This window comes from Silene latifolia, chromosome Y (assembly GCF_048544455.1).
Source record: "Silene latifolia isolate original U9 population chromosome Y, ASM4854445v1, whole genome shotgun sequence".
NCBI lineage: Eukaryota > Viridiplantae > Streptophyta > Magnoliopsida > Caryophyllales > Caryophyllaceae > Silene > Silene latifolia.
The window spans coordinates 305693590-305765678 of NC_133538.1; the positions used below are offsets into that span (position 1 = coordinate 305693590).

General features: G+C 40.2%; 1 protein-coding gene across 1 annotated transcript; it reads right to left on the bottom strand.

Moving 5' to 3' along the window:
- Nucleotides 1-26492: 26492 nt before the first annotated feature.
- On the bottom strand, nucleotides 26493-55233 carry LOC141631512 (AP-1 complex subunit gamma-2-like). Its single transcript, XM_074444174.1, has 18 exons — nucleotides 54888-55233; nucleotides 45098-45400; nucleotides 44826-44967; nucleotides 44413-44586; nucleotides 42813-42992; nucleotides 37176-37330; nucleotides 36226-36316; nucleotides 35211-35374; nucleotides 33191-33245; nucleotides 32657-32779; nucleotides 32474-32569; nucleotides 30611-30738; nucleotides 29985-30089; nucleotides 29576-29820; nucleotides 28577-28825; nucleotides 28303-28478; nucleotides 27277-27381; nucleotides 26493-26855 (listed from the first exon to the last, which is right to left on the bottom strand). Exons 1-18 carry the CDS (start codon nucleotides 54917-54919, stop codon nucleotides 26760-26762), a joined length of 2619 nt encoding a protein of 872 aa, XP_074300275.1. The 5' UTR covers nucleotides 54920-55233; the 3' UTR covers nucleotides 26493-26759.
- Between the last annotated feature and the right edge of the window lie 16856 nt (nucleotides 55234-72089).

Sequence of the window (72089 nt, forward strand, 5' to 3'; positions counted from 1 at the left end):
AATGATAAGAGAGCATGCTCGGCGGTGTTGTCTACCAGAATGTCAACATGTGGCAAAGGGCAGTCGTCTTTTGGACTCGCCTTGTTCAGATCCCTGAAGTCGACGCAAACCCGAATTCTTCCGTCTTTCTTTGGTACCGGCACAATGTTGGCCACCCAATCCGAGTATTCGGACACTTTGATGAACCCAACCTTGAACTGTTTGTCCACTTCTTCTTTGATTTTTAGGGCCCACTCAGGACGCATCCGGCGTAGCTTCTGCTTCACAGGTTTAGCTCCGGGTTTAATGGGTATCCGGTGCTCTGCAATTTCTCTGTTAATCCCAGGCATATCTCTGTAAGACCAGGCGAACACGTCCTTGTATTCGTGGAGGAGGTTAATGAACTATTGTCTTTCCGAGGGATCCAGGGTTGTCCCTATCCTAATTTCTTGAGGTGTATTGTCGGTTCCTACGTTAATAGCTTTGGTTTCCTCAATGATGGGGGTTCTGGTTTCCCGTTTGTCAAGTTCTTTGGCTAAGTGAGGTGGGTAGTCACTCAAGTCAAATTCCTCATAATCATCGTAAGTGCATTGCGATTAAATTGAGACGAGTCATAAGCAAACTTAGCGTTCATTAAGTTGACACGAGCGAAAAGCTCGGAAAGGACATGAACATCTCGTGGTCGGTCGAGGCGACACAATAGAGGAAGTGGCCCCTGGAACAGGCTCCAGGTTGTCACCTTTCATTGGAGTGGGGGTAACCCTAGTAGACTCAGCCTCTGAATCAGCCACGACTTTGTGATAAAACAGTGGAAAGGGGACCTTGACTGGGACATCCGAAGTGTTAGGAGCTATGACAGACTCTGACTCCGACTCAGACTCAGACTCTTCCTCACTTCCCTCCTTGAACATAGGGCCTTCTCCAGTTGTTATCTTGAGAATGCGGCCTTGGCGATCGGTCCACTTGATGGTTTTCCTCCAGCCCTGGGTGGCTTTCTCCGGTCGATGATCGGAGATCAAGGCGGTTGGATCAAATTGGTTGTCTTTCAGGGCGATGTTGATGATGTCCTCATAGTCGAGGTGTTTGATGTTATCTTCCCCGAAGAGGAGTGTGACAGCTTGTCCGTCAAGGCATGGTGACGGCTTGGACTCAGTTGATGCGGCTTCGATGTTGTCGGGGACAAAGTAGTAGTCTTGAAAGACTTCCACTCCCGGGTATCTAGCCTTTGCCACAGAGTTCTAGATTGGTTCCGGAAAGCCATGGTAGAGCTCGGACTCTCCCTCGGGGACAAAGTATCCGTTGAGGGTCAGGTGTTAGGGACGGAGGATAACCCCGTGCTTCTTGCGTTTTCGGATTAGGAGGTTCATCTCCTGAATATATTCGTTGGTAGGTTCGTATCCCAACCCAAAGGGAATGTTGGGGACCTTAGCCTGTTTCAAGGGAGGCAATGGGTCCTTTAGTGGATTGAGCGGCAAACCCGGGAAATAACCCTGACGCATCATGATACGGTTGATCGTGAGGTTGGTGAACGGTTCACACTCAGAGGTCGCCGTTTCATCAGTTATGGCGTTTACGGCTTGGAAACCCCACATTTCATTGTCGTCCTCCTCAATGGCTTGGGAGGCTACCCCTCTTCTCATAACTGCTTTGATTGGGGAAGCGGGGATCGTGATCGTTTTCCCGTTGAAGGGGACCCTGATCTTTTGGTGGAGCGTTGATGTGACCGCCTTGATGGCGTGAATCCAGGGACGTCCCAGGAGCATGTTGAAGGACGCGTCGATGTCGACCACTTGAAAACTGGTTTGCCTTTCCGGTGGCGGTTGCGGACGGCCAAAGTGACTAGCCCGGCGACCTTGCGGCGAGTGCCGTCGAGGCGCGTACTCCTTGATTCGTTGGGATTAGATCAGATTCCTTGATACCCAGCCTGTGGGCAGTTTTGAGAGGAATGACATTCACGGCGGAACCGTCATCCACGAGGACCATGGGTATATTTTTCTGGAGGCATTGTACGGTGATGTACAGAGCCAGGTTATGATTGGCTCCAAACAGAGGGATAACCTCGTCGGAGAAGACGACCGGGTTACTCAGATCAGGAGCATCCCTTGTCATGTGCGCCACTATTTCTTCTGGGGAAGAGGTGGAGGGCACTGTTAATTTTCCCAAGGCCTGCAGTAAGGCCTGTCGGTGCTCAAAAGACGTTGCGATCAGTTGCCAAATTGAGATTTCGACTTTTGCTTTCTGTAGCTGTTTCAAGAGTGAGTTCTCGGGAGCCTTTGGTTGAGTGTCCGCCTCTGGGACGATTTAGCCATTCGTTGTTGGAACGACCATTGGATTGTTCGGATTTTGATAGGAACGTCCGGATCGGGTGAGATGTCCGATTTCCTTCGTCCGCTTTTCCTTCCCCGGGATGACATATACATCCTCAACATCATCCCGCCATATGTCGTTAATTTCAGGATCTCGAGGATACCTTGGAGGGGTATTCCTCGGTGGGTAGTTCTTGTGGGGAATGTTTTTGTGAGGGCGATTTTTATGGGGGTAGTTATTTTGAGGGTAGTTATTTTGAGGGTAGTTATTTTGAGGGTGATTTTCGTGAGGTCTATGCCAGAATGGTCGCGGGAGCAATTCATCCTGGGGTGGGTAGTTTTGAATGCTTGGGGAATTCTCCCTCGGGCGTGGTGCCGGGGGGTTGAAGACGAGCCGATGGTAGGCGTCGTCGAGTCGGGTGATTCTCTCAGAAAGGCTGGCAATGGCCTCCTCAACTTGTTGAAACATAGTGAGCATGGTGGCAGCATTGAACACGAACACTCCGTCTGAAGGGTCCTTTTCCAGAACATTCACCTTGTCGTCAATCGGCAAGATGAGGTGAGAGCAGTCTAGGGTTGGCTCATCGTCAGAGATGGCGTGAATTCCCAGAGGATTCGTCTTGTTGTTCGGCTTAGTTGGTGGGGGTATACGCAATTCTCCCTTCTCAATCATGTCTTGAATGAGGTGCTTATGTTTGAAGCAATTTTCGGTATCATGCCCCTTCCCTCGATGATACTGGCAGTAGGCATTAGGGTTCCAAAATCGGGATTTCTTGGCGTCGGCCGGGTCCGGGGTGGGCCCAATCGGTTGTAACTTCCCTTGGTCCATGAGTCTTTTCAAGGCACTTGCATAAGTCGACCCTATGTTGGTGAACACTCTCTGGGGGCGTTCAGTTTTCTTGGCAGATGGTTCGACGAGGTTGACCTCATCAATCTTGTTTGTCTGACCGTAAGGGCGAGATCCGGTTGAGGTGGATCCTTGATAACCCCTGCCAGTGGTTTTTGCTAAGACACCCTTTCGGAGGTCGTCCTCAATACGTGTCCCCAGAATCTGCAGATCTTGAAAAGTTTTGATATTTTGATACCTCAGTAGGTTGGCATAAACCGGGCGGAGGCTGTTGACAAATTTTTCCACCAGAGTTGATTCACTCGGCTTACTGACGAACTGAGTACTCATCCTCCTCCAACGGGTTAGGAACTCAGTGAATCCTTCCTTGTCGTTTTGGGTTAACACCTCGAGAGTACGGGTGTTGGCCTGGATTTCGACGTTGTCGGCATACTGTTTGGCAAACTCAACTGCGATCTCATCCCAAGTGGTAAAGTTTTTCGGGTCCAAGGAGTAGTACCATTGGCGAAGAATCGGCTCTAAAGAGGATGGGAAGATTCTGGTAAAAAGCCCATGTTTGACCCCCTTGATGGCCATGTAGTCTTTGAAAGCACGGATGTGGTTGAGTGGGTCCTCCACTCCCTTGAACTTAGGCACATCAGTCAGGGTGAAGTTGTCGTAACTTGGTCCCCAATGAGGCTCGAACCTTCGGTTATTTTCAAGGTGGATGTTGTTACCCCGGGCTAGGAGCTGTTCTTCCAAGAGTTTCAGCCTCTTCTCAGTTTCAGTCAGAGGTGGGGTATTATGTTCCCCAATTTCCTTGTTCTCGAGGGCGTCGATACGGGTCTCGATGCGATCCAGAGTGACCTTAAGAGCGGTGAGCAGGCTGGCTAGCTGGTCAGTTGTGACATCTCTGTTGTTATCATTGTTGTTGTGGTTGAGAGACGAAGTTGAAGACGGGGCCATGGCTCTGAGGCAGAAAAACGGCTCACATTACAACTCAATCCGACATGGTTCCAAGACTGAACGCAGACAACACAGAGGACGAGACAAAGATCGACTCAATAAGACGGTGTGACCGTGTGTGGTCCCTCGGTGTTGACTCGATTTATGACGTGACGGTGTTTGACCGAACCTTTGACACGACTCCAATCATGACGGCGCGACGCCATTGGACGGGTCTCGTGGTGAGACGACTTATAAGTAAAGACCCATAAGTACGTTTGCTTTGACTCGATAGACACGAGGCGGAATTGGAATGGTGGACTAAAGTTTTCGAAAATAGAAATTTTCAAAAAGATTCATTTGTCGCTTTAATGAGCGGCTTCCGAAGATAGAAATCTTCGCAAGTCGATCAGTTGAAAAGGGTTTGTCTTAAGTTTATTTGCAAAAGACGGTTTGAGTTTGAGTCGGCTCGGAAGACAGTGCATTGTTTCCCAAGATGGCTTTGAAATTCAAAATTGTATGTTTTGAAAATTGAGTTTAAAATGTTTGAAGAGGTCTCGGGGACGGTGCATGGTCCTCGGGATCCCGAAAGTGTCTCGAGAAAAGGGTGTGTGCTTTTCTCGGGTTTTGAAAGAAAGCCATTGTCGGCGCGAAACGGGTTAAAATGCGTGTCTAGACGCGGCGATTATAACGGCGTAAAAAGGTGATTTGAAATGGTTATACAAAACCGGGATTGAAAATTGTCATTATGACGGCCTAGAAAGGCGTGTTGAAATGGTTATACAAAACCGAGTTTGAAAATCGTCATTAAGACGGCCTAAAAAGGCGTGTTGAAATGGTTATACAAAACCGGGTTTGAAAATCGTCATTATGACGGCCTAGAAAGGCGTGCATCGGTCGGCGAAAGACCGAGTTTTGAAATGGCCATTATAACGGCGCGAAAAGGGGTTTTTGAAAGTTTTGAAAATGACACGGAAGGACTTATGACCAAATAGCACATAAGCACTCACAGTTCATTATATTATGCATCATGTTGACACGGGTTTTGGCTTAGAAAGGTGGATTACACACCAAGCAATCAAACCTCGATTTGCGAGAGGGATACCAATCCAAACAAAATGTGTAAGGAGGGTGCCCTAGCCTCGTGCTCGAAAGTGATGAAAGCTCTTTGACGAAACGGAAATGTGTAACGTCAATGGTATGCTTGATTCAATCGTGATTCGAAACGCGGGGATGAGAAAACTCACGCCGACGGGACGAGCCAATTGGTCGAAAAGGGTTAGGTTGTGGGCCCGGACAAGGAACCCGACCTTGACCGTAATATCAATTAATGCATTCCAACCAAAACCTCGTTCGAGTCTCACCATCTAGGGATCACAAAGACGTAAGTGTACTAGTTTTCCCCAGTGAAGTCGCCAATCTGTGGACATGGCCCACTTACACACCCAGCCAATCTGTGGACGTATAGCGGTCTTTTGAAAGCCACGCTCGGCGGCGTAAAAATGCCTTCGACCGGATCGTTTTAGATCGGTCGGTTTCATCTCGGTAAGGGTCTCGAAACGATTAGAGATGTTCGGAATCGCCACCAAGCATTTGTGGGATGCCTGGAACCCGTTCGAATTCCACTTTATACCTCAGTCAAATCGAAGCACAAAGCAGCGTTTGACATAGGTACTAAAGATAAGGAAATCGTCCCTCTTTAACATCCTATCTCTAGAATGACTCTCGTACGCCCTGTATAAGGTCAGCCACTATCCAAAGTTTCTGAGTAAAAGGTGAAGGTACGTATTGGGAAGCCCTTTAATCAGACACCCAATCCCGCCCGCGTTTAGCGGCCTCTACTGATCGATCTTGGTTGGTTGAATGCAAAAGTTGATAAAACGGTTTAAATGCATGAATACGCATCCAATAATTTAAACCTAACATGTGAGCTTTCTAAGTCGGTTGATTTAATCCAAGTATCAAGTATAAGATGTCGAGTTGGATTAACGATTGATTTGCATGCAAGACGAAAATTAAACATCCATTTACCGTATTAGGTTTAGGGTGCATAACGTGATCCATTTGTCTTAGTAAGGCATTTTGCAAGTGTGGTTTTGAATAATCAGAATAATCATCTGATCCGTCCTGTATCCGGGTTAACCGGAGTTGGGATCGTTCTAGACTAATGCTGGAAGGGAACAGGCCCTGTATTAGACAGCTATATGAGGCGCGAGCCAGCTGGCGATGCAAGGGGCCTCCCCCTGGTTTTGGAAATGAGAAATGAAGAGCCTGTTTAGGCGCGGGTTAGTCGACGGTTTATATGCCGTGTTCTGACTTTTTAGAAAGACGTTATAAAACGTATTAAAAATGGGTATTTGAACCCGGTTTGATTTGAAGAGGTCGTTTTAGACCGCATTTGTTGATTTGAAGAACTCGACTCGAATAATCATCATTGTTTTGATAATATTAGGTGTCGGGTTCGATTTGACGAACTTGACATGAATAGTTTTGAAAATGATTATGGACTAATTGTTTTAAGTCCATTTGAATGTCATTAGTCGATACTCATCATCGTACCCAGGTTGAAATCCGGCATGGTATGTAGAACCAAGGATGACTTTGTGTTGGTGACTAATATGCATGTTTTGTAAATGTGAAGAAATGAAATAAAAGGCTTTAAAATACCTTTTAAATGTCATTAACCAAATATTATCACCGAAACACGGATTTAACCGTCATGGTATGAAGAACCAAGGGTGACTAATGTTTTATGGTTAAAACATGTGAAATAAAACAAAAGGTTTCGAAAATACTTGAAATGGTGAAAACCGATTACAAATATGAAAGTGAATTAAAAGGAAATGACGAGAACAAACACGGTTGATCTCTGGTCTGAGTACCCCATTTAGGCGCGAGCCAGTTGGCGACCTAAGGGGCTTCGCCGGACCAAAAATCGTTTTTGGCTCGTTTATTCCATGTTTTGGTTCATGTTATGCATGTTTTAGCATGTTAGAGTCATGAAACAAATGAAAACATAATAAAAGAGGATTTTTACACCCTCATACTTACATGTTTGGTTATGGCGAGTGATCGACGTAAGTGTAACAACTTGTTTGATCGGAAAAAACTCGGTTTAAAACCGTTTTGGTAAGTAAAAAGAGTGTTTTAAAAGTTTAGTGATGGTGTAGTGGTCGAAGTGGTAGGTCAAGTGGTTTAATGCACGATGACGGTACCAAACAATGTGTAAGGCTTATGTTTACGATCGGTAGGTCGTAAACACGCGTCGGATTGTGACTTTAGAAGTCGAGTCGAGAATTTTATGGGAGAAAAGAGGGGGCGGACACTCGCGTAAGTCCCAAATGGGTGGCATTTGAGGGGTATTTATAGGAGAATGAGTGGTTGTGTGAGTTTTGAGCGACGTGGCCACCTGGGCTGCTCAAAGAGGCGCGAGCCACGTCGCGGCAGTTCGAGTTGTGTTGTCACTATCACAACAAACACAATCATGATTTGTTCTATCCTAGGTTTTGTAGTCACATGTTTGGTACTTGACCAACATGAATCCGGGAAAACTTAGTATAGAAGGCTTGAAGATATTTTGTTTTTGTGGTTGACTCGGTTTGACTCGTTGTTGGAGTCGGGATTTGAATTTTTGAGTCGGTTTTTGGTCCGGTGTCGGTTTTGACTCTAGTTAGTGTCATTGCGACCCCGTCGTCGTGCATTAAACACTCCAGGTATTTTTGAAATGTTTTGAAATGTTTTGTTTTCGAAATCGTTTTAAGTTTTCCGACGTAAAGTTGTACACAAACTGTCGATTAAACGCTGCGATCCCAAAACATGTTGTAGTCCGATAATCATCGGGTGTTTGTTGGAATCTCAGCAGATACTGGGTATCTACAATAAGGCATCCAAAGCATCCAACAACCAACATGTGAAATGATAATTACAAATATCAAGGCATAACATAAAACATCCAATAACAACCAATCTCACCTCAAAGACAAACCCTCGACCCGAGTCCCGCGACGGGTCATCGGTCAAATTGAGGCTGACCGGTTTAAACCTAGTTTGACCAAACTTGTAACACCCGCAAAATTCTCATTTTGACATTTATAATTTATTTAACCGTTCAATTGCATTATTTTATATTTTTAAATTATTTAATTTAATTAATTCATTTTAAGCACGAATTTTATAAAAAGAATATTCTAAAATTTAATTTATATAAAAATACGTATTTTAGTCGGACAGTAATAATAGTGACAGTGATAATATTAGTTTCCGTCTCAAGTTAATATAGACTCGAGACATTATTTCGACTAGCTTAGACCGTCACATTTCCTTCTAACAAAGATCGTCGCATTTCTCTTATAAAGCTATTTCAATTCGGAGCAACCCGATTCCGACAACACACCCTCTTACACCCTAACTTTGTTATTATTATTATTATGATTATTATTATTATTATTATTATTATTATTATTATTATTATTATTATTATTATTATAATCTACCCCCTAACCCCACCTTCCTCATCACTTTCCCTCCCCCGTCCCTTTTCTTTGTTTTCGAACAACAGCAACAATAAACAACAAAAACACACAGAGCTAACACACCTCCATTTTTCGTCACCTCTAACCTCAGATCCCGCCTCCATTCTCAACCAAATTCGATAAATTTTACACCAATAGCCTCCTCATCTCGCCCTCCTTCTCTATATGTAAGAAAGAGCCAAGCTTTCGTCCTATTTCAGAACGGCCGTCTTACAAGGGATTCGGATTTTGGTCTAATTTCTTCCATTTTTTGGGTTTAAGGTCATCCTTGGGCGATTCCTCAGTCGTTTAGGAGAGCAAAAAGGTAACGGTGATAGGTTACTCGACAAATGTCGAAATTCCATCTTATATGTCGATTTATGTGCTCTTGTTGATAAAGTTTGATCTTTTCTGTTATTCTCATTTGTTTGATAATTTCCGTCTCAAAATAATGTTTGAACTAGGTTGTTTTTATGTGCTCTTCATTTAGACTAGTTTGGAACCATGAATGTGTTTTCTCGAGTGCTGAAATTGAGTAGTCTTAGGATGGTATTGTGCAGTAAATTAGGACTGTTTTTGAGTCCGCTTTGCAGGTACTTTGGGACATTTTTGGGACTGTTAAATTGTGTTGAGCAGGCTGTTTTTAGGACTGTTTTAATTGGGACAGTTTTGCTGTGTTTTTCGGGGCCGTTTTTAGTCGGAAAGTGGATTGTTCTTGAGTCACTTTGTACAGGTAGTTCATAGTTGTTCATGGACTGTTTTTGGGTTGTCCTTGAGACGCTTTCATAGGGCATTCAGGACTGTTTTTAATCGTGAAAATGGTACCTTGTTGGGACCGGTTTTGGTGTTTAAAAATGCAGGTTTGAGACGATTACATGTTGAGTTTAGGGGACTGGTTGTATGCATTTTTAGTTTGTTTTTGAGTCGGTTGTTGCGGGTATTCTAGATTTGTTTTGGACGGTTTAATCACTTTGTGCATTCAGGTCAAGTGGGATGCGTATAGCGGCTGAGTGAGAAATTTATAGGGCTAAAATGTTGGTTGAATACGTAAATTATTTGAACTTCCGTCTCAGTTTATATCCGAATTTTTCCGCTTTCACATGCGCTCTCTCTTCGTGTTAGTCTTGTTTTTGGGACGAGAATAGGGAGTGTGTTGGTACTGTTTTGGGGCGCAAAACTGTGCTATTTTGGGGCTGCTCTAAGACGGAAAATGTAGTGTTTATAGGTGTTGTACACGGCTGTTTTAGCAACCTATTTTGATGGTGTTTGCGGCCTATTTTGGGTGGTTGTTTGCAGCTTGCTTTGGCCTACTTTGTGGTCTGGTTTTGGCAGGTTGCGTGATTAGTTTTGGGTCTGTTACGGCCTGTTTTGGTGTGCGGTTTTGGCCTGCCTTGGGGACTGTGTTGGTGGCCTGCTCACGGCTTGCACTTGGCTGTTTTGGTACGGGTTTTGGGGCAGGAACTCGGGCCTTTTGTTACGGTTTTGGGTAGGAGTAGGGCTGCCCGTGGCCTGTTTTGGAGGTGGGTCACGGGTGGTTGTTGGGTCGTGAATGGGGTTGCCAAAAAGGTCCTTTGAGTCGTGTCATAGCTCGTTGGCGCAATTTGGTTATTTGAAATATCTGAATTCCGTCTCGTGTTTTATATAATGTGATTCGTTAAATATCGTTCATTTTTTTTATATTCTTCTCACATGGTTTATAATTGTGAAATACATTCATTATTATCTCATGTGTATATGAAATGACATGTTTCCATTTTTATAAGAGCTCGATTTAATTGTGTATGCCTTGTGAGTAGTAAATGGTTTATCTTACATTTGAGTCATTTATAATTGAATGCTTGTTTGCTTATTATAAACGATTCATTTTCATTTGTTTACATTTTTACTCAAGTGACAAATATTGAAGAAATGGGCTATTTATTCATATTCATGAATATAATTTGTCATGAAATGTCTTATTTGGATTATATCGGCTCATTTCATTAGTAGTCTCTTTCCAAGTTGATTCGTATCGCTTGGTTGAGTCGTGTTCGTTTGATAATGCCTTTATGCTATACCGTATTGCTTGACTTATCTTTACGCCTCTTTCGGACTGTCCTGCCGACTGTGGGTTTAGCTCATATCTTCCGCCTCTTTCGGACTGTCCTGCCGATTGTGGGTTCCCGATTTCCGATCTGTCTTCGAGTCTTGGATGCGGACCGTTCTGCCGCATGTCGAATCGGGAAGCATCTTCCCGAGAGTCCGGCGATTTAGACTAGGACCGAGTCTTGGGAGTACCATTGTCGTCTGCCCGGGGGAATTATATATTGATATATGAGTAGTAAAGGTCTTGCTTGGTTATAGATATTGGTATTTGTCTTTCAAGGCAAGAGTTATGCCTTGTGTTGTTTGTCTTGGTCCTATCGGATACTAGGGGTGAGCTATAAGCCCTCTAGTTGCGATATCATCGTCGGGATTGATGTTCCCATCCGTTCTTATGGTGAGATGCAAGCCATAAGTATGAATGTGACATTAGTAGCCACGTCCCGTGCAATGGTTGCTAAGTGGTTTTCCAAGTAATGGCTACAATTTCTATCCTTGTAATTTGCATTGGTTGATCTCTTACTTAATAGTTTTACATGATTCGGATTCTAATCTCATATCTATGTTGTATTTCCTTGAAATGCGTGCCCTTGTTTAAATGACCGTATTCTTGTCTTTCATATTGTTTAATTGTCTTACATGATTAGTTTAACCGTTACCATGCTAATGTTGATCTATCTTGTTCCATCTCATTTAATTACCATGTTTAAACATAAACTTGATATTCATATCTTTAGTAAGAGTCTTACATGACTTACCTGTCTTAGTTCTTTGTTATGTTCGTTTCGACATTTTGTGGCTGGGAGAACCTTGAGTTACTCCCCACTGACTGTGGCGTTCATGTTTACATGAATGACAGGTATTAGTGGTGCATTCATGGGGTGAAGACATGTGTGAGCTAGCGAGCACTTCGGCCTAGTAGTTGGTTTATTAGGATCGTTTAGACCTACCTTTTATTGTATTGTCATTCGAGGGATATATTTTCCCTCACCTCGACTATCACGTTTGTATAATTTAAAATCTTTATTTCCGCATTCTTTATTTATGTTTTAGATTTTGGTGAACCCGCGCTTTAAATTTTAAAAGTTTCAAAAATTCCCTAAAATTCCGCATTTTATTAATTATATTTCCCTCTTTATCGCGGGGTGTCACAAAACTCGTTCGGTCAATCTGGTCCAGCTCAGAGTCTTGGCCTACTTTGGCCCAAATCACAAAATTCATCACAATATCGTTCTCATGCCATTTCCAATTTCTATCATGTGAAAAACTATCAACATAAGGAAATATATTCCAACTTACAAAATAACTAATTCCACAAAATTCTCGCATAATAAAATAGCATAAATAACCGTCTCACACAAGGGTAAACTTTTCTATAAATTTTAATCAATAAAACGATGTCATTTACTCATACGGACTCCGAATTGAGTGATTCAAGTGGCTTAACTACCTAATTTTTTGATGCCGTTCAATCTGTCATATTTTTGGAAACATTGGAAACCGTCTCGGTCCAGTCGACTTGCGTTCGGCCAAAACACGGACTTGTCACAACACATAATTCCTCATCCAAATTTGTTCCAAACAATAATATACAAATGGGTAACATAAATTAAACATAAGCATACTCATCTTACTCCATTCATTCATTTATCAACAAGATCGTCTCAAACAACAACAAATGACAACAAACAACAACAAACAAAAAATACAACTACTAATGTGACATTAATTCGTCGAGTGACTCGGAATAGTTACCTTAAGCTAGAAAAAGAGAACAATAACACTTGAGAAAGAGCCCTAGAAACCGAAATCACTCATCATCTTCTACAATATATGAGTCATCTAACTCATCTTCAAATTCTTCACCTACAGGAACAACAAAAACACAATTATTAAGCTTAAATTTGAAAACCCTAAAAGATGAGCCTTAAAACAAAATTGGGGGAAATGAAAATAAAGCTTACTAGTAGATGAGGATTGAAGAGAGGTTTCCAAATATATAATTTTTATGAGATTTGGTGGAGAAATGAAGGATTTATGGTAGATTTAGGGATTGTAAGGAGAATTTTTGAGATGAATTTGGTGTTTGATGAAAGGAAGAGAGAGAATGAGAATTGAGGAAATGAAAGATGAAGAGGAGACCCATGGAGGAGGATGGAGGGTGCATGGTTTGGGGTAGGGTGTTTGGGTGAGTTTCAATTGTTTACGTTTTGGTTCGTTTCGACAGAAATTAGAAATATTCGTCAAACGCGATTTCCGAGAATATTAAAGTTCTTAAACACGATTTTACTAAAAGATTAAGTACTCATATGCCCAATATCCAAACTCGTTTACCCAACGACCGTAAGAAATGGGAAAATCCCAATTTTACGACTTTTATCCGAAATCTATTTTATCAAAGGAAAAGGTTTAAATATAGTTTAAATCACTTTTAAACATTTCTAAACTATCAAAAATAATTACATTTCTTCAAAATAAAATAAGATTATATTTTATCAAATAAATTTTATTTCAAATAAATTAATATTAAATTAAAATAGATTAAAATATCACTTTTAAAATATAATAAAGGTCTTCAAAATTACGGGGTGTTACAACGTGACCACTTGACATAAGCGTGAGTCACCCATATCGTGGCAACGGGGTTTGGTACCTCCCAAAGCGGCCGAGTGGCCCACCATCTTTCAAAGAACTCCACGAGCTCGGAGTTCCGGAAAATATTCTCTTGAACAAGAGTATCTTGAGCGGGCACCTTTTGTTGACGCCCCATTTGCCTCATGAGCCTTTCGGGATAAATGAAGGAAACAACCTTCAAGACCACCACCATCAAAGAACAAGGACTAGCACCCGAAGCGGGCAACCCCGTGAAGGACCTCAAGTGCCACCACGGCACCACCCAACGGATATGAGGACCACCCTCCTGCGCCAATCTTGCGGCCCAATAGGCCTCGGTGGAAGCAAAACTATCCGGGTACAACTTCTTCGTCATGGTGAGATGACGGAAGGAATAAGAAGAAGGATTAACCGAAGGCTCTACATACCTTAGCCTCTCCAATAGCCACACTTGGAGGATCCTTGGCGATCCGAAAGAGGGAGCCTCTCCACAAGAGCCTTCCTTGTCCAAAGCTTGGATAATCTCTCCAAGCACCAACCATGATGGATCTCTACCATGCTCCATTTGCTCAATCACATGGATAAGGGTCATGCTACCATGACATCTTGGCCCCTCCTTCTTCAAGACATCAACAAAGAGGTACACATGGACAAGGCAAAATGAAAGAGCCCTTCTCCTAGCCACCTCCGTGACATTAGCGCCTAGTCGGTTTGAAAAGATGTTGATAAGAGCCAACACATCCACACCATGTGGAGCAAGAAGAAAGTTGATTTGGCTTGTTGATAGGCCCAACAAGGAACGGAATTTATCCTTGTAGCACAACCGAGTCGGAGGAAGCACCGGAGCACAACCCGGCCACCCACCAATGACTCCAACTTCTTCGGCAAGAGGACAAATTTCACCTTTCGGGAAAACGAAAACATGGTGTTACGAATCCCAAAACCGAGAACATGCTTCAAGAAACGAAGGTTGCACCTTGACTTGACGAAGCACCAACATTTGACCAACTCCCATGCAATCGAGTTGATACTTCTCGGGAGGCGACAAATCTCGGCACCATTGTCGCAATGCGTTCTCAAAAGCATCCATGAAATATTTTGTGGAAGAAGAAGAGGTTTTGTAGAGATGTTTTTGTGTTTCGGATGATGAAACAATGAAGCGCAAACGTCCCTATTTATACAAAATGATCAGCGCATTTTTCAAAAAAAGGGGAGAGCTGGCTTCCATCGCCAAGCTGCTCGCGTCTCTTTGAGACTCCTCCAGGATTCCCGCTGTTGACTTGTCTCTTTCAACGTGTGTTTTCTCCTGACACCTCAAACCTCCCGCCAGGAACCTCGCGCCTCTTCGGGATGATTCGAGAAATTTTGTGTTTCCTCACACTCACATTTCCTTGTTTTCGCGTTTTACGAAATCCGACACGGTTTCCATGACGCAGCTTTAAACATGCGGATTTTTCTTTCTTTTTTTAAAAGGAGGGAAGGGCTAGTTGCCCCGATCCGCGATGGATCGTTTCCATGTCAGTCGAATTCCGAAAAATTTTCGCTTTTTCGCAATTTTCCGGCAAAAATCAAAATAGAAAATTGATGACACGACATCAATTTTCCTCAAAAATTCAAGCACTCACAAACTCGAGTCTTGACATCAAAAACCAAATATACTCGCAAAAATACTTTTCTAAAATTCTTTCCTGACGGTCTGAGTTTGAATTTTTCGAGTCATCTTCAATAATTTCGATGCAATTTAATTCATGACACGAGTTAATTGCTCAAATTTTCAAATCATTTCCTTTTGAATTCCAAACGCGACGATTTGTCACGGAATTTTCAAAAGTCATTTCAAAATTTCAAATTTTAACTTCAAGTCATCTTGGTTAATTTTTGTTTTTCAATCTAATGCTTCTACGTATTTACGTTTATGTATACATGCTATCTGTTGCATGTTTTCTACACTAACGATGCAGGAACTGGTGCAAAGCAAAAGGAGAATCAAACAGCCGACAGCGCTCCTCCGAAACACAACACAAAAAAGCCAAAAATCACAAAATAAACCACAATCCAAAAACATGTATATACAAACCGCCTTACGCAAAATACATCAACAAACGTCTATCATACAGACACTGGCCTAAAACAAACGTCTATCATACAGACACTGGCCTAAAACAAACGTCTATCATACAGACACTAGCCTAAAACAAACGTCTATCATACAGACACTGGCCTAAAACAAACGTCTATCATATAGACACTGGCCTAAAACAAACGTCTATCATACAGACACTGGCCTAAGACAACGAACTGGGGGCTATCCGCCACCTACCGAACTAAGCATTCTCTATCCTCTCAAACGGAAAAGAAAGAGAGCAACATGGGGAACAAGGGAGCAACAGCGAAAGTAGAGGAGGTTACCATGATGATAACCCCCCGCTCCTGCTCCACGACAAAAAAGAAGACAGTGTCTTGCAGACTTCGGATGATGAGGAGGCCCAGAACCATGATGCGATGCACCGTCCCGATACTGTACCCCACTCATCAGCCACCCTGTCTATGAGCCACAACGAAAAGGACAAGCCGGCCATATCAGCCGCCTCTCCTCCTCTACGGAAGCATCCTCCACCACCGCCTCGAATACGGCAGCCTCCTCGGCCACTACAGCCCCTCCAGGATCGACTTCCTCCTCCAAAGCCTCAACGACGGACCCCATAGGTCCCAGACGATACCCTGCGATAAAAAAAAACAACAAACAAAATACGTCAGCCGAAATTTCGGCATTACGACGGCATGAAATGGATAAATCCAAAAACAAAAAAAATACAACCTGCAATATAAAAACAAGGAGCAATCCCGCCCCAAACCATTCACAAAAAAAACACAAAAACGACTCGCCCCTCTTTTCAAGCAAAAGACGAGTCAAAACCACAAAAACGGCATTTCAAGACCCATACAAGGTCTGCCTACTACCCAAAATACATTCCCGACACAATGGGGTAACTTTCTGCGGCTCAAAAAGGCAATTCATACGCTAATTTGAGCCCAAACCGGTCAAAAATTCAAAAACAACCGCAAAAAGGCAAACGTGATTTTATCACGCCTCAAGGTGGCCCAAAATACCAATAAGGTCCATTTCAAGGCAAACTGACTCAATTCAAGCCCAAACAGGCGCTTATTTTGTCAGACGTAAGACCGTCGCAAAAGGCAAAAACTCAATTTTGCCCACAAACATCCAACGAAGGTCCTTAGATGGCAAATACGGGTTTTCCCAACTACAATGCAACCTAGTGGGACCCACTACCCAAACAAATAAACTTGGCATTGTGAAATAAGACGGTTTCTCGCCTCACTCACGTTTTTCGAGCATAAGGAGCAGGAACGGGGACCAAAATGCAAACTAAAAGCACCCCTATACTCCTAAACAGGTTTCTAACCTAATGCAAGCATCAATTTCACTCGAAATGGGCTCAATCAAAAACGCCCAATTCGATTTTTTAGGGCAAGATTCGCCCTAATTCAATCAAGCTAAGGATCAACTGTTTTAAATGGATTCAAGAGGAAATACTTACCTTGAGATGACATTTGTTGACGATGGCACAAGTGAAAGCAAGCTAGAAGGTCCTTCAATGGCGATTTTGCGGGATTTTTGAGGTTGAAGATGAATAAGAAATCATCCGCAGCTTAACCTCGCGTCTTTTAACAGAAAAAAGGGAAGCCGGCTTCCATCGCCAGATGGCTCACGCCTAAACTAGGCCTCCCCTTTGCTTTTCAACGGATTTTGGGCTTCAGCCCAATTTCCCATAACAAACTTCAAAGTTTTCGTTGACGATATTGAATGTCGTCATTTCCTCAAAAGCAAACAAAACCAAATAGTGAAAATTTAAATTAGCTATTTTCAAAAATTTCAAGCAAACGGCGATCAAAACCGCCAACTTCAAAAATAATGGTGAAATCAAATTCGCTATTTTCCTTCAATTTCAAAATAATGGCGAAAATTCAAAATCGTTATTTCCTCAAAATCCGATCGACGGCGATTAAAACCATCAATTTCAAAAATAATAGCGAAAATTCAAAAACCGCTATTTCTCCAAATTTCAAGCAACGGCGGCACATAAACCGTCACTTAAATCAATAGTGAAGATTGTAAATTCACTATTTCCATCAATTTCAACAGCGGCACATAAACCGTCACTTCAATCAATAGTGAAGATTCCAAATTCACTATTTCCATCACATGTCAATGGCGGCACATAAACCGTCACTTCAATTAATGGTGAAGATTCCAAATTCACTATTTCCATCACATGTCAACGGCGGCACATAAACCGTCACTTCAATCAATAGTGAAGATTCCAAATTCACTATGTCCATCAAATGTCAGCGGCGGCACATAAACCGTCACTTCAAGCGCAATAGCAAACTCAAATTTGCTATTTTCCTTCAAAATTAAGACAAACGGCGATCAAAACCGCCACTGCAAATTCAAGCCAACGAATGGTGAAGATTCCAAATTCACTATTCCTTCAAACACCAGCAGGGGGCTTCCTCGTGGAACCCACTCATTCCAAAAATGGTGATAGTGAGAATCCGTACTCACCACTTCCCCGGCGACATCACGAGTTCGCTACTTTCAAAACAAGCCCATTCGACGCGGCTATTCCCATGGTCCATTAACCGACCGTATCATTTGGCTGGCGAGCCTTTGTCCGCACCCATTCAATGACACATCCCGAAGATGCCTCGGGTACATTTCCTTACCATCGGCTGGCGAGCCTTTGTCCGCAACCTTTCAAGGACACATCCCGAAGATGCCTCGGGTATATTTCCTTACCATCGGCTGGCGAGCCTTTTTCCGCAACCTTGCAAGGACATATCCGAAGATGCCTCAGGTATGACTCCTAATTATGGCTGGCGAGCCTTTGTACGTAGTCTAACGGACTTTAAACGACCCGCATGGACAGTCGACAGACTCTAAACCGTTCCCGACGACAGGTCCTTGACTCGTACCCTCGAGTCACCTTGGCGTCGCCCTTCCCGACGGCAGGTCCTTGGCCCGAATCCTTTCGAGCCGCCTCGGCGTCGCCTGGGTCTCCAGGTTGTAATCTTCGATTGACCTGGGGGCTCTACTTTGACTTTCGCCCTGTCCAAGCCTCAGTCAAAGTGGGGGCTTTGTAGATACCCGGTATCTGCTGAGACTCCAACAAACACCCGATGATTATCGGACTACAACATGTTTTGGAATCGCGGCGTTTGATCGACAGTTTGTGTACAAATTTACGTCGGAAAACTTAAAACGATTTCGAAAATAAAACATTTCAAAAATACCTGGAGTGTTTAATGCACGACGACGGGGTCGCAATGACACTAACTAGAGTCAAAACCGACACCAGACCAAAAACCGACTCAAAAATTCAAATCCCGACTCCAACAACGAGTCAAACCGAGTCAACCACAAAAAACAAACATTTCAAACCTTCTATGCTAAGATTTCCCGGATTTATGAATGGTCAAGTACCAAGCATATGACTACAAATCCTAGGATAGAACAAATCATGATTGCGTTTGTTGTGAAAGCGACAACACAGCTCGAAGACCCGCGACGTGGCTCGCGCCTCTTTGAGCAGCCCAGGTGGCCACGTCGCTCAAAACTCACACAACCACTCATTCTCCTATAAATTTCCCTCAAATGCCATCCATTTGGGACTTACGCGAGTGTCCGCCCCCTCTTTTCTCCCTTAAAATTCTCGACTCGACTTCTAAAGTCACAATCCGACGCGTGTTTACGACCTACCGATCGTAAACACAAGCCTTACACATTGTTTGGTACCGTCATCGTGCATTAAACCACTTGACCTACCACTTTGACCACTACACCATCACTAAACTTTTAAAACACTCTTTTTACTTACCAAAACGGTTTTAAACCGAGTTTTTTCCGATCAAACAAGTTGTTACACTTACGTCAGTCACTCGCCATAACCAAACATGTAAGTATGAGGATGTAAAAATCCTCTTTTATTATGTTTTCATTTGTTTCATGACTCTAACATGCTAAAACATGCATAACATGAACCAAAACATGGAATAAACGAGCCAAAAGCGATTTTTGGTCCGAGGCGGAAGCCCATTAGGTCGCCAGCGCTCGCGCCTAAATGGGGTATTCGGACTTAAATCAACCGTGTTTGTTCTCGTCATTTCCCTTAATCCATTTTTCATATTTGTAATCGGTTTTTACCATTTCAAGTATTTTTGAAACCTTTTTGTTTCATTTCACATGTTTTAACCATAAAGCATTTTTCACCCTTGATTCTTCATACCATGACGGTTAAATCCGTGTTTCGGTGATAATATTTGGTTAATGACATTTAGAAGGTATTTTAAAGCCTTTTATTTCATTTCTTCACATTTTTCAAACAAACATATTAGTCACCAACACAAAGTCATCCTTGGTTCTACATACCATGCTTGGGATTTTAACCAGATGCGATGATGAGTATCGACTAATTACATTCAAATGGACTTAAAACAATTAGTCCATCATCATTTTCAAAATTATTCATGTTAAGTTTGTCAAATCGAACCCGACGCCGAATATTATCAAATAATGATGATTATTCGAGTCTAGTTCTTCAAATCAACAAATGCGGTCTAAACGACCCTTTCAAATCAAACCGGGTTCAAATACCCATTTTCAACACGTTTTATAACGTTTTCTAAAAGGTCAGAACACGGCACATAAACCGTGGGCTAACCCGCGCCTAAACAGGCTCCCCATTTCTCATTTTCAAAACCAGAGAGAGGCCCCTTACACCGCCACGGCTCGAGCCTCTTATAGCCGTCCAGTACAGGGGCACATTCCCTTCCAAAGATTAGTCTAGGATGATCCCGACTCCGGTTAGCCCGGATATAGGACGGATCAGATGACTATTCGATTATTCAAAACCATATTTGCAAAATGCCTTACTAAGATAAATGGATCATGTTATGCACCCTAAACCTAATACGGTAAATGGATGTTTAATTTCCGTCTTGTATGCAAATCAACCATTAATCCAATTCGACATCTTATACTTGATACTTGGATTAAATCAACCGACTTAGAAATCTCTCACATGTTAGGTTTAAATCATTTGATGCGCATTCATTCATTTAAACCGTTTTATCAACTTTTGCATTCAACCAACCAAGATCGATCAGTAGAGGCCGCTAAACGCGGGCGGGATTGGGTGTCTGATTAAAGGGCTTCCCAATACGTACCTTCACCTCTTACTCAGAAACTTTGGATAGTGGACGACCTTATCCAGGGCGTACGAGAGTCATTTTAGAGATAGGATGCTAAATAGGGACGATTTCCTTATCTTTAGTACCTATGTCAAACGCTGCTTTGTGCTTCGATTTGGCCGAGGTATAAAGTGGAATTCGAACGGGTTCCAGGCATCCCACAAATGTTTGGTGGCGACTCCGAACATCTCTAATCGTTTCGAGACCCTTACCGAGATTTAAACCGACCGATCTAAAACGATCCGGTCGAAAGCACCTTTACGCCGCCGAGCGTGGCTTTCAAAAAAGACCGTTGCCATTGTCCACAGATCGGCTGGGCATACGCAGGTGGGCCATGTCCACATAATCAGATTTTGGTGGAGTTTAATTCAATGAAGTAAAGAGTATTTATACTCGGTTAAACTAGGGTTTTCAACCGCAACTTGCAGAGTGTAATTATTGAAGAAGTTGCAGTAATTGCAACACGCGTCACAAACCGACGATTAGCCGTTACAGGATCCAATCAGTCATAATCCAGCCGTTGGAGGCAGTTTTCCAAAGTTAGAAGTTATCTCCTTATTTCTGGCCTGACCCAGCTAAAATAAGAAGATAAGGGGCAATTGTTAGGCCTGGAAATTCGCAGATACTTCAGGATGATATTCTACCCCGGCCTGACCATCAGGGTATCAGGACGTCAATCTAGCAGGATACAAGAAGACATGCGCCAGCCATGGAGAGGACAACGGTCAAAATATCAGGACGATATTTGACCTGATGACCATATTATTGATAACATTCGGATGATAATTATAGCATTAATGGAGAAGATTTGGTAATAAAAGACAGCAATTAAGGAGCAATAATACGCATTAAACTGAGCAATTAAGGCGGAATATTCAGCATTGATGAAAAAGATCCGGCAGCCGTTCAGCATGGACTATATAAAGAAGTACTTGAAGATTATTTGGGACACAACTACATTCAGCATAATACACGTTCTAGCACACAAGATTCTAGCAATACTTGCATACAATATTCAAGCTATATTATAGTCATTTGTGTTAAATACTCGATATTATAGTGAAATCCTCTCCTGACTTGGTGCCCGTGGTTTTTTCCCATTTAAGGGTTTTCCACGTAAAAATTCTTTATCTCATTTTTATTTATTTATCTTGCTTTACTTTTCTAATATCATACATTGACCTGCGTACTGATAGATTAATTCGAGCTAGTTAACCCTGCCTAGACCTACTCTGACCTGATTTCGCTTTGCGCAAAATCCATACAAAACACATTACACTTCGAATAACCTAGCATCCAAGGGCCAAGTTTTCTTTTAGGATGAGTACAAACAACATTAAATATTTTACAAGCTGGAATTGAGGTGAATAAGTAAAATTTAAAAGCAATGGGGTAAAAACAGACTGAAATAAAGCTGGATGCAGACTGATATTTGTCCATTGTGCACAAAGTTCTTTGTTATCTTGTTGGCTAGCTGGTTACTTTCTAAAGTCAAGGCTTCTTGTAGTTTTCTGCAGTTCATTTCGTGGAAGAATGGTGCAGTGGTCCTCCTGCAACAGCCTCACCAAAAATAGAAAGAATGCTTTATGCTTTATCAATCTTTTCAGCGGCATGTGACTGGATATCCTTGCTTGTTTTCTGTGCTGAGTTTCCCTTTGCATTTCCTTGGCTGATCTTGGATGTTTGAGACTTTTTTATGGACTTGATTTAGGCTCACCCTAGCTGGCCATATTGGCAGCTGAAAGTTGGACCTAGTGAACCTCTTAACAGGCTGTGTTGGGGGTGGATCTTTGGATGTTGTCTGGCCTTGGTCCGTGGCTTGGTCAGGGTTGTGAACCCCTGATCCAGCTTCTGCTGCAATATGGGTCCTGAGAAACAACGTTATCTTTAAAGGCAGGCCAAATTCTCTGCAGATGTTTTATAAATCTTTTCACACGACTGTTGAAAGGAACGCACGGGATCTCAGAGAGCAGGCTGATGGGTCAAAGAAAAACAAGACTTCCCAGGGGTGGGGTGAGGAATTGCTCGAACATAGACTGAGAGAGATACGGGATGGACATCCTGTTTATCTGAAAGGAAACCTTGGTCAATGTGCTAGGACGCGTATTAAAGAGGATGCGAGCTGGGTAAGGAATTATGATGCTGCTATAGGATGCGTGGCTCTGGATGGATTAGGGAGGGAGATTGCGCGTAGACACATTAAAATGAAAGCTGAGTCGCCACTACAAGCTGAAGCCCTAGGTATTCGGGATGTCGTATACTGGGCTTGCAATAGTGGTGTTCTCCATTTGGAAGTTTCAACAGACTGCCTACAACTGGTTAACCAAATTGTTGGGGTTGAAAAGGAAAGTCATCTTGTCAAAGGCATTCTGGAAGATCTGCAACGACTTTGTGTTTACTTTCATTGTTTATGCTTCAATTTTATTCCAAAACATCTAAATAGGATAGCGCGTCAGGCCATGAAATTGTAGAACCTTTATTTACAGTTGCCAAAAAAAAAAAAAAAAAAAAAAAATCAGCCGTTGGAAGTTAATTGTCTAGCATCGACCGGTAGAGGATGACGAAATTGTAAAAATGAAGATTCAATAATTAAGAGAAGATAATTAAACCGAGAATACATGGGGACTGATGTTGTTATGTGCTGCTATTACTGTAACATAATAATATGGTTTATATATGCAACAAAAGTTGAGCCGATCTTTACTTGTTCGTGTTGTCACTAGTTCACATTTGTTCCCACAAATAAGTGTGTCAAATATATGTTGAGATATAGGTGACATCGAAACACAAACACTAGATTCAGAGCAAACCCTTGGCCGTTAGGGGCTGGAAAACATGCAAGAAGAGAAATAGTACTACGTAAATGCAAAACGATAAACTAGAAAAAAGAATAAACTTTGTAAGCCTCATCATATCTCCCATTTATGCAAAGGAAAGTCCAAACTTTTAAATAAAATATGTTTAGATTAAAACATGAATGTTTATGTTAAAATCTAAAAACTATAGGTGTCACCCTAAATAGTGAAATTAGAGTGCCCAGTAAGGTTTTAAGCGAAATCAGGGTTTTCATGTAAAATCCACTTATTTTTAAGTTATGAACCCATGAGTTCAAATTTGTAGCTCGACTCCTTACATAAAAATATCGAATTATCGAATTTTAAGGATCTACGAAGTATAAACTGGTAACGATATTAGAGTAAGAACCATATTGTAGTCAATGTGGGACCACACCTTGTAAATTGCACACGCTCTTCCATTTGAGCTAGTTGGCTATCGATAATGTTATAAGTGTACAACATAAACCTCTAGCATTCAAATAAAAAATGCGGAGTTTTTAGTTTATAATTCCATGAAATGAAATAAGCAAAAGTTTCTCGTGTAAAAATAGACAAAGAATAAAACTACTACTCCCTTCGTACCACACCAAAGGTAACGTAGGGAAAAGTGGAGTATTTAAGAAAATGTGGAAAAAGTAAGGGTAAAGAGGGAAAAAATAGGTGGGGTATGTAATTGTGGGTTTAATAGTGGGTTAGTAGGTGGGGTATGTAATGACATTTTGTGTAAATATCAAATGGGTATAAGGATAACTTGGTAATGTTGTGGGCCAAATAAGGAATTTTACCTTTGGTGTGGTATGTCCGTTTATAGTAAGTGTTACTTTTGGTCTGGTACGGAGGGAGTATTATTTTACTCTAGTTTTAACTTTACAATGTCGCCCAAATAAACAAACTACTAATCTAAACAAATTAGGAATTTATTTGAGCAGGAATAACAAAGAACATAACTAATCATGAATCTATAATTAAGGGCGTCCATTTACACTTGAGAGAGGTTTACAGTTTTACGCATATTAGATCAAATCCATCATGTTAATCTTACAAATTAGGGTTTACATTAAATTAAGGACTACAAAAAGTTGTAGATTATTATAAATTGGAACAATTAGAATCAATGGCAAACAAACCTTTTTAGAAATTTGGGTGATGCTTCCTTTGACGACATATTCTGCATGCCAAACTATTAAACTTCAGAAATTGAAGACGAGCATAAGAGACATAGAAAAATATTGTTTTGTTGAAGATCATGAGAAATGATGTAATTATGATCTCAGAGATGAGAAGTATTTTGCTCTAAATAACCAACTATTTTTGGAAGTGGGCTTGAATGATATTGGATCCGTCCTATACAATAGGACCGTCTTTTACAACAATTAGTGTTACATTTTACTTCCGCTAAACAAAATGCATTTAAATAGTTACGCGACTCTTTTTATGAAAATCATTGACAATACTAATTTATAATGTCTTTTGAAGATAAAATATTAATTTATTTCGTAATATTTTAATGTTGCGTCATTAAAAGCATGAAATTTGGTCATTCGACCCGGACCTAAATTAACCGGTCTTAGACCAGGCCGGACCAAAGACCAAACCTTGAAAAAATTAGGACCAAGGACCGGACCAAAATAATTCGGTCCGAGTTTGATCCAGACCAAATGGTCCGATCCGATCCATTTTTTCGATCCGGACCTAAATTTACTCACCCCTCTATTAACAATTACAGGAGTAATAGATTTCTCCTTCTCAACCCTTCCATCCATATCTTGCTCTCTCTCAACAACTAGACATGTATTTCTTCACTCCCGTTTTCATTTCCAAACCTAACATAGCAAAAACCATCGACGAATCAATTTCATTGGTACTTATCTCTAAACTTGGCAAAACTGACCCGACTCGACCCGAGACCCGAAAATGGCCCGCCCAAAAGTGACACGACAGACCCGAAGTGACCCGACCTGAAAATAACCCGACCCAAAGTGACCCGATTCAAGATTTCAAGTGACCCGATTGACCCAGATTGACCTGACCCAAAATGACCCGATCTGAAATGACCGACCCAAAAATGACCTGACCCAAAAGTAACCCAATAAGTTATTGACCCGAAAATGATCCGACCCGATGTGACCTGACCCGAATGACCCATTTGTCAGGCCTACTTATCTCCCCAAGCAAATCTCCCCTCAATCATTGAGGTTTATTTCAAGCAAGCCCTTCATAGAAATTAACAATAGATGGATATCTTTATCCCGAAATTGACGTTATCCTTATCATAAATTAGTGGAAGAAGAGCCATAGGTGTGAACCTTGCATCGGAGAAGTGTGCTCTAAAATAACAATTGGTCTCCCTTGTGACGGGTTACCATTTGTGGCGGATATTTTGTGAGTAAAAATGGTAACAAAATGGGTTAGTGGAGAAAGGGGACCACATGAATAGTGTTGCAGAGAGAGAAAAAGTGGGTACATTGTGAGGTAAAATGGTATCCGTCACAAGCTTGTGACGGATATGTCATGTCTTCAATGAGAATTTGTGCTAAAATAAATATTGTGAGGCTTTAAAAAGAGGAGAGAATAAAAGAAACATACATCCAAAGATTGAATATTCTGTCATAATCCTATCACAAAAGGAATCTATGTGCACAAGGCACAAAAGAAAAGGACACCCGTGAACGTTCACATTTGAGAGAGATCAGGCCAATCCATATAAAATCATGCAGGAAATTACGCACAAAAGTGCATCTTTTAAGGGCATTAGTAATAGAGGTTTGTCAATAGGTTTGTAAGATGATGTGTCCATTATTTTAGAGGTTTGTCTATAAACCCTCTATTGTTGAACATGGGTGTTGAGATTCATGGATAAGAGGGGTTACAATATAGTATACAGGTTTGTGAAAAAAAAAAGAGGGGAAATAGTACAGTGAGTCATGCTATGAACTTTGAAGAGGTTTATCTATTATTGGTATGAAATTTGTGAGTAAATGAGTTTGTATATTATCTTATGTGGCATTAGAACAAACCTATTGAAGGTTTGTCTATTGCTATAATGCCCTAACTTCAGAACAGAATTACAATATGAAATTTAACTGTCGGGACTCTGTTACAATCATGACCCCTCTCTCTATGTAGTCTCTCCAAAATTCATTTTCCAAATTTTCGTACAAATAAAATTCAAATTATAATGTACACAAATCGCTCAACTGTGTACAAAATGAGATTGGCCCGGAAAAAGTGCGAAACGGGAAACAGGAATGAACACACAAAAGATATTGAGATTTCAATTGCTAACATTTTGATGTATTAGGAGAGATTACACACTAAAATGACGGACGATGAGCGTCTTCTCTCACTCGAAGGAACTTTGTTAGCCGATGCACCTCATTTTGAAGCTTCATAAATTTAGTGGGAAGTTACTGATCTGACCTTCCTCCAAAACGTCCTTCCCATTCACCTTATAGCCGAATCTAAATCGCATGACCAGTGGTTTCTGAAGAAAACAAAACGTTTTCACTATACATCAGAAAAATGATAAGAGATAACCCCGGTGACAAATCTAAATCGCATGACCAGTGGTTTCTGAAGAAAACAAAACGTTTTCACGATACATCAGAAAAATGAAAAGAGAGAACCCCGGTGACGAATTGACTTTCACAAAACTACACGCGTAGAGCTGCTTTGCACTTTCCACACTATACATAACAATGGGCCTCAACAAGTCTATAACACCTTAAAATTGTATTGCTTTTCCTCCTTTTTCCTTTTTCATTCTTCAGCACAGATTTTTTTAATTTTATTTTGTGTGGCTGTGCACACTCTAGTCCAAGGGTTAATAGTAATGAAGAAGACACTTAAGGTTTATGAAGTCAATAGAAAATAATAGCCCAAAAGTAGAAACAAAATAAAGGTACCTTTCCATGCTGGCTGTTAGCAACACGTAAACTCTGGGTGATGGAGCCATTACCAGCAGCAGGAAGAGTAGCGTTGCTTGCTGGATCAAGATGCAGCTGAAGAAACTGCAGATCATAACAAGAATATATATCAAGCTCTTGTGCCTAAAAATAGCACAGAAGAGTAAAGGGTACAGTTCAGGGAAAAAAAAATTCAAAAAAAAAAAAAGTAATCTGTTGGAAGCCAGATCTCGTCCATTGTCAATGGAGCCAATGACTCTTCTGCTTCCCCTTAAGCTCCTTTTTTTTCATGAAGTCGTAGATGCCGCCTTGTTTCAGATTTAGGAGTCGATTGCAAAACAGCCTCTATCATTGTAGGGGTGAAACTACATAAAACTGAACCCCGGGAGGTTGAGCCTCTTTGAGGCATTAGATGATACATACTTCTTCTGTCCCAGTTAATTGTAGATTGTCTTTCTATATCCCCCTCCGCATTTTTTGAAAAATGTTACAAGCAAATAGATCAGAGGTATTCATTAGGAGTGACAAATACTCGCTCACGTTCATAGGGCTTCCTACATTTGTCAAAATATGTGAGGATGATTTTGAAAAAATATAGCAATTCCAATGAATTAGAGGGAGTATTAATTAACAAGTAATCTCTTGAAAGACAGTCTTGTACTAATATAATGTGAGATGAATCCAATGGACAGCAAATCTTACTTATATTTTAGTGTAAGACAGGCCCATTTAACTAAAAATCCCATCCATTTCCCGTTAGCCGCAAAAAATTGATCGAAAAGTTGTATCCATATAAGGGCCAGTCTCATGATAATCTGTTTATGAGACCGACTTATGAGAATTTGTGTAATCAAATACTAATAAGCCCACTATCTAGAACCTTTGCTGGGAAATGTGAATCAGTCTCAAGATACTATTTATCAAGAGACTGTCTCAATGTCTCATGCTCACGTATGGGAATTTGTAATTAATGACAATGAGCTACTGGAAGTTATTTAAGTAATATTTACAAAGTTCGTATTTCACCTTGGGGACTGCAGCCTGGAAGACGAAATCAGTATAGATGTTTACTGATAAATTAACAAATGTAGCTTTGATAGATGTCGTTTGTGGGTTAGCAGAATCCTTTGCAAAGCCAAACGTCATTTTCAGGGAGCTGCTCTCAAATGCAACTATGGAGGGGAATTGCAAACCATTGCTCTCTGTGACAGAGAAATAGAATCACCATTTCTTCAACCAAAAGAGAAAAAGAAAAAAGAACTGTCCACCAGCATCAAAATAAAAATTACAGAATAAATACCAAATGTCGGCTGACTGGACGACAACCCATCCAATAAATCCATCATTGGAGCAGTTCCACTGAGAGAAGACACTTGTTTGGGGATTGACGAAACTGAGGACAACCCTTCCAATGTCGCTCCAGAAGGTTTGGTTTCAAGGCTCAACGACAAAATGTCAGGAATTGCTGAAGTATTTGCAGCAGGTGAACTGCCAATGGACAAAAGATCCAACAGAGCATCTGTTCCAGATTTTTGATTCTGTCTAGAACCTTAAAATGGAGAAGAAAGACATTTAAAATAACCAGGAAGAGAGCCAATCACCAAATGTATGGAATGCAAATGGGGTTTATCTTATTTTTATCAGAGTCCCCACTCTAATAGCGAAAAAAAAAAGCATCAATGGATTCAAACAAAGCTATTCATGTCAACCTAAATAAACCTGTTAACGCAAGGTTTTTTCCACTTTCTATTGTCTAAAGAAAATGGTACGACTCCCACTATTCTTTGGCTTTGACAAGGGATGGAATGAGCAAAATGGCTTCTAAACAGTATGGGCTTCATTTTCTCTCCAATTGTGATGTACTTCATTACTGTTAGTCAATGCAAATTGTGACACGAACTTCATGGGTCATCTTTTAGGGTTTAGGGTTTTAAGGTTTAGGGGGTATTAAACAGTCTGGACTTCTTTTTCTCTCCTAATGCCATGTACTCCGTCGCTGTTAGCCAATGCCAATCGTGATACGAACTTCATGGGTCATCCGGATACAGACTTTCATGCGTTAACACATAGGTAAAGTTGCATACTTCCGAACCTCTTACTGAAACATAAGCGGGATCCTTTAAGGGGTTGGGTAATATTAAATGTTAAATGTTGTAGGAGTCCCATAACTCTACTCAAAAGAACCGGGTAGAGGTGAAATGCTAGTTTGAGAAATTGACCAGATAAAACCGACGTGCACAAGTCAGCACGTTGTTGACAGATTTAAACATCAATGTAGGTTTTCATCTCACAAACAGACCTGAAGGTAACGGTGATGGTGAGAGGTCACCAAGGAGGTCCTGTAGAAAATGACCACCAGAAGAGCTTGGTACCGGCACATCATCTGAACTAAGGTCAAGTAAGTCAACAAGAGGAGCAGCTGCTGCTGTTGGCAGATTTGCTGATGGCCCATTAAAGCTTGAAATTGATGCAGGCAAAGAGCCGGACTTTCTTCCACTATATGTTGCCTCGTCCAAAACAGGCATTCGTTCCATCAATGTAGATCTGTGAATTTATTAAGCAACCTTGTTAGATATTCTACCATCTTATAGGCGGAGTATTATTCACAACGGAACTACAGAAAGATAAATGATAAATGATACTGTAAATGACAAAAAGGAAAAGCAAAGACAATCAAGGAGGGGGCTTTCTTTGTGGACAAAGAATACCTAATGTTTTGGTGTCTTTCGATAATTGAGTTAAATTCAATAGCTCTCTGCTGCAATTCAAGAAGAAGGCTTCCTTTGTGTTGCACAAGTATCTCTTTTACCCTCCTGCAAAGAGAACAAGTGTTATAGGATTTGTGCATAGGGGCAAAAGTAGCAAGCCACTTACTATCACATCATCTTTTGAAGATGTAAACAGTTTTACAAATTACACAGTTTATTGTTAACAAGGTCCAAAAGATCACATTTCTGTCTGGATTAAAAATCAGGAACGATTATTTCCTACGCTGAACTTCACAAGGCCCAACCCTCATGGGAAACACCATACTTCTACAGCACCAATCCCACACCAGGAATGATTGCTATTTCAATTTATTGGTTCAAACATACAGAAATGCTGACTTCAAAAAAGAACGTTATAATATAAAAGGGTGGTACTGCATTTCTTTAGAGAAAAAGGTGATATTGGTTTGTATGTAGAATATGTGAGTTCCTTTTCGCTCACAGTATCAGCTTCTAATTAACCAACTCCTAATTTAAATTACTGGCAATATAATCATGGTGTAGAATATCTTCAAGAAGATAACAGTAAGAAAATCAAAGATAAATTTAGAACATTAGACACTTACTGGGAACACGGTGGAAATCGAGAAGAAAGCTTCAATAAAGCAATCAGGCACATAGTATTAGTGGCAATGTCAGAATTATGTCGTTTTATAGCCATCTCAATAATATCAATAACATCTGACTCTGTTACCTGTTCAGAAAATTTCAACAATAAGACGCAGTTAGACAAAAATTTATCGATTAATGACTAGATCCAGTATGACAAATATATAAAATCAATAAGAAACACGCAATCATCAAAAGGAGCCTCTAGGTGCAACCATTCTAGGAAGACTGAATCACTGAACACTGTAATTGAAGAGCCTTCATCTTGTAAGAGCACTCAATGATCACTAAGGCACTAGCCAAATGCCCTCAGAAGCCTTAGATGCACATTTTGCATGAGGAGCAGCTAACGAACCGCATTACTATCTAATTTCCATATTTCTCTTCTAGCTCTTTCAATATTATCTTCCATTTGCCCAATTATATCTAGCTTATATTTGTTCACACGTTAACCCTTAGTCCCTTAGTGTGCTTCGCACCTTTTAAAACTAAGACCCCAGTTACTCAGCACCTCTTAACAAGGCAGAAAGATAGCAGGTTGGGGGAATTAACCTGCAATTGCAGAGGGGCTAAACTCTGTTGCCAGTTTCCATCACATCCCTTTTTTTCCTATACTATAAAGATTTGAGATCACTTGTAGAATTTAAAATCAGTGAGGCTTGTTTTTTTCACAGGCCATACTGATTTGAAAACTAATAGTATATCATGAGAAATGGAGAACAAAAAACAGCATAAGAAATTGGCTGAAATCCCGTCAGATATAATTTTCTAAAACTAAACTCCTTCTAAACGTTCACATACTGACTGGCAGGCAAATAAAATTCTGACACTAAGAAGCTGTTTACGTAGATTATATTGGAAAAAGGAACCATATAAAAAATTCTGTGTTTGGTCATTTTGTTTAACTTTGATTTTGGCCCAACGACCGAGAAAATGGGCAAAGTACAATTCTACCCTAATTGTAATAAGTCTACAACCTTATACACAACCACACCTCCCCACCCCAACTCAATAACTCCTCTTCACCTTCCCCAACCGGATAGCACTGTCTCACACTCTCACTCTTCACCTCTTGCCTGCGCAACCCCCTCACCCACTCTTCCGCCGCCCTTCCCCGCATCTTTAGATCTTCTCCACCAGCAATTCCACCCACTCCTCATCCCTACGTTTATCTCTCTGTGTGTTCCTCCTCCCCATGTTTTCTTTTATTAGATCTATGGTTTTGGGGTTGGTGGGGACTAATACAGTGGTTTGCAGTGGTCTTCAATGGCTGGTGCAGAGTATTGGGGGATTCCGGTGGTTGCCAGCTGTTTTAGGGGGGTTGTCGACGGTTATTCGGGGTTCCTAATGGTTGTTTCTAGCAGCGGTCGGCTGTTTCTGGCAGTGGTTGGCTGTTTGTGGAAGCGGTCTCGGTGAGTGGCTGTGATGTAGGCACTTGCGGAGTGGTCAAGGTGGCTATAGGTGGTGGTCTTTTGTAGTGGGGGACGAGAGGCTGAAGTATAGAGGATAAAGTAAGGGTAGACTTGTAATTGAGTAGCCTAAAACAAACGAACGACTGAAGCACTTAAAAATGATATACGATAAACAAATGACCGGAACGGAACAGAGGGAGTATTGCTTAGTTAAGAGCCTCACAGAAGTGGAAACTTACGGTTATTGGTTCCTATGCCTAGCATCCCAACATTAGACCAACATATCACCATATTGGCATATTCTCTAATTACTGAAGCACTTAAAGAAGAAATACGGTAAACAAATGACCGGAACGGAACAGAGGGAGTAATTGACTCGTTAGGAGCCTCATAGAAGTAGGAACTTACGGTTATTGGTTCCTCTATGTCTAGCATCCCAACATTATTGACCAACATATCACCATATTCTCCGAAGCACCAAACTGCCACTTTGACAAGTGTTTCCTGACAAATATTTAGAAAAATTTAAATATTTAAAATTCACTGAACGGGCAATTCTCAGAGGTTAACAAATGGAAATAAAGACACTACCTGCTCAGTCGATGCCTGAACTGCTCTGTACAAGGATCTAACTGTATATCCATGGAGATTGACAGCATTACTAATCACAACTATAAGAGCATGCCAAACTTCACCCTTGACATAATTTCCAGCCTACTAAGCACAACACAAATATCAATACTTTGGGGTAGGCAACAATTCAACAAGCTCAGTCGATACTTGCTGTCAAGAGGTGACAGAGAAGGCATTAGACTGGAAGGAAAAAAAAAATTTGTTTTATATGCCTATTATTAGTCCCTGCTTTTCACCCAATTAACCAATTTCAAGAATCTCCTCGCGAAAGGTATTGAAATAGAGTTAATTGAGTGATAGTGAGAGTAAATCTTTTAAACATTCTACATCTTTTGGGAATTTGAACAAAAAAGTACCCACGGCGAATGGATACAAATACACAAAGCTGGAAAAACATCAGTGAGAAGCTAAGATGTGAAAAGGCTTCCAGAGTTCCAGCCCCATCCAGATCCAGAATACTTAGAACTGCATATTGACAAAGCAAATGCATACCTCACAGAGAACCTTCATCATTTGATCAATGTACCATATCTTCTCCGGCGAAAATCTGAAGAATCAAAGGCACAAGCCAAACAAATTAGAATGCACAGATTCTGCAACGCCAAACCAATAGAACTTCAATAAACATCCCCTTATCAAAAGACACCATTCATTGAACATAAGTTCCATAATAAGCTTAAAGAGTAGATTTTTTTTTATGACACTAGCTCTCTTTCCTATTAAACCAGCTCCACAGGAGCTAAGAAATACTGTGGACAAAAGAGTTGATGGAGGGAGACGTGGCAAGTGGGTCAATCGGGTCGGGTATGGGTCATGTCAGTTTGGGTCGGGTCAGTTCGGTTCGGGTCTGTCATACATTTTGGATCGGGTCGCGTCATTTCGGGTTTCGAGTCAATTTCGGGTGACTGATGTCGGGTTACTTCGGGTCGGGCCATTTTCGGGTATGGGTCATTTTGGGCCGGGTGCTTTCGGGTTAATGGTTAAAACACTTTAGTTAATAATATTTTGATTAAGAAATACTATTTTGCAAATTTAACTAGTTATTAAGAATGGTTGTATTGTAACCAATGAAACTCTATTTTGATGCATACTCCCTCCATTCAACTCCACTTTACAAGTATTCTATTTCCGTCCATTCAACTCCACTTTACAGGTTTCCTTATTTGGACATGTAAAAGACCTTTCTATCCTTATTGAAAATCTATATTTACAAAAAATGTCATTCATACCCCACACAAATCCACCATAAAACTCACCTTTATATTTTTTTAATATCTTTAACCCCACCATTCCCTTTCCCTATGTACTTTTAATAGTTTTTTTAATCCGTTTCTTAATACCCGCGCAAAAAGCAATGTTGCAAAGTGGAGTTGAATGGAGGGAGTATAACATTAATATGACTTAGTACTTGTAGTTTCGGGTCATTTTGGGCACTTTAAGTCCTTTTGGATCGGGTCAATTATGGGTCGGATCTTTTCGGGTCGGGTCAGTGTTGGGTGAATCAAGATTCGGATCAGGCCTGGGTCGGGCCGGGTCAGCTCGGGTTTCAAGTCTCTGGCCGGGTCAGCTTTGCCAGGTCTGGCTCTGCTTTGAACATCAAGACTTAGCAATCAAAATTAAAAGTAGTATATGGACTATTTTTTTGATGCAAAAATTATTAGTATATATGCAGAGTATAATACAAGCGCTTGACTTATTTACTCAACATGCAAATTAAAGTACAAGGGAAATGAAAGGTTGGAAATATATACTCCATTTGTGTCATTTCGATTAGCCCCATCTGATTTTATTGGTGACCAGAAAATTAACAGATAGTGAGATATACTCTAGCAGTCTAGCTACCACTTTAATCAGATACTGACATACAAACATTAGTCATGGACTCATGATATTGGATCGTACTCCAACTCCATATAAATTTGGAATAATTAATGGTCAAAGCTGAACAATTGGGACCACAAAAGTCAATTGGGCCTATATAAGTAAAATGTAGAGTGTTCAAGGGTACATGTAAAAGTTCACATCCAATGTCCCAAGCATATTTGATATTCAATATGCATGTCTGTATTAATGTGAAGTAATATAATAACCGAGTTAAACGGCAAGAGGAAGAGTGGAAGACACGAATAAAATTAGAATCGAGCTTTGAATATGAAACATAAACCAATATCACTGGTTAAAAACCCTAGCTGGAAGTGAAATATATCCCTCAATCTAGGGATCAAGTTTATAAGGTAAGGATAAGATGCATGTTGATTAGGAGAGTAGACCAGAACCTTCCTTGCAGGAGAGTAAATATGAAAGTGTACAGCAAAATGCGTGTCTAAATTATCAGCACTTTTTATATTGTGAACTGGCGGTCGGTTAATGCAATTACCAAAACAGTATTCATTATGGGTTACTCGGTATTGTTAGACCACACTAAACAATTTTTCCCAAGGGAAAAAAAAGTGCCACCTAAAATCGGAAAAAACGGAGTGATAGTACAACGTTAATAGTGATGATTACTTACCTTTCAACAATGGAGCAAATTTTAGTGCTAAGGTCTCCTTTGAATTCATGGTCACTTGCTTCCAAATATTCTATTAGCTCTTTTGTCAGAGGTTTTACGTTACTCTCATTGACTAGAAGATATACAAGTTCAAGAGCCCTTGTTCTGATTGAAACATCTGAATCCTGGAAAGCACAATAACCATAATGAAAAGCAGAAGTTGCAGAATAGGCAGTTACACATGACCTGATCACATATCACATGCAGCCATTGCAAGGCATCAGTTACGTTGTCACTTTTTGTTTCCTGAGGGATAAAAAAGTTTTTATTGAACAATTGAACAAAAACAATAACATAATCAAGAATGCAACTCTGCAACAACAACAACAACAACATCAGAGCCTTAATCCCAAAATGATTTGGGGTCGGCTGACATGAATCATCCTTTAGAACCGTCCATGGGTGAACGCACACCTCAAAATGCGAAAAAAATAGAAAAGGAAAAATGAAAACAAAAGGGAGAGCGAAACATAATACAAAAGTCAAGGTAAACTTATAGGTTTTAAAATCGAAGTCCGGGTTTTTTTTATAAAAACTTAAAATTTAAGTCGAGAATAAAGATTAAAACGATTTTGAAAACCGAAGTAAAATTTAAGGGTCCGGAATACCTTAAAAGTAAACCAAGTAAAATATATAATAAAGTTGTTGGTAAAAAAGGTGTAATAAAGGAGAGAAGAATGCAACTCTGCATGTTACAAAAAAAAAAAGTGAATAATTGTATGTCATGTTAATAAAGGTGAAGTTAAACAATATTAGGATTCTTTTGTAGACCGTCACTCGATTGGAAACAGCCTGTAAAATCTTAGTGAGAAACTTCTACATGTAAACAGTATTTTGACTCGTAAATTTGGCCGTGGAGTTACCGAACCACTTATTTTTGTCGTGAACGACCTCCGGAATTATGCTTCCAGGATTCTTTGCCAGATTCTTATGGCATTTTCATATATGTATTAACACTAAGAACATACTAAAATACCTTGACGCACTCCAAGATAGTAGTTCGATGCCTTTGAACAGCTTGAGAGTCAACATTGATAGCCCTCATCAACATGTTTAAAGCAACATATCTGATAAAACAGACATAACGAACCATTTAGGAACTAAAATACACTTGAATGTTTGAACCAAGGTGGCAAGTAAAAGAACACAATTCACATATTCTCCAAGTCACCCGCATCATTCTCAACGTTTCACATAATGTTTAGCTAAAACGATCTCAAGCTAAAATTCTACATAGGGAAGCTCTAAGCTGATACAATAGTTAACAGCTTCACGTTTACATAAACTATGCAGCACTAATACCACGCAAAAGAGAAGGGATGGCAACAAATGCTGTCAACAAAGCTGACAAACAAAAACATCTGTTCCCCAGAATCAGGTCGAAGGAATAGCAAGAACATTAATTAATTGGTGACTTGGTTCCTAAAGTAGGAAATCTTTACAATTCCCTATTCAGTTAATGTCGTGAGCGAAATGAGCTTGATAAAGTGCAAAACATGACATTATGTCAATAATCCCAACGCCTCAAAAGGTTTTTGCAAATGGCGAGGTAAGGGGCATTAGAAAAAGAGTACCAATGCTTTGGTGGGCCATTTTGCTTTATTCTATTACATTCCAAAACCAACGCATGCAATGAAATAAAGCAAAAGGGATCAAAATAGTAAGCAACAGAACATTCACACCTCTGAAGATGTCAGGCATGCATAAAATAATTTGTAGAACAAAATTAATTTCGTGAAAGATAGGAAGGAGAAATTGAGAAAACTTCTATATACGGAGGAGAGAAAGAGGACGACCAGCAAGATGGACATTAATTACATATCCAGATTTCATCCAAAAAAATTGGTTGAGGCAGAAACTGATCAAAGTCACCAATTGTATACATGAAACTAGAGAGAAAAAATAATACAGTAGAAAAGTATATACCTGATATTATTGTCCTTGTTTGATAAAAATCGTCCTAAAATATTTATTGCAAGTACCCGCAACCCACTATTGTCTTCAATACTCATTATTGTATCCACACACTCATAAAGAATGGCATTCCCTGCATTCTTGTTTGATTCTGTTTTTGTTGCCACCTAAAGCACATGCAAAAAAATTGTATAAAAAAACAGCTGCACTGATTGCCAGCACCATACTGCATAGCCTTCGGCGCAAACCAATATCACTGCGAAAGAACTTCACGGGGTATTATATTCAAAATCATTTCTATGTGAAAAAACTTTGATAACAACATTTAAACATTTGCTCTAATATTAAGAAGTCATGAGCAAATCTTATGTAACATTGTGTTTGGATGGAGGTCTTTGGAAGGAAAGGGAGGGGAGGGGAAGGATACAAAATCCCTTGTTTGAATAACAAATGGGGCATGAGGGATATGAAGGGGGGCGGATTTGGAGGGATCCATTTTCCCTCCTCCAAGGCAAACCAAAAAATCCCTCCACTATAGGAAAATCTCGAGGAATTTCGTATCCAAACCATACCCCTTCTCTCCCCTCCCTTTCCTTTCCCCCTATCCCCCTCGCTTCCCTTTCCCTTCTATTTTGCTATCCAAACAAGCCCTAAGAGCTTACACTGCTTGCATCATCATCTAAGGAGAGAATAAAAATCCCTGTTGGAGAACTACAAGGCTGATAGAACATAGATGCCATGGGACAGAGATTAAGATTATGTCTCTTGCCGCCAAATATACAGCTACCCATGAACTTAAAAGAGGGGGGGGGGGGGGGTAAAAAAAGAAAAAGAAAAAGAAAAAAGAAAATGAGAGCTAAGAACAAAGAACAACAATTAAGGGAAATCCTCTCACAAGATTAATTGCAGAAATCCTTCACCATCAAGCATAAAAAGGAAATCCATGAGCCAGCATCGTCCAAGTTCTCAGTCTTATAAAGGATAAGTGGATGACTACTACTACTACATGCACACATTCTCTTTTGTTTATCAATATATTTGCTTCCATGTGAGTTAATAGAAATCCCCAATTTGTAATGCATAGAACCATAACTCTACCTTTATCTTACGAGGAGAAAAGTGAAAAATGGCGGTTATTGTTAAAAGAAAAGATACCATAAGGCTTAGTAGAGGAAAGTCCTTAAAATACCTCTCAGCTATGAACAGTAATCGGTATGTACTACACACTCCTTTACATTTTATATTGTCCTCATCTCCTTCTTAGTCCATCCCAAAACAATTTGCTACTTTCTATATCAAGTGAAAAATACACACTTCTACTATTTTAGCTAAATAACAGAATGATAATGTAATGTGGTATCTCTACATGTACATTTTTTGTAAGTGAAGGGGTAACAATGATACTTTATCACTAATCCTACATATGACCTCTACTAAACTATGGACGGTGTAAAGGAGATTAGGGAACACACTGATGTGAAAAGAGCAACAAAAATAAAATAAAATAAAAAGTGTCAAGTTTCTCCCACTAAAACCTCACACATTCCTTCTAGGAGTTGTCCCCCTAAGATCTTCTCATAGTTCTTTTTGAGTGTTAATTATGTTCTCTTTACTTTGCCACCTCTCTCATTTTTCATTATTTTCCATTTTGGAAAAATTGTCAGTTAATCGCTAGTATATATATATATATATATATATATATATAGAGTCAAGTTCTTATAAGTCCACCTAAATATTTGAGTCCCTAAGTCCTCTCTACATCCCTTAGATCTTCCACTAAGGATGGTTGAGATTGAAAACAACAAAACACACTTAACACTAATTAGTTTCCTATACACTAATTAATCAACTTTCTCTCTCTAGCTTTAATTATACATTCACTAATTGATTATTCTACCTAATTAACATTATTTTTTGCCTTCTTATATTTTCAAGTTTTTACAAAAAAAAAAATTTGAGAGAGTTTATACAAAATTTATGACACTTTTACTGTTTTAAAAGTGTAATTCTAACAAAAAAAAGTGTAATTTTAACAAAAAGAAAGCGGTTTTGACGGATATTATTTCGAAATTTCAAATTTTGAAGCAACTTTACGACAAATTTTGCGTTTTACGACAAATTTAAAATTTTGAAGCATATTTACGTCAATTTTTTTAGACATTTTTTTTTTCAAATTTTAACACAATTCATTTTAAATTGAGTGATTTATAAGTGTAACTTTAGTCTTTTAAAAGTGTAACTTTAGTCCATTAAAGTGTAATTTTAGTCCATTAAATTGTAATATTAGTCCAGATGTGTAACTTTAGTCCATTAAATTGTAATTTTAGTCCAGAAGTGTAACTTTAATCAACTAAAGTGTAATTTTAGGCCATTAAATGGCAATTTTAGTCCATTGAGAGTATAAATATCTAGTCCATATTCATTGTGTAACTTTAATCCATTGAGAGTATAACTTTAGTCCTTTGATAGTGTAACTTTAACAGAAAAAAGTGTAATTTTAATAGAAAAATGTGTAATTTTAACAAAAAAAAAGGTAATAAAAGTATAATTTTAACAGAAAAAAGTGTAATTTTAACAAAAAAAAGTGTAATTTTAATGAAGAAAAGTGTAATTTTAACTGAAAAAAAGTGTAATTTTAACGAAGAAAAGTGTAATTTTAATGAAGAAAAGTGTAATTTTAAAAAAAAAGTGTAATTTTAATAAAGAAAAGTGTAATTTTAACTGAAAAATGTGTAATTATAATGGAAAAAAGTGTACTTTTAATGAAGAAAAGTGTAATTTTAAAAAAAAAAGTGTAATTTTAATGAAGAAAAGTGTAATTTTAACTGAAAAAAGTGTAATTTTAATGGAAAAAAGTGTAATTTTAATAAAGAAAACTGTAATTTTAATAGAAATAAGTGTAACTAAGTGTAATTTTAACAGAGAAATATGTAATTTATAGAAATAAGTGTAATTTTAATAGAGAAAAATGTAACTTAAATAGAAAATAAGTGTAACTTTAATAGAGAAAATTATAACTTTAATAGAGAAAACTGTAATTTTGATAACTCTTTATTTTATAGAAGATCTTAATAACAACAATAATCCACCAACAATAACCACCACCATCCTAAAAATTAAAAAAAAATATAAAAAATAAAGAAAAAACAGATCTGAAAAAACTAGAAAGAGAGAGAAGAAAATGTGTCATTATTTACCACCACCATGCAACAACCACTACAACAAATGGTCAACAATAACAAGAAACAACTACCACCATAATAATTTTTTTAAAAAAAACAGAAAATTAAAAAAGAAAAAAAAATAGATTGATACTCAACAATACAAGACCGACACCACCATTAACTCCCCAAGATCAATTCGTCGGAAAAAAAAAACCTCCAACAACCAGATCTGAAGTTAAAAAAAAAAAAAAAAAAAAAAAACCCGAAAACGAGATCTGCCCACAACACACACACACACACAACAACCAACACCCTCCTCCACACACGGCCACCATACTACCACCGTCCCACAACCACGGTAGATGGTAGATCGGCGGCAGCAACAAGAAGCGAGAGGTGAGGGGCGGCTGAGCTGCCGTGAATGGTGTTGTTTGTTGTGGGTGGTGGCGAGGGGTGAGGTGGTGTTGTGAATGGTGTTTGTTGAGGGAGGTGGCAGAAAAAGGAGGGAGGAGGGAGGCGTGGTGGCAGCAGGAGGAGGGAGCGGCTGGGGAAGGAGAGGTAAGGAGAAAGGAGGAGGAGGTAGGCGGCCATGGTGGTGGCGGTTGCTGGCGGGTCTGAGTGGTGGCAGAGGTCGGTGGTGGGGGAGGTGCGTGGTGTGGTGGTGGGTGGAAAGAGGTCGGGAGGAGGTGGTGGTGGTTTCGGGTGAGGGGGTGGTGGTAAGAGATGAGAGATTTATTTTATTGGATTTTTGATTTATTTGGGATTTAGAGAGATGAGGGAATGGTAATTATGTGAGATGAGAGATAAATGGGTGCGAGAATAAATTATATATAGTAGATTAGGGTTTGATTAATGTGGATTAGTTAAGGTAGAGAAAGACCCCTTAATTACCCATTAATCCCCTTTTTTTCCTTTCCATCTCAACCTTCCATTTCCCTCATTTAAAGGCTCTAAAGGGGACTCATGGACTCACACTTAGGAGGTGGACTTACTTGATCTTTACTATATATATATATATATATATATATATATATCACTTTTTCACAAAATAGTACCTAATAAAATAAAAAAATTCAAAACTTAATGCCTACAAAGCAACATTTTTTTACCGATCAGTGCCTAAAATCGCATCGCATCTGGCCATATATTTTAAAAGATTCCAATCAAAATGGTACTTCCCCTTCAAAGTTGATTGAACTTTGGTTTTTTATTCCTAAAATACCCTCTGTACTATTTTTTTATCAGTATTTTCAGTCCTATTAAAAAAAACTTTTGTACTTTCATATCTTCATTCTCTATTGTTGTACTGCTATTTAGCTTTTTCTTATTTTCTTGCTCTTTACTCCTTCCTACCTCATCTCCTACTCATGTACTTTCATGTCTTTTGTCCCTTCGAAGAGTTCTCATCCCTTATCTTTTCCTTCACTTTTTTCCACATTACATTACTCCCACGACATTTTTTCTTTTCCCTTCCTTTGTCTCCTCTACTCTACTTTTTCTTTTTAATTTCCCCTTTTCCACTAATTTTGACTGGAGTTTTCAATTCGCAAATATTTAACCTTCACTTCTTAAAATAAGTTGTTAGCTTTAAAAATCAAATGTAATACCAATGAATGTTGGAGAAGACAATTATATAAAACAAAGAACTATAAAAAGGGATTAAAAAATTCCAACTTCACGAGAAGAGAAGTGTACATGAAGAAGATGAAAAGAAATGAAAAACTCTGAGAAAGAACAAAACAAGGATAGGCGACAATTAGTGTTAGTTTTGTTTAAGTAGCTTCAATCTGAATGATAATTAGGGTTTTAAATTGAAAATTTTAAATTAGGATTTCTAACTGGTATGTCAATTTCGGAGCCAAATTAGGGTTCTAAGTTGCTGAAAAAAATTGGTGGATGAGTAAAGGGGTAAATCGGTCAATTTACATGTTATTTGACCGAAAATCATTTTTGGTACCAATAAGCAAAAAAGGTGCTTACTAGGTATTAAGTTTTGAAAAAAAAAAAATTAGCTGGTATTAATTCGTTAAAAGTGCTATATATTAGGTATTAATTGACAATTTTCCTTTTACTGTAGATATTTGTTTCCATATAAAATAAAATCAAGAAAAAACTGAAATGGAGGGAGTGCATTATTTACAAAATATGCGGGGTCATCTCGTAGAAGTTCGTGAAGCAGATAAAAAGGTAGAGAATTTTGACTTCTAGATTAGTTGGAAGACCCGGTGGAAGTTCATGGCAATACCCGTCCACTAGTATAGGAACGATTTTCATCATTTAATTTCAGTGCAAACACAACCGAATGTAGGTGGGGATCCAAATTTCAAATACCATGGACATTCCATCATGGGACCGCTTGTGCACATTAATTATTTACGACACAATACAATAATCTTAAACTATCAATTTATACTAAATGAGCCATCAGAAAGGAGTGAATCCTATATCAAAGTCATAAAGACAATCCACGAAAATACCCACCAACCTGCGCAAGTATGTCATTCATGCAATCACTAGCATCAGCATCTCCATGACCCAAAACACGCAGAAACCTCAACAGTCTGATGTGGAGGAATGGATCAGTAATTCCAGCAACATCATATTCTGGAGCATACGAACTGTTCACAAGGTCCTTTAGAACTCTCACCACGGCATCGGTGCATTTCTGAAAGCACAAAAAATGGTTGATATAAAAGCATATTTAACAGAATGATGCTTGCCCTTGCCAATTTGGAGTAAAGGGAAAAAAAAAACGCCACACATTAACTTAAAATCCCCTGTCGACAAGTACTCAGCAGCTATTAACACATAAATAGATCGCACCAAAACAAAACAAAAAAAAAAAAAAAAAAAAAAACACATAAATAGAAAAATAGAAAAATCCTTCTCTAAAAATAATAGGAACTCAAACCACGATTTCACGGATCATAAGTTTTACAGATGAACAAAAAAAGGAAATAGGGAAACTGGTATGCAAATACACAAACAAAATACGAAATTATCGCTTAGTTGGTTCCCCGTGAAAGTGTCCTATGACTATGTGACCCACTCACCCAGGTACATCAAACAGAAATAATTAAATGCCACCAAAAAACTGTCGGCCACTTAAACACTTTGGTGTGCGGAAGCGTGAATATCCTGTGTTGGGCCTTTGCTGCATTTGTGTCCACAACCCATAATAGTACGATATTGTCCGCTTTGGGCGAAGCCCTCACGGATTTACTCTTGGGCTCCTTCCCAAAAGGCCTCGTATTATTATATTTTGTAAACACTTATAAAGATGATCTTCCATCTTTATTCTACCCTACCGATGTGGGACATGGGTTTGCACCCTAACAATCCTCACCTCAAACCAAGGAACATCATCTTTGACTCGAGCCTTGACCTCTACGGAGAATTTCCCACACCTATAGCCCATCTTGATAACCTCCCCTTAAACGACACACCATGTGTCTCACGGGGCTTGTGCTACACTTGCGTACTAAACTCCTCTGCATCCAATGTGCATCCAATATACCCTGGACTGTGTCCGAATCCACTGCCTCAACGCGCCATACCAGACTGCCTTCGGACTTGCCATGTCGCTTCTCGCGAACATATTAGCTCTCGCTCGAGCTATAGGAGTTACACGCCTTATAGTGTACGTCCACCTTGAAGTCTTGGCCTTATTAATCTCTTTGTCTAGCCCAAGTCGAACCTTAGGCTCTATCCTGTGTTGGCCTCTGCTGCATCTGTGTCCACAACCCATAATAGTACGATATTGTCCGCTTTGGGTCAAGCCCTCACGGATTTACTCTTGGACTCCTTCCCAAAAGGCCTCGTATTATTATATTTTTTAAACACTTATAAAGATGATCTTCCAATTTTATTCTACCGATGTGGGACATGGGTTTGCACCCTAACACACTTCATTAAGGCAAACTGAACTCGGCCTACAATCTCAGGATACACAGTTAAATCAAGGAAAAATAAAAGATGAGTAAGCCACAGTCAACCAGCCATTGACTAACCAGATCAGCACAAGGAATACGCTTACGTAAGACACGCTGTCACAAATAAGTAGGGAATAAGAAACCATATGGCACCTTTCTGAAATACTCAAGGGCATCTTCACTAACTTTACATAAATCTGTACAAAGTTGCACTCCAGTTATCAGGACTCCGTGATGCTTTTCTTTCAGCAAAGCAGCAGCAGGATTAATGAAATTCTCCGCCAGATCAGGTACTTTCTTGATTATCCGTATGGAACACAGTGCTGCCTATCATAATGAAGAAGTCATTCAACAAACGTCAGTTCATATAATCATTTAGATGGAAGCTTCAAATCTTCTCATGACAATATACCATAAACAAACCCTGGTCCTCTTAGCAACAACGAAAAAGGATAATTATTCAGTCACATAGATTACATGTTTGAATGAGTTAAACTACAGGATGACTTAATCTACTGGATAGCCACCAGAGAGAAATCTATTTGTTCTTGCATGAGAAAATATACCTTCTTGCGAACATTTGGATCCCGAAACTGAAGTAATCGCTCTACTTCTGGTGCAAGGTCACGAGCCATTTCAGCAGAGCAAATGTTACCAAGCGCACAAAGAGCAAGCCCCCCTATGTACTGGTTTGTATGGTTTAGGTCTCTATAAAATGCTAAGGAACAACAGTGATGCATTATGAAACAAGCACTTGCAGAGATAGCATAAAATTCCAACAGTACAGTTAATAGCACAATAAAGTATGCTGCATGAGAAAAACATAGCATCAGGATACTGTTTCAAAGAATTTGTAACCAGCATAAGAACTTCTTGTCTTTCATCAAGAAGCAACATAAGGCCCAGGTATCCAATTCTCTTTTCTGGAAATCCAGGAGCGGCAATCAACTTGAGACATTCCATTTGACCAAAATGTGTAGGGTAACCGAGCATGTGAATGAACATGAGCTTGGCCATGTTTCGATGCCTATACCCCGGGTCATTTTCGCTGATGGCTGCACGAATAGCTGCACACTCTTTTCGTACAACTGCACGCTCCTCTGCAGCTGTTTTACAAGCGCGTATAGAACGAATCATATCCCTGCATTGAAATTGTATGTATGAAGTCAGATCGAGCAACACACAAAGACAGAGTAGAGTGACATTCCATTATGAAGTCACTTACTTGGCAGCAAACAATCACCTAATTTGCATGCACTAAAAGATTTAATTATCAAAAAAGAAACAAGCATGTTCATAGGGTAGTTGACCGAGTAGGGGTGCCTATGTCATTGAAGTAGGGTATACTTTTATCTGAAGGAACAGGGAGACATGAAATGAGAAAAGAAATAGGAAAGGAGCAAAAAGTTCCACTTGTCAAACAGCTCTTGAATCGTACTACACAAAATGACAGGCTACGTCATCAAAGATCAAAATTTTGTCTCCTCCATGCTCGCTACCCAATCCATCTCCATTTTCCACTTCCCATTCAATGTCAAAAAGAACTTGTTCAACTAAGCCAATTCATCCAGAACAGATTAAAGAAATAAAGATAAGTGTCAAAAAGAAAGAAGCCTAGTACAAGAATAAATGAAACTGAGCACAAAAACAGCGAGTTAAAATCATTAGATACTTATAGGCTGCTAATTACGTCCTTTAACTTTGCACACATATCACGAACTGCTCACCTACCTACCTCGTGATTGTACCCTCTTCTCCAAGCTGAATAATTTCTGATCTAAAGGATTTTTGATGCTATTTCCAGACAGAGAACCAAGGACTAAAGAATACGCTTTTTTTCAAAGATAGAGGAAAGCATTGTTCAGGTTGACCACTAAACACAAAGGAGACACTTGGCAAATAGTCTCGTACCAAGAACAGAAGCCTTACAGTACATCAACCCATAACAAATATATTTAACGCAAGGTTTTATGACTACTGCCTCTGGACTCGACTTTTTAAAATGGGAGACTTTCAGCAGCAATGGTTTTCTACAAAGTGAGAAAACTTGATCAACCAGTCATCACTTTTAAGGATTTCTTGAGAAAAGAAATACTCCCTCTGCCCCGGTCATTTGTTGTCCTTTTCCATTTTTGGGTGTCAGTCAATTGTTGTCCTTTCTATTTTAAGAATGAACTTGATGAGCAATTTGATCCTTTCACATTCAATTTGGTCCACTTGTCGTTTAATCATTGGTCCCCTCCTCTTTCCTTGGTCGGAGTTGTTAACCAGGCCACTAATCTTTTAGAGGGAGGCCAGGGACAGCCTAGCCATGGCCTTACTTTGCCAGGACATGGCCTAGGATTACCAGGCACAGGACAGGCCACACCAACCCCAGCAAGACATATTCAGGCTAACAACAATCACAGCAACAATGATCAGGCAACCTCAGCTGTCAGTCCAAGTTCACCAGGTCACAAGTGCACGGTCCAGGCCAACCACCAGCTTGGCGAGCTGACTCTTTATTCAACTAGGTTCAAGTCAATCCTAGGGAGCCAGGCTTAATTCCTAATGAATTTCACAGAAAACAAACTGAAAGCAAGTTGCAGAAAGGGTAAATCAGATAAAGTAGAATTGCCATTTCTGGCCAAACAAGGGAAAAATTTCTAGCAAAGAACTCTTGGCTTGTTTCAGCATTCCACAGATAGCACCTAGAGCAACAGATGGTGCCTGAACCAAGGCCATTTGACTTCACACAACCAGCCAAGGAAATGCAGCAGTCTCTGCAACACTTTTGTTTCTTGCTCAGTTTACTTTAAATCCTTTTTGTGCCCATTGTAATATATTTCCAATGTAATTGTTTGCTTCCTAAGACAAATCCTGGCCGTTAGATGGAGATATCTAGGGTTTTATTGTACTGAACTTCAACAGGAAATGCCTATATAAGGACCCTTCCTCAGTCTGTTTTACTCAAGACTTGATTAATGATAAAAACCTTGAGATTTCTCTCAAAAATTTGCAAATCTTATTAACTTTGTTGAGTCTTAGTTGTAAGTCAGACTTAATATCTTCTTGTGTTTGCTTAGAAGGTGATTAAGGATCTGTGGTGCTACTTAGAACAGGTATGTGCTTGCTTGAGTTGTTTTAAGTGCATGCTTGAGTAATTCCATTTCAGACTCCCTAAATTATTAAGTTTAACCTCTGTGCTTGCTTGAGGGTGAATTTAATAATTATATCCTGGTTTCTAGTCACAATAAGAGTCAGACAAATCTGCTGAGGAAACAGTCTGAGAATCACACCATTTCAGTCTGGTTTTCTAATTATCAAAAATACTTGGAGTGCTTGTAAAATTCTAAATTTTGGCTCAGTTTTAGTTTGTTGTCTTAACTAAATTGTCACCAATTTTCATGATTTATCAAGGTCATTTGCTATTTTTTACAAAACTTCTAAAGTTCATTGCATTCCCTGAAATTGTCCTTAGTCTGTTGTCAAAATTGGGTTTGTCAAAATTGTGGGAGTCCCTGTACCACACTGCAAATTCTGGTAATCAGAGCTTAGGTTATAACACAATCCTATCTTGTGTTAGTCCTGAGGGAGAGAAAAGTGAGTTCATTTCCCCAGCTACATCAAAACTACAAAAACCAACCATGAGTGAAGAGAGATTAGCAGGAATGGAGGCAAAGATGGATCAGTTAACCAATCTGGTTAATGTGACCCTGGAAGGTGTGAACACTGTCATGGCAAACATTCCCACTCCAGAAACAGAAAGACCACCGCCCTACAAAGGAAGAGGCAGGGGTAGAGGTTTCTTTGGAGCAGGAAGAGGCCAACCACAACATGAGAATGAAGAAGAGCTCAACTCAAATCAGAAGAGTCTATGATGGAAGAAGGTAACTACTTAACTAGAGATAAAGATGTTAAAGTAGAGATTCCTGATTTTCATGGTAGTTTAAATCCTGAGGATTTGCTAGACTGGCTTAGGTTTGTTGAGAGGGTCTTTGAGTTTAAAGGGTACAATGATAGGAAAGCTTTTAAATTTTCCATTTTAAAACTCAAAGGATATGCATCTCTTTGGTATGAAAGCATGAAACACCAAAGGATTAGAGATGGTAAGGAACCCATCAGGTCTTGGGTTAAATTGAAAAAGAAATTGAAAGAAAAATTCATAGCCAAGGACTATAGCCAGGATATCTTTATTATATTAAACTGACTTAGTTAAGGCAAAACCAGCAATCTGTTGAGGCCTACCTTAGGAGCTTTGAACAGCTAACCCTGCAATGTGAGGTCACTGAGAAACCTGAGCAAAAGATTGCTAGGTTTGTTGAGGGTTTAGATTAGAGTAGGCATAGGGCCGTGCTAGGCCGCCCCGCGTGCCGGCCCGTCGTGCCTTCCTCCAAATTTGGCCCGACCCAGGCACGAATATTGGGCCCTCGGGCCGTGCCGTGCCAGGCCAGGCCCACTGATCCAAACCTATGCCGCGGCTCGCTCAAGGCACGGTCATTTCCGTGCTCGGGCCGTGCCTGGCCCATGGGCTTTTCGTGCTTTGTCCGTGGGCTGGCCCATGTGCTTTAATATTTTTTTTATTTTAAAAAAAAATGTTATATAATTGATATATTTTTAGTACTTTTTGTTTAATAAATGCTGATTAATGGTTTAAATATATATTTTATTAAATATTAATGTACTTTTTGTTTAATAAATGATGATTAATGGTTTAAATATATATTTTATTAAATATTAGTGTACTTTTTGTTTAATAAATGATGATCAACGGGCTATTTTTCGGGCCGTGTCGTGCCTGGTGCGTGCCGGGCTCCACCGTGCTTGGGCCGTGCCGTGCCTAGGCACGGATTTCTGCAGAAAATCGCGCCGGAGCCCGTCTCAAACCCAGTTGTGCCGTGCCCGTGCTTCCTCGATTTTCTCACCGGGTCGGACCGTGCCGTGGGCCGTGCCGCCCACCAGCCCGCAGCCCTTTATGCCAACTCTAGTTTAGATCCTAAGATTGCTAGGAAGGTAAGGATGGAGCAGGTTTGGTCATTTGATGAAGCAGTCAAGTGCTTTGAGTGCCAAGGATTTGGCCATTTCAAGAAGGATTGTCCTTCTAACAGGGCTCTCACAGCTATGGAAATTGAAGAGTGGGAAAGAGAAGGTCTAGTTAAGTATGAGGAGGATGAGACATTGGTCCTAGAAGAAGTGGAAACTGAGGAGGGGCCAGAACAAGGACAGATTGTAGCTCACCCTAAACCAGCTCCTCTAGCTGATCAAAGGTCCCTGATCTTCAGAAGCAGATGCACTGTCCAAGGGAGAGTGTGTAATCTGATCATTGATGGAGGGTAGCTCTACCAATGTAGCTTCCACCATTATGGTCAGCAAGCTGAGTTTACCCACCCAAGAGCACCCACGCATATACAAGTTAAGGTGGTTAAACAAGGGCTCTGAAGTAAGAGTTGACAAGCAATGCCTTGTTCCGTTTTCAATTGGAAAGGTGTACAAAGATGAAGTGTTATGTGATGTGGTCCCTATCGATGTCTGCCACCTACTTTTAGGGAGACCATGGGAGTTTGATAGGAACACCACTCACCAGGGAAAGGATAATGTCTACAGTTTCAAGCACAATGGCAAGAAGGTCACCCTGACCCCCTTGCCACCCAATCAAAGAGGCTATGGAAGTCCTAACATGCCTGAAGAAGTAAATGGAGTGCTGTTTCTATCTGAGGCAGCAATGATCAAAGAACTAAAGCAAGAGCAGCCTGTGTTGTTTCTGCTGTCAAGAGAAGATACAAGGAGGTTTTTCCAATTGAGTTGCCTAGTGGACTACCACCTCTGAGGGGAATTGAGCATCACATAGACCTTGTACCTAGTTCTGTTTGGTTACAGGCCGGCTTAAAGATGTGATCCCATAGCAACAAAGGAACTCCAACACCAAATTGAGGAATTGATGACAAAGGGCTTTGTGAGGGAGTCACTGAGTCCATGTGCAGTGCCTGCTTTACTAGTGCCAAAGAAAGATGGAACTTGGAGGATGTGTATTGACAACAGGGCTATAAACAACATCACTGTCAAGTATAGGTTCCCCACTCCAAGGTTGGATGATATGTTGGATGAGCTCCGTGCAGCCAAGATCTTCTCAAAAATAGATCTTAGGCAAGGGTATCATCAGGTGAGAGGATAAGAGAAGGTGATGAGCAGTGACGGCTCTACGATTTGGATAGAGGGTGTGCGAAAAATCAACAATATATGAAATATCAAGTTAGTTGGAGGATGATATTTGACCCGTTTTCACTATAACCAAAGTAAAAGAATTTATAATTGTTTATGGTGGAAACAAAAATATTTAGATTAATATATAGTGAAAATTTGTAAATTTCTCGCAAGCTCTTTAATTAGAAGTTCTTATAGTATTAGACTATAAGATCGATGCCTAGGATAAATGCAGTCCAAAAAATACTAGTATAGATATTAATATAAAATACACTATTATTTTGATTTTTACTAAAAATATTTACAATGATATACATGTATGAATATAATGGTATAAAATAAAATAGTTTGAAAATCAAAATAAACAAAGATATTGCGTTACATGGTTACGCTAGTCGCTATTACATATTTGCTTCAATAAGATGAGGCCCAATTTGTATTGGCAGTATAAAAAAAGGAAAGAAAATTGATTCCCACCGGTTTTGAACCCCTAACCACTAGTATGAGAGTAACACACTCTACCACTAAACCCAAGCAATAATACTAATTCTTCTCTTACACAAAATATATTTATTTATGATTTAGGGGGGGCCTGCACCCCCCCTAGAATCGCCCCTGGTGATGAGTGGAAAACTGCTTTCAAGACCAAGCATGGCCTATATGAGTGGCTTGTCATGCCATTTGGTCTGTCCAATACCCCAAGTACTTTCATGAGGCTAATGACTGAAGTTCTAAGGCCCTGCCTTAGGAAATTTGTTGTAGTATACTTTGATGACATACTCATCTACAGCAACAGTCCAAGTGAACATCTGTTGCACCTGGAAGGAGTTTTCAAAATACCAGAGACCTGTGGCATACTTCAGTGAGAAGTTGAATGGAGCCAAGTTGAAATATTCAACTTATGACAAGGAGGTATATGCAATCATTAGAGCCCTTACACACTAGAGTCACTACCTAAAACCTAAACCATTTGTGTTACATTCAGATCATGAGGCCCTGAAATACATCAATGGCCAACACAAATTGAGCCATAGGCATGCTAAATGGGTGGAGTTCCTGCAAGCATTCACCTTTTCAAGCAAATATAAGGAAGGAAAACAAAATGTAGTGGTTGATGCCCTATCTAGGAGGCACTCTCTCCTAACTGTCATGAGCAACAAGGTTCTTGGGTTTGAGTTAATGAAGGAAATGTATAGGGAGGATCCTGGTTTCTCTGAAGAATGGATCACTCACACAGAGGGAGGACCAGCTCAGGGAAAAATATATTTGTTGCAGGAGGGTTTTCTATTTCATGGTAACAAACTGTGTGCCAAGGGGAACCTATAGGGACTTGCTGATCAGGGAAGTCCATTTAGGAGGATTAGGGGGACATTTTGGGGTCCAGAAGACCCTAGAAATTTTACAGGATCAATTTTATTGGCCAAGAATGATAGGTGATGTTCAGGCAGTCCTTAGAAGGCAGTCCTTAGAAGGTGCTTAACCTGCCAGAAAGCCAAGAGCTCCTTCCAAGCAGGCCCATACACTCCATTGCCTGTCCCTGTCCCTGAAAAGCCTTGGGAAGATGTGAGCCTTGATTTCATTGTGGCCCTGCCTAGGACACAAGGAGGCAAGGATTCAATCATGATAGTTATGGATAGGTTCAGTAAGATGGCACACTTAAGATGGCACACTTTATAGCCTGCAAGAAAGCTGAGGATTGAATAGTAAAGCGTTGAACTGGATTGATATAATTTGTAAGAATTAGGATAAGTGAAGTGCTTATCTTTCAACAATGATGTAATGGGCTTGGTTTAATTATTTAATGAGAAGCTTACCTTTCCCAAAAAAAAAAAAAAAAAAGAAAGCTGAGGATGCTGCGAAGTTGTGAGACTTCATGGGGTTCCTAAGACAATTGTTTCAGACAAGGATACCAAGTTCATGAGTTACTTCTGGAAAACCCTATGGAAGCTCCTGAAGAAAAAGCTCTTGTTCAGTACCTCCCACCACCCACAAACAGATGGCCAAACTGAGGTCACCAACAAAACTTTGGGGAGGATACTAAGGTGTCAAGTCAGCAAGACCTTGAAGGATAGGGATCTAAAGCTAGCTGCAGCTGAATTTGCATTCAACATAGCACCCTCTACTGCTACTCGTCACAATCCTTTTGAGGTAGTCTATGGGGTTAATCCACTTATGCCCTTGGACTTGTCTTCTGTCCCAAGGGAAGAACTGAATCCAGATGCTAAGAAGACCGCTGAACAACTGTTGAAATTACATGAGTCTGTGAGAAAGCAAATTGAGAGGTCCAATGAGTTGTACAAGAAGCAATCCAAGAAGCCTAGAAAGAAGAGGGAATTTGAGGCAGGAGATCTGGTATGGCTTGGTATGGCTACACCTGAGGAAAGAAAGATTTCCATCAAAAAGAAAGAACAAGCTTATGCCTAGGGCAGATGGACCATTTGAAGTCTTGGAAAGAATTGGTCCAAATGCTTACAAGATTGACTTACCAAGGGACTATGGGGTTCATGGAACGTTCAATGTGGGTGATCTTAGTCCATTTTATGAAGATTCTGAGGAGGAGGATCTAGGCTTGAGGACAAGCCCTGTTCAACCAGGGGTTGTTCAACCAGGGGGGTTGGATAACCAGGCCACTGATCTTTTAGAGGGAGGCCAAGGACAGCCTAGCCATGGCCTTACTTTGCCAGGACATGGCCTAGGATTACCAGGCACAACCCCAACAAGCCATATTCAGGCTAACAACAATCACAGGCAACCTCAGTTGTAAGCCCAAGTTCACCCGGTCACAAGTGCACGTTCCAGGCCAACCACCAGCTACCACCTTGGCCAGCTGACTCTGTATTCAACTAGGTTCAAATCAATCCTAGGGAGCCAGACTTAATTCCCAATGAAAAGCAAGTTCCAGGAAGGGTAAATCAGATAAAGTAGAATTGCCATTTCTGGCCAAACAAGGGAAAAATTTCTAGCAAAGAACTCTTGGCTTGTTTCAACATTCCTCAGATAGCACCTAGAGTAACAGATGGTGTCTGAACCAAGGCCATTTGACTTCACACAACCAGCCAAGGAAATGCAGCAGTCTATGAGCAACCTGTCACTATCATGCCTGCAACACTTTTGTTTCTTGCTCAATTTACTTGAAATCCTTTTTATATCCGTTGTAATATATTTCCAATGTTCTTGTTTACTTCCTAAGACAAATCCTGGCCCTTAGATGGAGATATCTAGGGTTTTATTGTACTGAACTTCAACAGGAAAGGCCTATATAAGGACCCTTCCTCAGTCTGTTTTACTCGGACTTGATTAATGATAAAAACCTTGAGATTTCTCTCAAAAATTTGCAAATCTTATTAACTTTGCTGAGTCTTAGTTGTAAGTCAGACTTAATATCTTCTTGTGCTTGCTTAGAAGGTGATTAAGGATCTGTGGTGCTACTTAGAACAGGTATGTGCTTGCTTGAGCTGTTTTAAGTGGACTCCCTAAATTATTAAGTTTAACCTCTGTGCTTGCTTGAGGGTGAATTTGATAATTATATCCTGGTTTCTAGTCACAATAAGAGTCAGACAAATCTGCTGAGGAAACTGTCTGAGAATCACACCATTTCAGTCTGGTTTTCTAATTATTAAAAATACTTGGAGTGCTTGTAAAATTCTGAATTTTGGCTCAGTTTTAGTTTGCTCTCTAAACTAAATTGTCACCAATCTTCATGATTTATCAAGGTCATTTGCTATTTTTTACAAAACTTCTAAAGTTCATTGCATTCCCTGAAATTGTCCTTAGTCTGTTGTCAGGGTTTGTCAAAATTGTGTGAGTCCCTGTGGTTTACACTGCATTGTGCCAAAACCAAAGGACAACAAATGACCGGGACGAAGGGAGTAGAATGGAGTTCGAAAAAAAAAATTAGAGAAAATCAAAGCAGAAAAAATTAGTCATAGAGTGAATTGATAGATTTTGGTATTAGTGACATTGGTCCAGCAATTGGCAGCTTCTCAAATAAGAATTAGATTCTTCAGCAATAGTAAAACTAATAAAAGCGCGGTACATGTGGTGAAATCTAACATTGAATTTTGCCATTAACGAAGAGCCGTGGAACGATCAAGCACCAGTCTAAATTCCCAACTCAAAAACACATAAAAGCATTGCAAATTCAAACATCTCTTGAGATTATCGAACCTGAATGACCATCCAAATAAATATCAAAGTCCTATACACAATCTCAGTTTGAAACCAATGATCAAGTGTCCTAAAGCCCAGAAATCGCGCATTGAGCCCCGTTTTCTCCTCAGCATTGGCAGTTCCAACTTGACCCTCAAATCCCCCAGTTAATTCCCCTTATTACTCGTACATTTTTGCAAAACACACCAAATTTCAACGAAAATAAATACCATAAATTAAGAAAACACGAGAAAGAAAAGCAGCATGGAGAAGTTGATCTATTGAGAATTGAAACTTACCTCAAACGGGTTCCTGAAGAAAATGGATTCATGATTTGGTGAAGTGTTGAAGCTGCTACAAAACAACCCTAATCACGCACAATAACAATTAAATAGACAGAATCAAATCTGATGAGAGAGCGATGTTATGGAGAAGATCAAAGAGAAATGAGTGAGATCTGAGGATTATGGAAAAGGAAGAGGAAGACAGGAAAGAGATGGAGATGATGATGATGATGATAATGATGATGAAAAAGAATTGAATTTATTTTCAGTCATTTTTTAAGTAGATTTGGGATTCCATCTCAAAGTAAATCATACACCGAGTCGTTTGTTCCGCCTTATTTTCTTTAAGAGTCCTTTGTTTGTATCCCTGGGTTTGTACGTTTCTTTGGGTAATGCGAGTTTTTTTTCTTTTGATTACTGCTCTCATTCGCGAGAATATTATGGTCGATTTCAATTGACTTAGTTTTCTTTCCTTATCAAAATAAAAATAAAAAAATACACCGAGTTCATAAAGTCTATTGGTTAAAATTTGTGTAAATTCCCTTAGAGTGCATGTCATTCTCGGATGATCTACCTGATATACGTGATTTGCAGGTTGTCACGTATAGCGGAAGTTTACTGTAATACTCCGTATTACCACTCGATCAAGTGGCTCGCACCGAGTGAATTTGGTTTGTGTCAAAATGTTCCAGAATGAGTTTATTCAGTGTGGTTTGGTAGTCACTCGTTCGAGTGAGCCGGTTCAGCGGTTTCCGCAGTTCGCATTATATTATGTCTAAAGGTTTGCTAATCATTTCTAAACGTCATTAGCAGCCTATAATCATTTCTTAACCCTCCCTAAACATTTCTTCCATCCTCTAAAGCTTCCTTGTGAAGGATTAGTGACGACTACGATCTAGGGTTTCGTTCTCCATCATTTTATCGATTCTGTTGCTTAAGTTATTCTATCTTGCTTTATTGGTGTTGATTGAGACTAACCCTAGAATTGGGAGTTGGGGAGATTAGCATATGGTGAGTCTTATACTAGTATTGATGTTGATTATATGTAATTATGATGTATAGGTGACGAGTTCGTAGAGGATTACTATTAACTACTTGAAGCAAAACAATCCACAACAAGCAAGCTTGAACCCGGTTTTGGTCCCTTGACCGAAATAGGGTCCAATTCGAAATCCGTCTAAGAACATGGGGCATTTTATGGCCTAGGACTCTTCTATGATGAGTTTAGAGTATTTTTGTCTAGGAGCTTGTGTCTTGGAAAGGTGATAATCATAGAGAAAGGCATGAAACAAAACCGGGTGGCCCAAGCTTACACGGTTTGCAAGAGGAAGGTACAAAGTCGCTTTCAAGTCACTTTCAACCTTCCTAAACTAACCAAGACACCACCAAGACTTCTTTTTGCTGCTCTACTACTCTTTTACAAGCTTGGCCGGACCCCTTTATGCTTCCAAAAGAGTTTACTCTATGTTTAAATAATCATTGTCTTATTAGTTTACTTTCCTTGTTTTTAGCTTTTGATTTTCAACTTGTGTAAGGTCCTTGGGACCAAGCTTGCATGGTTTTTTGTGGGTCTCTATGAGCCATTAGATTAGTATTTGAATGTAAGGTGAGGATTACTTTGCTTGGTCTATAAAAGCAAAGCTTACCTTAAGCAAAATTCAGAATTGATGAATGAAAAACACAAGTTAGAAGCTTTGCTTTCTACTAATCTTCTTTGCTTAGTACAAGAAAACCCTCTTTTGCTTTGTGCTTAGAGTTGAGTGATTCCATTGCTTAGTGCTTGGATCCCTCTTAGGCTTAATCGAGTGGCTTAGTGCTTAGATTAAGTCATATCCCAAGTCACTCAATTCTAATCATACTTGCAATCCAAAATTCGAGTGTTTTCCAAATCAGAGCCATGGTCATAAACAGTCTGTTTGAGTGTTCAAAACGAGTTCTAGAGTTTCTGTCCAAAATCTAGTCATTTTATTCACAATTAGACAGTCTGTTTCACTGTTAAAATCGAGTCTTAATCGTCCAAAAACCGAGTCTTCAGTGTTTTACTTCAAATTGGTTATCAGAGCAAGGTTTAACACAATTCCATTATTGTGTTAGTCTTGGGAAGAAACCTTTCTTGTGCGTTCACTATAAACCTCAACCACATTCAAAAACACAAAAACAACCATGAGTGAAGAAAGACTAGCCGGTATTGAGACTCAAGTAACACAACTCTCGGAGAAATGCGACCTAATGATAGACTCCTTCAATGCTATCATGGCTAACATTCCAACACCAACAAGGGATGGAGGACCACCTCGTGGTAGAGGAAGAGGCCGTGGTGTTATGGGTAGAGGAAGAGGCCAAGGCAACCATGAAGTGGAAGCAATGTCGGACTCGGAGGAGTCCATGCTTGAAGATTTTCAAAGGGGGCTCAACAAAGACTTAAAGGTAGAAATTCCTGATTTTTATGGTAGTTTAAGCTCCGAGGATTTGCTAGATTGGGTTAGGACCATAGAAAGAGTCTTTGAGTTTAAAGCCTATTTGGATGCTAAATCTTTCAAAGTTGCTATATTAAAATTTAAGGGCTATGCTTCACTTTGATATGAGAATTTAAGGAACCAAAGAAGAAGGGAGGGTAAGGAGTCTATTAAGTCATGGGTTAAGCTTAAAAAGAAACTTATGGAGAAATTTGTGCCTAAGGACTATACTCAAGACATGTTCATTAGACTCACCAAACTTAACAAGACCAACAATCTATTGAATCATATCTTAGAGACTTTGAACAACTCACTTTACTATGTGAACTCAATGATAAACCCGAACAAAAGATTGCTAAGTTTGTGGAAGAGTTGAATGATAAAATTGTTCATAGAGTCCGAATGCAACCGTTGTGGTCCTTTGATGAAGCCGTGAACTTAGCTTTAAGGGTGGAAAAATTGGGTAAAGGGAAGACCCCTAATTCAAAATTGTCGTCCAAAACAACCACCAAGACCACCCATGCCGAGACCCAACCCAACGAAACCAACACTCAAACCATGACATCAACACTTGACAAGGGTAAGGGCATTGAAACCTCCCAAAAAAAGACCTTACCTCTCAAAAAATGCTACCAATGCCAAGGTTATGGACACTTTGCCAAAGAATGTCCAACCAAGAGAGCCCTTAGTAGCTTTGAAGTGGTTCATTGGGGAGAGAATGAGATTCTTGTGTGTGATGAGGATGAGGAAACCGTGGAGACTAAGGATGAGGAGCTAGTAATGCCGGATTCCGGGATGAGTTTAGTCACTTGGAGAGTGTTGAGTGCTCAACCATTTTAAATGGATCAAAGACAACAACTCTTTAGGTCTAGATTTACAATTGGGGGAAGGGTTTTCAACCTAATCATTGATGGAGGGAGTTGTACTAATGTGGCCTATAGTATCCTTGTTGAGAAACTATCCTTAACCACTAAAAACCACCCATGTTCTTACAATTTGAGGTGGCTTGACAAGGGGGCCGAATTCAGGGTTGACAAACAATGTTTGGTATCCTTCTCCATTGGCAAGAACTATGTTGATAAGGTTCTTTGTCATGTTCTACCTATGGATGCTTGCCATATTCTACTTGGTAGGCCTTGAGAGTTTGATAAGAATTCGGTGCATTATGGGAAGGATAACACATACACCTTTGAATTTGGCAAGAGGAAAGTCACTCTAGCACCTCTTCCACCATCCTCCATGCTTGAGCCTTCTAAAGAAGTAATGTTGATCAAGGAGGCCGCAATGGTCCAAGAGAAGAATGATGTGGAAGGTGTCCATGTTCTCCTTGCCAAAGACATGTCCAAAGAGCAAAAGGAACCATTCCCTAACAAAGTTCATGGATTGATCAAGTTCTATGAAGATGTTCCACCAAATGCCAATAAAGGGTTAATGACCGAGGTCCCTAAGCCTCACTTGGGCAGCCGTGAAGTCCACAAATCAAATGGCAAGCTAGAAGAGTGTTCACTTGAACAAGAATTGCTCAAATGGGGTAACCAATCCAAGGATTACATCAAGGATTTGCAATATGGCTCTCTTACACTTCCTACTCCAAATTTGTCTAAGTTTTTTGAAATCGGAATTGAAACTAGTAGCAAGGGAAAAGTGGTTGTCCAACTCAAGCCAAATTATTACTCTAGCAAGAAATGGCATGGGGTCAAGCAACGAGTTCAAAGAAGGTTCCTTAGCAATGATCAAACCGAAGGGCCCTATGATGACGTGCGATGTGATTTTACCACCCTCTCTACTCCTATTCGTTTAAGGATGAGTACAAAGCTAGTGGCAAGGGCAGTGTGGCTGTCCAACTCGAGTCAAGTGTCTACCCTAGCAAGCAAGGGGATGATACCAAGGGACGGGTTGAACAAGAGCTCCACCTTCATGCTCGATTCAAGAAATGCAAAGAAGGGTCTGTGAACTCCAAGCAAGTCACAAAATTCAGATTTGGGGATCATGTTTGGGTTCGTTCGTGCAAAGGAAGAGTCCTAAACAAAGGAAAAAACAAGTCCATGGCAAATGAAGAAGGTCCATTCAAGGTCATCAAGCAAATTGGACCCAACAAGTACAAGATTGATCTCTTGGGAATTCATGTTACATTTGATGTTTGGGATTTAAGTCCTTGTTATGAAGAGTTTAGTGATGATGATGCCGAGGATTTGAGGACAAATTCTTTTCAAGAAGGGGAGTTTGAAGCAAAAACAATCTACAACAAGCAAGCTTGAACCCGGTTTTGGTCCCTTAACCGAAATAGGGTCCAATTCGAAATCCGTCTAAGAACATGGGTCATTTTATGGCCTAGGACTCTTCTATGATGAGTTTAGAGTATTTTTGTCTAGGAGCTTGTGTCTTGGAAAGATGATAATCATAGAGAAAGGCATGAAACAAGGTCGCTTTCAAGTCACTTTCAACCTTCCTAAACTAACCAAGACACCACCAAGACTTCTTTTTGCTGCTCTACTACTCTTTTACAAGCTTGGCCGGACCCCTTTATGCTTCCAAAAGAGTTTACTCTATGTTTAAATAATCATTGTCTTATTAGTTTACTTTCCTTGTTTTTAGCTTTTGATTTTCAACTTGTGTAAGGTCCTTGGGACCAAGCTTGCACGGTTTTTTGTGGGTCTCTATGGGCCCTTAGATTAGTATTTGAATGTAAGGTGAGGATTACTTTGTTTGGTCTATAAAAGCAAAGCTTACCTTAAGCAAAGTTCAGAATTGATGAATGAAAAACACAAGTTAGAAGCTTTGCTTTCTACTAATCTTCTTTGCTTAGTGCAAGAAAACCCTATTTTGCTTTGTGCTTAGAGTTGAGTGATTCCATTGATTAATGCTTGGATCCCTCTTAGGCTTAATAGATTAACTCATATCCCAAGTCACTCAATTCTTATCATACTTGCAATCCAAAATTCGAGTGTTTTCCAAATCAGAACCGTGGTCATAAACAGTCCGTTTGAGTGTTCAAAACGTGTTCTAGAGTTTCTGTCCAAAATCTAGTCATTTTATTCACAATTAAACAGTCAGTTTCACTGTTAAAATAGAGTCTTAATCGTCCAAAAACCGAGTCTTGAGTGTTTTACTTCACTACTAGCCTAATTATTGAAGTATTGCTAAGGTAAAGTTTTCCTACTCGGTTATTGGTTATGTGTTAATCTTGCTTTGATGTTGATGTGATTGATCGTTGTTATTGATGAAATATGATAATGTTGGTTTTGGTGGGGATTGCATGGTGGATTGTTGATGGTCGTTGAGTAGTCAATTCAGAGTTTGGCTCCGCCCGGGATCGCTCCTTTTGGTCTTCCCACCCATAAGGGGGATGTGCACATTTGTGGACAAGGCCCTCGGGAACTGCGTCCGCGGGATCCACACTAGGCATAATCGACTCGAGGTTCTTTCGAATCGAATTAAGACATATTAGAGTCGCCACCAAGTTTTTTGGGAACTTGGAACCGTTCAAGTCAACTTTACACCTTTCATCGAAAAGCATAAAGCCAATCGACTACGAGTGATTAAAGATAAAGACTTGTACCCTATATCACTCGATTTGAATGACTCTCGTAATCCAATGGTATTTAGACGGATCCACAAACCATAGATCTTGAGTAAGGGGTGAGGGTACGTGTTGGGAAGCCCATAAGGACACCCAACCCCGCCCGTCGATAACGGCCTCTACTAAGTCAAGTGTCGGAGTTCAAACAAGGTCATAGCTACTACGATGTATGATATGCAAACGTTGTTTTAACCCTATCATGTGACAACAATTTCTATGTCGTTTTAGATGCAACTAAACTAACTTTGTCAAAGTTGTAATTTAGCATGTGGGTTGATTGATCTAACAACATACAAATAAAGCAAACAAGGCTTAAGGGGGAATGGGGGAGCCGTTGGGATCTACCTATTACAACCCAGGCATTTCATGCCGACACAACAACTAATTAAAGATACAACTCGATCTAAATACAATTGCTACATACAACTCAAAACACGACACAAAACACACGGCCATTGGGCCTTGAAAACCGTGCACATGGGGAAGTGACTCACGGCCTACATGACACACGGCCGTGGGTCCCTCCTCGTATTGCGTGCTCTCACTTAATCCCATCGAATTAGACATTGGGCTACGCACCAAAGCATGCATTAGCATAAACCGGGCCATGTTGCTTTAAACAACATGCGGTTTACTACGCTCCTACAAGCATTGGGAACAACCGTCTAACCAAATAAAACTAAGGTTTTCATAAAAGGTTTTGACTCAAAAAGGAGAACTAATTACAAATAGATTACAAAACGTGACTCAAAGAAACATAAATTAATTACAAGTGATAAAACAAATAAAGAACGAACGATGCAAAAACAAACGAAATAGGAAAGGCCAAACACACGGCCAAAAACACACGCCAACCACGGCCCAACCAAAGCCAACCTAGTTCCTAAGTTAGATTTATTGATTAGATCGAATGATTGCGAAAAGGAATCGAAAACAAGTTAGAAAACGAGTTAAAAACGATGTTGATTGATTGTCGCGCAAGGGTGCATTCTACACGGCCTAAAGGGTCCAATTAGGTTAAATTCGCTAATTAATTTAACTCATCGAGTGTCAATAAGAAGGCGCTAATCACGCACTCTTATACTAGCGAGAAATTAGGTGAAAGAGATAGATGCATTCAATTATTTACGAAATCGTCGATCGATTTTATAACTTACGTCGAAGCCACCTAAAGTGTCTAATTAGATTATTAAATTGATTTAAAGTCATCTAATTACGTCATAGGTTAACAATCAGAAGTTAAACTAACATGCAACGGGTCCTAAGGTCCATCGATTTGGCTAAAACAAGAAGAGGGTCGAAAGCGAAGATCGAAGTTAGATAACTTGTTTTATTTATGCCCTACCTTGAACACGAGGATATGTAAATGAGACGGGGGTGTACGACCGACGAAGGAGCGGTTTCTTTTCCCATCTCAAGTCAACGCGGGTGTTCATGGTGGTACTTTAACTCATACTCGGACTAACTAGTTTCGTAGTTAATTTAAAACAAACGATAATTAAAACGAAAAACAAACAAAAAAAGACAATAAAAAAGGCATAAAAAACGAAATAAAAAGAGAGAAGAGAAGGGGATTTGATGCACCCTCAACCTACATGTATCGTTGACACCGTCTTGGGTCGTAATCGATGGTAGATTTTATCTCGAGAGGCCGTCGTCGACGAAGTAACAAAGCAACACGCGTTTTGGAAAGTTTCTGGACAGCAGTTTTAAAACAGTGATATCTCCCTCGTTTCACGACGAAAATTCGATCCGAAAGATGTTTTGGAAACTAGAAAGAGAGGAGAACAAGGATCTTAAAACAACCCCTGCTCGATTTGGGTTATTGGGCACGAAAAACGAGCACAAACAGAACTGGACAGACAAGAGTAAACCGCGAAAACAGAGTGTTATTTCACTCTGTTTTTCGAGGGATCTCGTGTACTCTCAAGGGCAATTTGGCTCGTAAATCTTTGTCTAATGTGTAGATGGATGTTATGTGGTTAATTAGGAACAAGAAACTCGAATTTTTATGGTGATTTGATGGAGGAACGAAAGGGTTTTCGAAGGAGACACACAAACAGTTTCAGTTTGTGTGTCGGTTTTGTTTAGGGTTTTTGGAGGATGTTTAGGGTTTGTTTCTGAGGTTTAAAGCTTGTGGGTGATGGTTGGATGTATGGAGAACTTCGAGGAATGAATGTATGGTGAAGGGGTGGTATTTATAAGGAGTTGAAATAGGTTAAAAGAGAGGGGAGGCAAATCGGGCTAGCTGAACATAGCTGCTGTCCAGCAGCTTTGAGGGGGGTTTCTAGGGTTCGTTTTGGGGGTTTTCTTGGTGATTAAGCTAGGATAATATGGGTAGGATACTAGGGTATGGGTTAGGGTTAATGGGTACGGGTCTTGGTAGTGTTTGGAGCGGGTTTGGGCTCGCGAATTGACACGCAAAAACAGGGGACTGCATTGGTGTTTTGCGGGCTGCTTGTGGCCTGTTTGGGATGCGAATTTGGGCTGCTTGTGAGGGGGTTCGAACATGGGTTGATGGGTATTGGTCTAGGTGGGTTAATGTACTCGAGATTCGTGCCAATTCGCAAAGGAAACGGGCCCAAAAACCGAGCTAAAATCGAGCTCAAAAACAAGCGTTCAAAACGAGTTTTCTTCGCTTTTCAAATCGATTTTTCAAATCAATTAATAAATTAAAATAAATGATTTTTCAAATCAAATATATTCATAAAATGATTTTTCAAATCAAATATTTATTTTATTTTCAATAAAATAAACTTAAGAAAATAAATTCAAAATAAAGCTTTAATTTAAATATCATTTAAATTAAATGAATAATGAATTCACTTAAAAAACACATTAATTTTAAATATCATTTAAAATAATAAAATACTTCATCGACGACGCCCATTCTACCTCGTAAAACGAACTCCAAATAATGACGATGACAACTAAAGAATACATGTGTCCTATCATCATCGGGTGTTTGTCGGGTTCTCTATAAATTCCAATATCGACGGATACGGGTATCTACAGAGCCCCCACTTTGACTGAGGCTTGGACAAGGCGAAAGTCAAAGTATACCCCAGGTCCCTCTCGACCTGAGGATTCTTCGGGTCGTTTATAGTCCATTAGACTTGCGTATATAAGCTCGCCAGCCATAAGAAGAGATCATACCTGAAACTTCGTTGGGGATTGACTCTCGCTAAAATTGCATATGGTGGATTGAGCCTTATCCTTAGGCGCCTACGTATCCGTTTCTGACGGAATCAAACCCGCGTCGTAGTTCGGCAACTACTGACACATGCCCAAAATTTATCATCTGCTGGCGTTTGTCCAAAATTCATCATCTGTTGACACCTGCCCAAAGCTTATCATCTGCTAGCAGGTGCCCAAATGGGACGGGACTTTCCGAGGAGGTCGCCGCCGCTTTCATTATTTGCTTTCAGCTACGGAATTCTTCCATCTCATACTCTTGTATTGAATTGAATTCTTGGTGGATGTCATCCTTTTCATCTTGATAATGGTCTCTGAAGCCAACGGCCAGAGCCCCTGCTTTTGCATTGGCTCTAAAGTCGAAGACTTTAGAGCCCCAGCTTGAAGCATATCCCGCTATATTTGAAACACAAAAACGTACTAGCAATAATCATCACATAAGCACATTGGGATCATCGATCTTGGAATTGGATCATTTTGAATCTTTGGGTCATCGACCAAAATTGAATTTGAAAATTTTGAATGATTGGGCCATCGACCGAAAATTGAATTTGAAAATTTTGAATGATTGGGTCATCGACCGAAAATTGAATTTGAAAGATCGGGTCATCGACCCAAATTTGAACATGTTGACAATTTTGAATTTGAAATGAATCACTTGGATGTTGGGTCGTCGACCCAAAAAGTTTTTGAAATTTTGAAATTTATTAATTTTGAAATTTTGAAATTTTGAATGTTGAAGCTTTTGATTGATGGGTGAGCATGAAATGCGACTCAGACATACTATATGATTCGCGAACAACGTGGGCGTAGCCCGCTACCGCAAAACAAAAAAGAAAATAAAACCGTAAGTGTGCACGGGCTTTAATTCAAATATGGACTTGTCGAGGGTAGAAAATATAAGTCGGCCGCTCCGGCGCCAAAATATGGCAAATGGGAATCACAAGGTCGTCGAACTTGGGACGGAGATATCGTATGGCATGGGCGTGCTCCCGAGGGCACATGGGAATCAAGATCACTTGGCATTGACAAGGTGTATTAAACTCACAGAAGGACAACGTTGGCTTCGCCCAGACACTAAACACAGGTTAATTTTATGAGAACACTTAGACATCACATGTCACTCTTGTTGGGAACATTCTGTCACTCTTCTCCTCGCCTCCTTTCTTTTCAGCGAGTATTCATCATTTCTTGCCACCGCCTTCTTTCTTTTCAAATGGGCTTTTACTATTTTTCTTCCACGCCTTCTTTCTTTTCAGCGGGTTTTTACTATTTTTCTTCCACGCCTTCTTTCTTTTCAGCGGGTTTTTCATATTTTATGTTCCCAACACAAACCTACATCTATATGACTCGGTATCTTTGCCTAAACCGTTAGATAAAACTCATTCCGAGACTTGACACTACTCATCTGAACCTATATCCTCATCCTAGCCTACATCGAGTGCTAAGAACGACTCAAACAAAGGTGGCTTCATTTGGACTTGGTTAAGACCCATAACAAACTGACAGGATGACAACTTGGATGATGGGTGGATTGAATCCCTTGTTCAGAAGGACTGCCTACGTATTCGCGTGGAGCGAAATCAAATCCGACGTAGTTCGATCAAGGTGCATAAACTTGGCATATTGATTGTGTGTACACACTCGAAGGTTTCACCTAAGGTATCATGTCGTATCCCATTCTAGCCTGTAAGGTACCGTTAAATCCCGTGTCTGGGGTTAGGTGTAAAAGGCTTGGATCTTCTGGGATGTGGAGCTTGGTAATAACAAGTTGGAATGGTTAACCATCATTCTGAAGGTTTGTTTTGTGGTGCTAAGGCCAAGGGCTATGGCTGCTGATGTGGTTGGAATGGGTGTCTCGGGTTTGATGAACCACGAGTGCAAATGGGTTGAAAAATGATTTGGGTTCAAATTTCCATGTCTGGACCCTAAAGGCTGGGTGTAACAACACAAGCGGAATGATTCTCAAAATTCCCGACTATACCCAGAATCGTCTCGGGGAAGGACTTAGGGGTAAAGAGGTTACTACTTAAGCTTTTGGGCTTCGCCCATTGAACCTCAACTATGGGTACTTGACTTGAATTCTGGCTTCCGTAACTTCGACATTCAACCAAAAAGCATTCCGCAATAACTTCAACATCTTTTTCTTTTTTCTTTTTCTTTCATCTTTTTTTCATTTTTCCAGTTTTTCTCTTTTTCTCATTTTTCATTCTTTTTCATCTTTTTTCCTCTCTTTGAAAATGATCTTCTATTCATTCTCTTAGTCATGAATGGATACACCTTGAAAACTGGGCTTCGCCAACTAAATTGGATTAGAACTAACAATTCCTTATTAGAATGGGTTGATCTCTTCTCTCTTCGAGAGGGGATGATTTTATGGGGAAAAGGCTTGCCTTCCATCATCGATAGGGGAAACAAGGAGCTAGTCCGGGTTCGTCATAGAATCATCTAAAAGCTTGTCATAAACATTGGTTCAGATGGAGGTTTTCTACCACCAGACATGGAATAGGTAAAGGAAACAGAAACGGGATCCTAAAGTATCCTTACATTTTGAAACGGGACATATTTCTACCCTAGGGATGCCTTTGAGTGTGTTGTGCATTTTATCATGTTTCCGGAATGATTGAGGATTGAAAACAAGACATATTTGGAAACGAAACTGTAACTTTTTATTGGAAAGACAAATGCTTGACAGACTCAAAGGAACGATTCCTAGGACACACCCTAGGTCATCGCGGAACAAACGACTCAACTTCAGGAAAAGAAAGTCCTAGACTCGACTCGACTAAGATAAGAAAACAGATCCCAACTCATAATTTCAAATCTGGTCATGAGCTTTCTCTTGTTCAAATTTTGTCGCCTTAGATGCCCGACTCGGTCCTTGATCCCTTTGATGGTCTCGCCTCCATCCCGAGGTAGTCCTCTCGAGGATCTACGATGATAAAGGTTGGTGAACCGAATTGTCTTTTATTAACTTCGTTAACGAGAGGAGTACATTCTAGAGCAAGACACCCGACTTGAATTTCATTCTTCGGGTTTGGCAAGAATTCAAAGCAATCCACAAATATCTTCCCGATGAACATCCCTTTCAAGTGACATGGGCGTATAAGATGGGAATAATCGACATTGTCTTCGACAGAAACAAAGTTAGTGTGATCGCCAAATGGATTGGTGATGTTATTGGGTTTAACAGTTGGGATCGGGAGTGTTCCATTCTCGATCATGTCTTGGATTTCGTGCTTCAGTCGATAGCACCTTTCAGTATCGTGTCCCTTCCCTTGATGGAAAGCACAGTTGGCATTTGGTTTGTACCATTTTCCTTGTTGCTCAGCGGGAGGGTCCGGAGTTGGACCAATAGGCTTTAGCTTTCCTTGGGCTATGAGCCTTTGGAGAGCGTATGTATAAGTGCATCCGATATCGGTGAATGCCCTAGGTGCTTGGCGCGCGACTTCTTCGATTGCCCTTCTAAGAGATTGATGGCTTCATCAATATGGGCCATTCTTTGGGGCCTTGCCCTTAGACGATGAGGCCCTTGGTACCCTTTCGGCTTTTCGGCCTCGCCCTTATGACATCATCTTCTACCTTTATCCCGATTCTTATCAATTCTTTGAAAGAACCAAAATTCTGGTATTTCAGAGCATTACGGTAAACAGGTCGTAAATTCTTCACGAACTTATCTACCATTTCAACTTCGTCAGGCTTCTTAGCTAGTTTCACGCTTTCAGCGCGCCATCTTGCGAGGAATTCAGTAAAGCCCTCTTTTTCCTTTTGTGTCATAACCTCCAAAGTTCTTATGTTGGTTTGAATCTCGACGTTGTCAAGATAGTGCTTGAGAACTCCACCGTAATATCTTCGAAAGTGGGGAAGTTCTTAAGGTCAAGATTGTAGAACCAAGCTTTTGGGTGTTCTCCCGCAGATTGGGCGAAAATTTGAGAGCATATCAGCAGGTACTCCCTTGATGCTAAGTACCCTTTATAGGCCTTAACATGGTGGACCGGATCTTGATGCCCTTGAACTTTGGCATGTCGGTGAGTACCATGTTCGTGGGCAACTTGTCCGAATCGGGGCATAGGCCCTAGCATTCTCATAGTGAATGTTCTTCCCCGGGGAGAGCTTCAAACGGTCCTCGATGAACTTGAACCGTTTCTCCAAATCGATCGGAGGTGGGGTAGATGAAGAGGAATCTTCAACCGGCTTAGACTCGATCACATCCATTCGGGTCATCATGAGGTTCACGGCCTCCGTGAGCTTGTTGATAGCATCTTCCATTGCTTGACGTCGGGTTTTTGGCGGCCTTTCTACAAGAAAACCCCGAACCGAGTCAATATTTAAAGTAAGAGCCCCTGCACACTTAAGGACACGACCCCAACTTGACTCAAACAAAGACTCGACTTGAGATTGATTAACCAAAGGTTCGACTCACGGTTTGATTTAGACATCGGTTCATTTTAGACTCGACAAAACGACATGACTCAAACTGTCATAACTCGATTCTAAACTGGACTTGGTGTGACTAAACCCGTGATTGGGCTAACATAGCCCATGGGTTCGAGTGAAACGTCCATAAGGGCCTAGCCTGGACGTTTTTTGTGGACTATGCCAGACCAAAAGGTCGACCAACATGACTCAGAGCCCAAGAGGTGAGTTTGGGTGACCCAACAAGGTCGTGTTCTAGACTCTTTAGAACGAAACATGCCCGGCCTAACACGGCCATGACCCGGACACGACTCGACGCATTTCATGCTTGGTTGAGGTTCGAGAAACATTTTGGATCGGATTTGGAAAAAACGAAGGATTGATTTGAAAATGAGATTTGAAATGGGCAGCATGCCGGCTATAAAAGCTCATTTTTGGGCCGAAAATTCTAGTCCTATTTGGGCAGCATTCCGCGTTTTTTAAAACCATGCTATTTTGAAAGTAAGTTGTTCAAAAGTTCGGTTTTGAAAAGGACTTGGAATTTTCGAAAAAAAAGGACTCGGGAAAACACATTGCACATTGTCATTCTCATGTTATAAGGATGTATGCTCCTAGACATCTCTAAGTCTCGGCAAGTCTTCTATAAGAAGGTCTATGCCCTCCATCCTTTTGCGATCTTATAAAGCGAGGTGTCTTAAGGTAAAGTACCTAGAAGATCGTCCCCACCCTCAAGAACCACGCGAGGCGAAGTGGAAGCGAGCAATGTGCAGCTTCCTGGCATAGTGGGACGTCGCCCCCCACGCATCACGAAGAAACGCTGGGACGGCCCGGGCAAGTCCTTAAGGGTTTATGCATGAATCGTAGCACTATGAGTAATGTTTTACTTTCCAACACTTTCTTTTCAAGTTTCACCTCGGAGGAAAAGACCCTAGAAACACAGTGTAACTAGTCCTCTTTTCCCCGGGCGGAGTCGCCAAATCGTGGACAAGGCCCTCGGAATCTGCGTCCGCGGGATCCCCACTAGGCATAATCGACTCGAGGTTCTTTCGAATCGAATTAAGACATATTAGAGTCGCCACCAAGTTTTTTGGGAACTTGGAACCGTTCAAGTCAACTTTACACCTTTCATCGAAAAGCATAAAGCCAATCGACTACGAGTGATTAAAGATAAAGACTTGTACCCTATATCACTCGATTTGAATGACTCTCGTAATCCAATGGTATTTAGACGGATCCACAAACCATAGATCTTGAGTAAGGGGTGAGGGTACGTGTTGGGAAGCCCATAAGGACACCCAACCCCGCCCGTCGATAACGGCCTCTACTAAGTCAAGTGTCGGAGTTCAAACAAGGTCATAGCTACTACGATGTATGATATGCAAACGTTGTTTTAACCCTATCATGTGACAACAATTTCTATGTCGTTTTAGATGCAACTAAACTAACTTTGTCAAAGTTGTAATTTAGCATGTGGGTTGATTGATCTAACAACATACAAATAAAGCAAACAAGGCTTAAGGGGGAATGGGGGAGCCGTTGGGATCTACCTATTACAACCCAGGCATTTCATGCCGACACAACAACTAATTAAAGATACAACTCGATCTAAATACAATTGCTACATACAACTCAAAACACGACACAAAACACACGGCCATTGGGCCTTGAAAACCGTGCACATGGGGGAGGTGACTCACGGCCTACATGACACACGGCCGTGGGTCCCTCCTCGTATTGCGTGCTCTCACTTAATCCCATCGAATTAGACATTGGGCTACGCACCAAAGCATGCATTAGCATAAATCGGGCCATGTTGCTTTAAACAACATGCGGTTTACTACGCTCCTACAAGCATTGGGAACAACCGTCTAACCAAATAAAACTAAGGTTTTTTAAAAGGTTTTGACTCAAAAAGGAGAACTAATTACAAATAGATTACAAAACGTGACTCAAAGAAACATAAATTAATTACAAGTGATAAAACAAATAAAGAACGAACGATGCAAAAACAAACGAAATAGGAAAGGCCAAACACACGGCCAAACACACGGCCAACCACGGCCCAACCAAAGCCAACCTAGTTCCTAAGTTAGATTTATTGATTAGATCGAATGATTGCGAAAAGGAATCGAAAACAAGTTAGAAAACGAGTTAAAAACGATGTTGATTGATTGTCGCGCAAGGGTGCATTCTACACGGCCTAAAGGGTCCAATTAGGTTAAATTCGCTAATTAATTTAACTCATCGAGTGTCAATAAGAAGGCGCTAATCACGCACTCTTATACTAGCGAGAAATTAGGTGAAAGAGATAGATGCATTCAATTATTTACGGAAATCGTCGATTGATTTTATAACTTACGTCGAAGCCACCTAAAGTGTCTAATTAGATTATTAAATTGATTTAAAGTCATCTAATTACGTCATAGGTTAACAATCAGAAGTTAAACTAACATGCAACGGGTCCTAAGGTCCATCGATTTGGCGAAACAAGAAGAGGGTCGAAAGCGAAGATCGAAGTTAGATAACTTGTTTTATTTATGCCCTACCTTGAACACGAGGATATGTAAATGAGACGGGGGTGTACGACCGACAGAAGGAGCGGTTTCTTTTCCCATCTCAAGTCAACGCGGGTGTTCATGGTGGTACTTTAACTCATACTCGGACTAACTAGTTTCGTAGTTAATTTAAAACAAACGATAATTAAAACGAAAAACAAACAAAAAAAGACAATAAAAAAGGCATAAAAAACGAAATAAAAAGAGAGAAGAGAAGGGGATTTGATGCACCCTCAACCTACATGTATCGTTGACACCGTCTTGGGTCGTAATCGATGGTAGATTTTATCTCGAGAGGCCGTCGTCGACGAAGTAACAAAGCAACACGCGTTTTGGAAAGTTTCTGGACAGCAGTTTTAAAACAGTGATATCTCCCTCGTTTCACGACGAAAATTCGATCCGAAAGATGTTTTGGAAACTAGAAAGAGAGGAGAACAAGGATCTTAAAACAACCCCTGCTCGATTTGGGTTATTACGACGAAAACGAGCACAAACAGAACTGGACAGACAAGAGTAAACCGCGAAAACAGAGTGTTATTTCACTCTGTTTTTCGAGGGATCTCGTGTACTCTCAAGGGCAATTTGGCTCGTAAATCTTTGTCTAATGTGTAGATGGATGTTATGTGGTTAATTAGGAACAAGAAACTCGAATTTTTATGGTGATTTGATGGAGGAACGAAAGGGTTTTCGAAGGAGACACACAAACAGTTTCAGTTTGTGTGTCGGTTTTGTTTAGGGTTTTTGGAGGATGTTTAGGGTTTGTTTCTGAGGTTTAAAGCTTGTGGGTGATGGTTGGATGTATGGAGAACTTCGAGGAATGAATGTATGGTGAAGGGGTGGTATTTATAAGGAGTTGAAATAGGTTAAAAGAGAGGGGAGGCAAATCGGGCTAGCTGAACATAGCTGCTGTCCAGCAGCTTTGAGGGGGGTTTCTAGGGTTCGTTTTGGGGGTTTTCTTGGTGATTAAGCTAGGATAATATGGGTAGGATACTAGGGTATGGGTTAGGGTTAATGG

Excerpts from the sequence above, each read along its gene's own strand:
- LOC141631512 (XM_074444174.1), bottom strand. The coding sequence starts at position 54,919 with ATGAATCCATTTTCTTCAGGAACCCGTTTGAG. Across the intron at positions 44,968-45,097 it reads GTTACAAATTCTTTGAAACA|AGACCTAAACCATACAAACC; the intron begins GTATCCTGATGC and ends AGCATTTTATAG. Across the intron at positions 28,826-29,575 it reads ACCATCACCGTTACCTTCAG|GTTCTAGACAGAATCAAAAA; the intron begins GTCTGTTTGTGA and ends CTCCATTTTAAG.